Source organism: Lathamus discolor, chromosome 2 (assembly GCF_037157495.1).
Source record: "Lathamus discolor isolate bLatDis1 chromosome 2, bLatDis1.hap1, whole genome shotgun sequence".
Lineage (NCBI taxonomy): Eukaryota > Metazoa > Chordata > Aves > Psittaciformes > Psittacidae > Lathamus > Lathamus discolor.
The window spans coordinates 46,498,080-46,570,168 of record NC_088885.1 but is presented as its reverse complement, the minus strand read 5'-3'; the positions used below and the strand labels follow the sequence as shown (position 1 = coordinate 46,570,168).

Sequence of the window (72,089 nt, the reverse complement as noted above, 5' to 3'; positions counted from 1 at the left end):
CCTCATTCCAACCTCAGCAATTTGAAAGAGGCTCCTCTAAAGGGCTGCGCTCCTGGAAGCACAGAGACACTGGAAAAGTCACCACATGACCACAAGACTCGAGAAGTAATCTTATCTCTTCTGTGCAGCTCAGGGTCAATACAGCACTTCCTTGGAAGAGCTTCTGAAAGATCACTGAGCAGAAGCAGAGAACTGCAGCAGCATGGTGAAAGACGCTCAAGTCATGCCTGTGAACAGCAGGGAATAAGCCCAGCACAAGATGGTAGGCCTTATTTTCCTGGTAAAATATTTTCCTACCAGAAAAAGTTTTTTTCCCCTCAACACTGTAAGACTATGTCTTCTGCACATGATAAAGCAATTGGCAGTGCAACATAGTTCAGGATTCATTCAGATGTTTGTGCACATAATATGTGGGTTTCCGTATTACTTCTGTTGGACCTAAAATTAGTCCACTATTCTGACAACTGTGACAATCAGCAATCTATCTCTATATGTAAGGTACTGCCTTTATCTTCTTTCTTTTCCTTTGTAACCTGTGAACCTGTTTATGTAATAAATGACAGCAAGCCAGAACACTTAATTAAAACTAAATGCTAGCATTCTGTGTTTTTAAGTCTTTCATAAATGGAATAAACATAACATTTTGAAATATAGGTTTGTGCTCCTTTTCCATTTCTGTTTTAAGACTAAAGAAATAGTGCAGAAAGACTGGAAACCCAAGAAGTAAAAAATGATAATGCTCAAATATACATAAGGCAAAAACATTTCTGGAAGTTTCGCAAGCGCATTCATGCTCTTATAAAAATAAAGTGTTACAGAAAAAAAATTTCAGAGAAACATAACCTGCTATATATATTTCCCTTTTTATTTTACCATTTTCTATCTTAAAATCAGGATCTTTACATTAACCACATGTCTTTAAATTGTGTCATATACATTTGCTTTGCAATATTTTTTCTCCCACAGTTTTGGAGCTGAACAATTTTTCACCATATTAGCTGGTTTCAGGCAAATCCTCAGTTTGAAATACTTTAAAGACACTCAGTTTCTCTCCTACATTATTTAATCTGCAGTTTCGTTCTTTCTTTTAGTGTCACAGCAAGGGCTATGCTCTGTGCCAGTGCTGATCACCTTTAGGGATAGGTCTGTGACCAATTTTGAAGAGTCCTTTGTGCCAGCACACAAAATATCCCGCACTAGGTGTGCTGCTCCATGCAGTAAACCTGGGTTTGTACTAACTCAGTACTAACTTAATTTCATCTGTCACTATTTGAACCAGAGGCCATTTCAGACTCTATTTATGGGTTTGACAAGCCAAATAATTACATCAAGTGTAGCCTGTGAATATTAGAACATACAAACAAGTTTGTAAAAAACTTTACTTTCTGTTATCTCTGCAGTGACAACACACAGGAATTTAAAAAAAAAAAAAAAGAAAAAAACAAAATCAAACCTCAAACATGGCGTTCAAATAGAGTTTTAATAAAGAGAATAAAGGGACCCTCAGAGTCAGGAATTGGTTTTCTTTGCTTTCTTGCAAGAATACAGAATCAGATATGAAAAGCAAACTGTCTAAACAGTTTTTAATTATCATCATAAAAGGTTCTGCAAAAATAGAGGTAAACTTTGCTTCTGAACTGGGCACAGCTAGCAATTTACAATGGGAGCTATGTTGTAGCATACCATAGCAATGCATACTACAGTAAAGAGACTATAAAGTGAGCTAAAAATACATGTTAAACATACATCAAGTACACCCAGAATTTCATTACACAATTCTGTGTTCAAGAACAGTAAATGGTTAGCAATGATGCAGAAGAAATATTAGATGAGCAATCACAAAGGATTCATAGAGATTTAAAGAAAAATAAATAAATAAATTACAGGCTAGCTACCAGGTAAGAGCAAAATAAAGACATTACAGAAGATTATAAAATCACAGAAAATGCTTTCAAAAATGTAAGAACAAAAGGTGAGTAATAAACATAGTAATGCCTAAAGAGTATCACTTTTTAAGAGATGAGGCAGAAAGTGACGGAAGATTTAAATAAATTCTTCATATAGCTTATCAAGAAGAAAAACGATAGGCAGATGGCAGACTTCTATAGGTATACCTTTCCTAAGGCAGAGAGAATGAAAAAACACTAAAGTAAACAGAGATTGTATCTGAAATACTGTGGGGTGACAATTTAGCATGTATCAAATGAAACAGTGTTAAGGCATATCCACTTCAGAATTCACGGAGAGGGACAAAACCACAGCACTCTTCATACAAGTAATTTAAATCACTTCACTGTACAAATAACTTTTATCATTTGCAAGACTTTACTTTGAAATCAACTGGGCTGCTCACGAGTGACAGCAATGAGACTACGGAGAAAAGGAATTTTTAGTGGCTTAAAAGAAAAACTAGCAGAGCCGCGCAGGGAAGGCCTGGTGTAACCCTTCTCAAAGCATGCCTCTGAAGAAGCAAAGACTGTGTTCAACTGTTTCTTACTGGCACATTTTAGTGATATGCTTTTTGTTTAGGAGAGCAATTTTCTTCAAGCCCAGTCGGAAATACATCTTTATAGGAGAGATGTGTTACAAAAGCAATAGAGCATAACTAAGTTCAGCAAATTATGGAGCAATGACAATTCCAGTGAGAGTGAGAAAATCTACTAATGAAAAACAGAAGTCTCAACTCTGAAGAAAAATTATGAACTCTGGTAGCTTGGATTCAAGTTTAAACGCCTACAAGTACTATTCTACATTAAAGGTAACCATCTGTCATATTTTTAGCTACATCTATAAGGGAGTCCAGTAACTTCAGTCTAAAAATCCAAAACACAGACACATATTTTCAGCCAAAGCAAAGCCAGAGCCAATAGTAATTTTAATTCTCTTCACTAAATATTTTTTTGGCCATGAGAATATGTGTAAAATGGATGTGGTTGCAGCCACAATGGCCCAGGGATATATAGGGTTTATAAGGCGAACAGTTTGCTAAGGAAGAGTTTGCATTCCTGAAAGATTATGTTTTCTTCCAGTTGTAGCACTTCCTGTAGCAAAAGTATTTTTCTCTCCTTCCTGATCTTACTTTTCCCTAAAAATTTTAGGTTAGAAAGCAGCAAGATAGCTCTGAAGTCTTTCATGAAAAAGTTCAATCAGTGTGTGAAACTAGAGCAATTCAACTTTGGAGCCCTGAGAAGGAGACAGGAGTTCTGGAAATGCCTCCCTGCTCTGCACCTCTGCAGGAGCCCTGCTCTCTCTTGGCCTGAGGAGTTTCAGCTCCACCTTCTAGCTGAAGCCAGACCAGGAAAGGCAACGGATATTTCTTTCTGCTTGTTGCGTGAAAGCCTAGTCTTCATCTCCTCTGGAGAGAAGATGGTCATATTGGCTGTACCTCTGCATCTATGGAAAGACGCTGAAAGAGGCTGTCTGGAAAGTACCTTCATGCTAGGAGGTGGTAAACTGTCTTGGGTTTTTTGATTTCACCTTTGTTCAAAGAAACAGGGCTTTGAACTTTCTTATAGAGTTGCCTCAAAGAGAGGTGCCTACACCATCAGTCTTTCCACCTGAGAAATAACCCAATCTTCCAGACTTTTAAACACTGCAAAAGAGCAGTCCAGAAACAAAGGGTAAGACAGTGATTACAAGTAACTGCTAAGTTATTAATTGTACATAAGGTCTGCCATCCTACAGGTCAGTTTTAACTGAAAAGTAGGCTGTTTTCTAGAGTAAATTTCTCTGTATCTCACCAACTGCAGCCAATTCATTTTATACAAACAACTAATGGAGCAGAAAGTTAATGTATGTACAATAGCTTGAAAATTCACAACCAAGAGACCGCTTAGCTTTTTTCCTAGGTACAAACAACATTTTTGTCCCTATAGAAGGTTACAACTTCCACACGGGTACAGAAAGATACCCTCAGAATTCATTGTTTTGGGGGGGGGAGCAAGGAGAAATCAATATTTGAGTATAATTCACCCAAACTTTATGCGAATTCCATCATGACTGGGCTGTGAGACTACTAGCTCTTCCTCTTCTTCTTTCACTAAAATGTTAGTGAAATTTGCTTCACCCCACCCCATGTTACACACCACCTCATTGCTATCTGGTTGTCTGTTATTTAACAGAATAGTTTCTGCTAGAATTCACTTACAGTTTAGTTTTAGGTTTCTTTAATTTGCTGAAAACCTAAGAAGATATCATTTCAGATTAAGTGTAAACAGTTTATGCAACTCTAAATGAACTGAAAAAGAAAGATGCTTTATAGAGAACTAACCTCTTCTGTACCATGCCCCTTTCTTCATCTTAATCTTCCTGTTCTACTGCAAGACTTTAGTGAAAATGCCATTAATATAAAATGAGCATATTGCATAAAGAACAGGTAAAAAATTGTTCAATTAGAAAGCTGCCTCTTAACCCACACATACCTGTAGCTCTTCACGAACTCTTCATCCTATGCTGAAAGCAAAGGTTGAAACTAGGTGATAGGTTGCACTTGTTAGTGGGTATTTGTGATCTTTCCATTAGTTTAAAAGCTTTCTATCTGCCTAATTATAGCAAATTAGTACCATTTGGGGGACACAGCAGAAAAGCTGTGATTTTCTCTCTCACCCAATGGTCACATAGTTTGTGGAGACCAAAGTCTAGAAGGATGTCTGTGATTGTGACCCCTTCTCATTATCTGTTTCCATCCCAAGTAACATCAGCACAGAGTTTTATATTATGTGAATGAATATTTAAGGTGAAATTATAGCTTTCAGTGGCAAATTACAACTAGATGTGACCAAGAGAAGATTAAGCCCATCATTTTGCTTAAGAGCTCAGATGGTTGGAGTAATTGGATGATAGCTGTAGGGCATCTTTTTGGTCTATAATTAGGTCATTTCTTTCTCATCCCCTCATGGTGTGTATAATTACAAATTAATTTGAAATCCCACTGTGAGTAAAGAAAATCTGTTTAATATAATGGAAGTGCAAAAGCCACAGGATATTATTTTTAAAAGACTTTTAGTGTTTATACCAAAATACTCAGTCTGGCCCAAAGTCGCATCTATACAGACTGCCGGGCTCGTATTTGGTTTCTTTCTTAGCTTTTATATGGACACAGATAAAAGTTCTCCCTTAAAATAAATGACATTTCATGACTGCACTCTGCTCCAGCATTTGTCAGCAGGTGTCAACAGCACAAAGGGTTGGGAAAAAAAATGAAAGCCAGTCATAAGAGTTTTTATAGACAGCAGTATTGTCAGAGGACTTACAGACAGCTCTTAACAAGGTGATGTAGGCAACTATTTTATTCTTCAGTCCTTCCATTATTTGCTTGCCATTTAGAACATATTTTTCTGGTTTTACCCTGAACCCCCGAAAGTGTTAAGTGTTGCACAGCCCTGCTCCTGAGTGCTGCAGGAGCTCACCCATTTGATCTCCTGGCTGAGGTATGCTGCTGGCAAGTTCCGCTTCCCTTCCTTTATAACAATGATGTGGTCGGATGCGTTAGACCTCCTGCCTGCCTTAATGCTGATACAGGTAAAAACATGCACTCCTGACAAATGGATAACCCCAACTGGATCCACAGAAGCAATGTTTTGACTTGCTGAACTTCCTGTTTCACTCAAGGGACAAATGTGTTTTTATCTCTCCCCAGAAATCTTGAAAGAGGTCGGCAAGAGGGTCCCAGGTGTGATCTGAGCACTGGGGATATCAATAGTGAGCCGGGGGCCACGTGGGGTGTGCAGTTAGGGGGAAGAGCAGAAGAAAAGACCGTCAGCACAGAGAACAAGGGTAGTGAGATTTGATCATATCTGTAGATGTGTTGCAAAAACTGTAGAACATCCCATGCCTTTAGCATGATAAGATTAGAATTCTGGCAGAAAAGAAAGAAAAAATAAAAGAGGAGGTGGGGTATGGAGGGGGAAGGAAGGAACTGCTTAGATATAAGTTCCAAAGATCATTGAGGGTTCTTTGTTGCATAGCTCCAAAGCTAAGATGTGCTGGGGCATGTATTAAAATAAGGAGGTGTTAAAAAGCTACCAAGCTTCTTAGTTTTCAAAATCAGTTCAAAGTCCTAGTCTTGGATTATTCACATTGTGACCTCCAGGCCTATTTGGGATGCCATAAAAACTGTATTCAGGAAGGAAGGAAGAAATTATCAAAAAGGAAAGAACTTTTTAATTTAATAATGTCTCAATGACAATAATATTTTTCTTTTAAATAAAACCTTTCATTTGAAGAGCTTAAAATATTTTCTAGATTAAAAAAAAAAAAAAAAAAAAAACAAAAAATAGAACTCAGCAACACAGGAAAAACCTGGAGCAACCAGCTAGAAAGGGCTAGAGAAAGACACTTATTACTCACAGGAAAGATATAAGACAATAGGGTAACCTAGTCTTCTCATCCCAGAAAAGAGAAATACACATGCTAATAGGATATATTCATCATGGTGTTTCTGTAGCGGTAATGTCACTCTTTAATTTTTGAAACTGAGGTACTTTAAAATTCCCTTATGAAACTGAATAGGAGGAACATTTTTAAATTTTCATTTGATTTTTTTATTTAAAAAAAACCAATCTTTTTTTACTAAATCTAATTTTCTAGAAAATTTTCAACTTCCTCTATGTAGCCTGTAGACCAGAAAATGCAAATGAGGTTATATGGAAACAAATAATATGTAGAGGACAGAATTATCTACTCCAATTATATTTTTTCTGGTTGCTATAATTAAAATATTATATTAATTAAAAATAGATTTTATGTCTTCCATACTAATAATACACCTGAGTGATTAGCCTTCTATAGGAAAAATCTACCATACAGATCTATTACTTATAGGTATTCACTTACCCTGCTATGACATTTAGAAGTGAATTATTCTGATTAGCTGGAGGCTATCAGTGATAGTTCTTATACAAAAATAAATGCAAGGGCCAAAATAGACTAATTATTGGGTTGTTTAAACTCAATTTCTTAAGATTTGTTAATCTCTCTAAACCACAATTGAAAAATTGGTGGTGTCAAATTAGCTTCTAGATAATAAAGTATAAATTATGTGAGTAGTGAATAACTCATTTCACTCTAAGCCTTTACAACTCTTTGTTTACTATGCAAATAATTCATGATATTTTATTTATACCAGATCAGTGGGAAATTTAAAACCAGAATATGATATTTTTCTTCTTTTCTTATTATTCTGTATGCCTTAATGCTGACAGCAGCAAATACTCCATTGATATATGCATTTATAAGATAGAAAACCACTCATCCTTACTGTAAATTTGCCCTATAATTATTCGTCTGTTGAGGAATATATTAAATGCACTTAGAGCAAATAAATCCTGCTCACAGTTTGCCCACACTCCACCCTTCAGGATGCTACCAGAGTGGTGCAACATTCACCTCAAACCTCAAAACCACTTGAATAAAACCTTGGTTTGATGTGTTCTTGACCCTCAGGCCATGCTTACAACAGTTCATGAATGCAACTCGAGGATTTGTACACATCTGGGAAATCTGGTCTCTCAACCCTTAAATTTTCCCAGGTGGTATTCTTCCCACTTCCTTCCACCTTTGCTTGATTCAGATGCCTGGGGAAAAATGATGACGATGGCAATTTAGAAATACAGTTCCTAAAAATGTTCCTATGTGGTAAAGAGTAAAAGGATATTACCAAAAAAAAAAGAGCTGAATCAAGGATGGTGATTCCACTTGCAGCAAATATGAAACATGTTAGAATCCTTTGTGTTCCACAGTAGACTTAAAAAAACCTTATGAACATTTTTCCTAAAATACAAGATTGTGGTAGGTATCTGTTTTCTTTTCAACACCTAATATAAGTGAGAAAAGGAGGTCTAAAACTGTGGGAGGCCCAGCTACAGGTCCCTGATCTGCTTGGTATTAATACATTAATATCTGCTTGATATTAATTCAGTGTATATCTGAACCAAGATTTTTTTCCTCTCATGGCACTGCCCTAACTACCCACCATAAATCCTGGGCATTGGTCCTTGCTTCAGTGGAATCTCCTTCTCAGAACTATTTTATTTTTGACACGCTACTTTCCCAGCCACTCTGTGATGTTCTAAGGCAGATTTTTTACAGTGTGTTCTAAGGCACATTTTCTACACAGAGTTTCAAGAAATTATTCAAAGAATTAAACCAGATTTTAAGAGAGTAAAAGTAATTTTCCAACTTACAAGTCATGATAGTCACCTCTGTGGTGATATCCTGGAGCCTCAGTAAAAGTTTGATTCCTTAGTCAGGAATGGAACAGAATTTACTGATCTAGCACTAAAGATGTGAAAGGTTCTAATGCTTTCCTAGGGGATTTGTGTTTAAACACACATTGCCATAGCTGGCTGAATTCCCCATCCCAGTGCTGATATAACCTTCTGAAACTGAGTACAGCTTTTCCTCCAGTTTGAATTCTGATGGGGTTTTTCTCCTCTGCTTTTCCTTCAAGTGTCTGAAATTAAATATTTTTCATTGGTTTATGTGCTAAATTCCCGCTAAAGTATTTTTGGTTCAGTTTTACATTTCTTTAAGAAAATGTTATTCTTTTTCATTAACAACATTCTTTTTTGCCATAGGCCCCTTAACCTATTCGTCTATACCAGCAACACAAAGGAGACCCTCTCTTTGTGTAATCTTCTTGCAGGTAGTAAAAAGGTAAATTGTATGTGAACCCTCACTGCTCCTTACAGAAAGAAGAGTCCCTGCCTGTTCCTGCACCTTGTAAGTATGTATGAGTCCAGTCTACACCAAGAACCAATATCTATTTAGTAAGGCTAATTTCATATAAAATTAAGCTAATTTCAGATAAAGCTATTATTCTTGATTATTTCCTCTAAGATTAATGCTCAATCTTTTCTCTGAGGCAAAATTTTAGGTATATTGTGCTATGACGTAGTACCCTATAACTAGTTTTAAAATTATGACTCAAAATTGATACTCAGACCACCTCTGCGATTTCCTCCAGGCTTTGATCTGTAAGAGTAGCTTTTCATAAGCACAAAATTGGCATGCTGGTGTTGGCAAACAGGAAAATTTCTGTCTTCTATATAGAATATTCTATAAAGAAGTGAGAGTTATATGTTCTGTCTTTAATTGTAAAAAGCACTAGTACCTAGGCAGTACCTAGATATTCTTGACTTTCAACTCTTTCAGTAGGGTTCTGACTTCAAGCAGGAGTGACTTTAGCTTCCAGATCTTGTGGCTGCATATGAACATACCTCAGCTGTGATTTTGGGATTAGATAAGGTTTGCGATGTAGCTAAAACTTAATTAAAATTTTTCATAAGCATGTTCTTCAGCTCCAAAGAGAAGAGAAAGAGAAAAAGCCTACTAGAAAAAGCAGTCTGGATTGGGTGTACTATTGCTTACTGAAGTCCAGCTTGTAGATTTAAATTCAAAAGTGACCATCCTGTCTGACCTCAAGTATAATAAAAGCCATAGATTTTCACCCAGGAGTTTTATCCTTTCACTCAGTAACTCACAGTTGAGTTGATTTGATCTTTTACAAAAACATGCAGTCTCCATTGAAAGCAATGACGAGCTATCCCTCCCCACCAGCAGCTTTACAGGTAATATTGCATACAAGCAGTTGACACTTCTCAGGTTACTCAGTCACTGGCAGGAAAATCCATTTAAGAAAGAAATCTATCCTGAACAAACAGGCCTTTAATCTTTTCCATTATGGTCATCGAAGGCGATTTTATTTTGGGATCCTAAGGAAAAAAGGCAGCTATAATTGTACCGCCTGTGTATGAATGTGTTTAGTGACTTCTTAACCCATTAGCCAGCTATGGGATAACAATCTCAAATAAATATGTTTTCCAGAAATAAGTAGCTAGAAAAAAAGTCTGCTAGTGTCCTAGTAGACTTAAATATTAGACACTGGAAAATCTGCATAGGAAAAAAAACACTATAAATATTCCTACGAAAGTAAAGCTCCACGTAAAGACTGCAATTTCATAGGCACCACAGAACTGCTAACCCACAAAATCTGTCAATGAGAGAGTCTGACCCATTCCTCTGAAGGATCTAGGAATATAGATCACCATCAGAGGATGATGAGGACCCCAGCTCACCTTGGCTGAGTCTTTTTCTTGCTGAGCTTTTGGTCAGGTTGGCTTTGCTTTGCTTCCATTTCTGTGAATCTGCCCTTCTTTTGTTTTTTTATTTCCTCCAGTTCTCTAAAAAAAGACCTTCCCAATTCAGTAAATGGAAACATCCTGCTGAACAAAATATTATTTTCTGCAATTTTTTTCAGTGTAGAAAAGTTAAAACCTGTAAGCTTGATTTAATTTCAATTGATTTTTGGCTTCATGGCTCAGCTGCTGGCCCAACACCAAACATTAGTTGCATAGCTGTACCTCATTGAAAGTACATTCTCACTTCCCCGGTGAAGTTGGACACTGAACAAATGTCAGAGAGGGACAACCCCTCTGAAAGAGCTGTAAATAGTAAGAAAAAATTAATCATGCATGGAACTGGAGGCATAGAGAAGTAAATGTATGAAAAGCCACTTATGGAAGAACAGGAACAAGGAGAGGGTCTTCTAATACCAGCTGCACTTAACCTCTCTGTAACTGGCACACTTAGCAGTAATAGCATTGGGTTCATCCTGTAAGAGTTTATTTCAACTAAACCAAACACCACATATCTCCAAACAGTAGAGTTCATTCTGCCATAGCAGGAACCCCTTTGGAAGATGCAAGGCCAAATGTTCTAGCCTCAGTTGTATGGAAATCAAACAGTAAGTGAAATTGTGCAGTTCATGGAGAAGAACAATATACTGAATTATTGGGATTTTAAGCAAGACAGTAACTATCAAAAGGATTCTGAGTAAATAATAATTCAGGAAAGACTCTTCCCCATTTATTCATGCCTAGTGAGAAGAACTAAACCTACTGAGATGGAGTTGCCATACTGGGGCTTCCTTTCCCCACTCCATGACAAACCAAGACCCATATATATAAAGGAAATTTAAAATAGTATTCTCTTCATGTGAGGTGATCTATTCTATAGGCCTATATCTAAGGTCTGAGATTTTAATGGGTAATCAGCCAGCTAGAGACATTCCCTCGAGGTGCCTGCATATTTTGATTACAGAAAAACTCAATACTACTGCTCAGGCTGAGCTCTCTGTGCCTAGTACCTTATAATATTAGACATATATTTTGTATTAATTTATACCTTGGGGAATTATGGCACATTAGTTTCCAACTTGAAGAAATCACATGTCTCTTTAAATTGACATCAGGTGAGGCTCCTACAGACACATAATAAAAGCTTCCTCACATACATATATAAGAAAAGGTCCCTCTCGGGGACCAAATGGTGATGAAAATGGCCACTTAGAAGCCTTCCACAGCTGCAGTATTGCCAGCTCTTGGCATTCAGGTCTCATGATTTAAACTTAAAAAAAAAAAAGATTGTGAAAACAGGCTTCATTCTCGTTTGTCTTTTGTTCCTTTTTTTTTTTTTTTTTATTTCTTTCCAACCTTTCCTCTCTCATTGTGAGGACTAAAGGAATTGAGAAACTCAGTTCCTTTAAAAGTGAACTTAGTGATTTTCACTCAACCACATTACTCCAGTACATGATGTTTTAAGAAAACTATCAAATATTACAAGCATCACTAATAAAATCACAACAGCTGGCAACATGGTTAAATGAATCATTCTCCTTAGGACCTTTGAATAGACCAAGCTTGCTGGAATGAGTAACTATTCTCTTCCAGTAGAAGAGATGGAGCCAGAAGGAATGACTACAGCACATAAGCTATGACCTGTCTTGACTAAGCTGCTTTTGATATCTGGCTTTGCTGGGATTTGTTTACTCTTTTGTGAGTACAGTCAGAGTATGTGTGATCTTTTGCAAACAGTCTTGCATTCATATTACAAATCTGCACAGACAGACAGATAGTCAAACACAAACCAGCTGCAAAACAAGTATTGCAATATTATGCTCAAGATGATACTAAGTCTAACTGAGAAGAACCCAGCCTCAGTGCCTGGATTATGTGTCTGTTTGTTCATGTTACTCACTTAGCAAGCAAAAAAAGCATCATGTCTCCATCCATGAATAGTCACAAATGTGTAGCCCAATGTTATCTCTCACTACCCTCCTCCTTTCAAAATTTCATGGCTAGAAATAGAGTCCATCTGTTTGCTCTTGGGTACCATTGTGGAAGGCCATCTTCTAGTCCAAACTGTACAACAGAGTTAAAATGATCTCTTTTAACACAGCTCAGCCACAGCTCAAAGTGTTCTCCTCATGACCTAAGAAAGGTACACATACTCCAGAAAAAAAACTACATACAGTTTGAGATCCCACGCACCCTATGGCCATGATCCAAACCAGGGATTACAGCAAGGCTTCTGCAAAATCCAAACACTATGTCCAACACTGAATTTATCACAGCTACGTATTTGCTGTACTTAAATAGGGGCATATGTAGACTCTTACCATAAAAATTTTCGAGATACGTTGAATTTCTGTGTCTCTGTGTGTATACAACCTCTTAAATCCTCTCTTATTCATTATTTTTATAAGAGCTTTTATTACTGAAAACCAAGGATACTCAGCTCTATATATTGTCTTTCAAGAGGTTCTCCTAACTTTAAAGCTATACAAGAAGAGAAAAGCACACCCAAAGCCCTCCCACCAAAGATTTTCCACCTTCCATAAAAGTATTAGAGATCTTCCAGAGGAGGAAAACACCTGAGCCTGTGGTTAGAACACTCAGCTTGCAAAAGGCAGCGAAAGTCCTGGCTATTTTCCCAAAGTTTCTTGTGGGTTAAACTGCCATGGGATAAAATACAGAAGCAGGCTGTGATGCAGGGACTGCACAGCACCATTCCTCCTCCAAAGTGAATTCTGTAACTGCCTGGAAAATCAGTAGTGCTCCCTTTCCCAGTGACTCATACTCAACAGACACCAGCTCACCACTAGAGCCTATTACTACTATCTATATGACCTGTTATTTTGGGAGAACAAAGTCTCCATTTATTTACCTTCAGTGAGCTGAGATATGCAGAGGGATTGAGCATCCTGGAGCTTAACTACAGAAATAATGGCCCAATTGATCGTTCCACCTCCTCTATTCTATTATTTAAAAGAAAAAGAATGAGTTTGGTTGCACTTTCAAAAGAAAATTTAAAGATGCTGACATGCTGGAGAAGCTTCCTTGCTTTGAATGGCATGTGTGAGAGAAGACACTATTTCATAGCTCTTAGCAAAATTCTTAAAATTCAGGGAGAGGGAGTTATGTAAAACACCTCACTCATTAGTGTTTCTTTGCTATTAAATTAAGTGTTCCCACCCACTCACAGCTCTGTTTTAGGCGTAGAGTTCTGCCCAAGCATTGCATATGCTCAGCACTATAACCAGAACTTCTTTGGAAATTATTAGATGCATATACCAGACTGCAACAGTCAGGGTTTTGGGGTCCACATCCCTGGCCAGAAGCTATAAACCAGTCTTCCAAAAGTGAAATGGTTGTCTCCATTTTTTGGAACCCTGTTGAAACACTGTAAGAGTGATTTTCAAAAACCTATGCTCAGTCCTTAGATTTCAGACTCTTTCTCTATTTAAGTCTACAAACATGCTTGCATATAAACCTGAAAATACAGTCCTTATGTTTGTGGATATTCTTGTCACATTTGCTTGACCCTGATAAATTTACACTTATGGTATGCATCTTAATTTTTAATTTGGTTAAAGGAAAAATTAATTTTGTATAAAACAGGTATGTAGTGAAATACCCTACAGTGATTTCTACTCGCATTTGCTAAACATAATGGCTGCTTGGAGACCTCATAGCAGCCTTCCAGTATCTGAAGGAGGCCTATAGGGATGCTGGGGAGGGACTCTTTGTCAGGGACTGTAGTGACAGGACAAGGAGTAACGGGTTAAAACTTGAACAGGGGAAGTTTAGATTGGATACAAGGAGGAAATTCTTTCCTGTTAGGGTGGTGAGGCATGGAATCAGTTGCCCAGGGAGGTTGTGAGTGCTCCATCCCTGGCAGTGTTCAAGGCCAGGTTGGATGAAGCCTTGGGTGGGATGGTTTGGTGTGAAGTGTCCCTGCCCATGGCAGGGGGGTTGGAACTAGGTGATCTTGAGGTCCTTTCCAACCCTAACTATTCTATGATTCTATGATCCTGATACTGAATTAAAAGTATCATGGAAGACTTTGGATCTAAATATTAGGAAAACCTCTTACTTCATAGGTTTAGTAGATATTTAATTTAATAATTTGGGAAAAAATGTAACTATTTCAAATGAAAGTTTCATTTAATTAATAAACATCTCATGGCTATTTTGTGTCACCACCTCTAGAAAAATCATTCTAAACTAATGAAAACACATGTGAAGATTTGAAATTCTAGACCACTGAATAGTGGAAAAATTTAAGCACACTGCATCCTGAAGGCAATTTTTCCTACAGGAAAAGCAAAAACTATATAGAGGTGAAAACAAGTTATGACAGGCTGTGCATGGTCATTGCTAATAGTCTGTGCCTTTGACTGTATATTTTCTGAAATTAATTCAGACTTCATTTTCCAACTTTCTGGGGTATATTCAAGTGGTGGGGTTTTTTTTTTTTCTCACATTGCTAAAACTCTGCCAGAATTATCTAATACCCAACTTTAAAAAAAAACAACAAACATTTTCTGGGCAGCTGTTAATAGCTGTCTGCATCGAAACCTTATTCAAAAGCTGCCAGGGTGTCTCTGCAGGCACATCTGGCAAGGGCTAGCCTTTATAGCAAACAGACTGCTGCTGGTTTGAGAAATCAGGTACACTCAGGTTTAGCTATTTCCCTTACTCCCAAGAAGGCACAGGCACTGCCATGTTTTCAAGCCCTTGTCACATTTAGTCATGGGGCCCTGTAGACCCCAGTGTGGTTACTGATAGTGGGTGGTGCATGTGGATGTGTTGTTCAAGCTGCAGCTAAGTCACTCAGAGAGGTTACTGCCTCTTCTAGTCTTCCCCAGCATGCTGAAGAAAACCGAACCTCCATGTGCAGTCATTTCCTGACCTGCCAAAATGATCTTTCTTGCTTAGCCTAACCACATTTAAAAATGGTGGTGCTATTTAGAGAACCAGCTTAGAGAAAAAACGTGCTGGCAGAGCAAGAGGGACAGTATAACCAGGTACGAGGATGGTAAAGCTCCAGAGACGTGGAGACTTCAATGTCTGAAAGCAGCTGAGCTGTGGTTGGAACAGCATGTTGGACTGCAGCTGGAGAGATCTGCAACTACGAAGATAAGTAGCAGCACATCCTTATGGAAATATTTAAAACCACTTAATTTCAAAGTAATCCTAATGACCTGTGATTGCTCCTGGGGACTTCTGTACAATTTAACTGTGGTTATAGGGGACTGGCACTGACTAGGTATGGCTGGTGTGTGGTAATACCTGTTTGTGGTGAGTGGTAGTGGTAATTCAGCCTAATGTCTAGCATATGCCAAATAGCATTAATCCCACAAATTTGGAAGGAAAGCAACATTTGGAGAATAGTTTTAAAATAGGGTATCAGTTTTCTGGAGGGAGTGTGGTAAACAGAGAAGTAAATCTGAAGAACAGAGTATGAAAGAAGGTAATCTGGTGAAGCCATTTAATTCACAGTATAGTCTCAGCTGGCAGGGATAAGTGAAAGGTGGGAGAAAACACAGCAGATTGGGAAAGAAAAGGAACCAGGTGACAGAGAGCCTGTGGAAAGCCTGCTGACCAGAAAGGCTACTGCCTCCAGTTCCCAGCCACAACTGCTCAGCTGCCCCACAGACTGCTGCCTGAAATGACTGTCTGATCACATTGGCATTACCACACTAACCCACCTCATTCAAAATGAATAAAATCAGACTAAATATCAGACTAAATTGATCTTTGCTGACTGGACTCGTGACTGAAGCTATTTCAGAACTGTTCACAAAAACAGTTCACCTTCTAATTTATCCCAGGGACACTAAGATAATGAGGGCAGTAAAGTTATTATTTGGTATAAATCTAACCAAACCATGATGTGTGTCTAACCACAACTATCATCGTTCAGCAGATATCCAGCTATGCCTGCTTAGTGAGGTGTGGCTGCTCAGTGCTGCTCAGAAACACAGCCAGATTGACTACACCATATTGGCCAAGGACACAACTTTTCATGGCATTGCCCAAAACAGAAACATATGAGCTTGAGCTCTTCTCACTAATGTATGCCTCTTTAAAGCAGTTAATATGTAGAGAGAAAAGAGTGTTTCAGAGATCCTGACAGATTATCCAGAAGAATGAGAAACAAGAAGGATCACATCTCGTATGCCATACTTCCCACACACCTACTTGAGCATACACTGCCACTTTCAGAAATGGGATCTCAGGCCAGATGGACTTTGCACACATGAACAGGCTTGCAGGCTTTGACGTTCTTGAGGGTCTGTATGTACTCATACGAGACAATCAGCCGTGGTAATGTGGGCAACATCGACAAGCTCCTTGTAATTCTGTGATTGTGTGTCCACAATGAGTTTCCACACTATTTTACCCAATAAACTAAAGAAAGACTTTGCTTCTGTAATTACTTTTGAGAATACTTTAACAATGGATACTAACAGTGGATTGGGCAGGTGGAAAATATCCAAAACCTGGACAGCTAGAAGAAGTACCAGAAACACGTAAAACTGTGTACATATTCCAGAAAGATGGTTGTTAGACAAGCAGAGGCAATGTGAAGTCACCCAGACTGGGTGTGATACATGACACAATCCATTAAGATAAATTGTTAACACCTTTTTAGAGGTTGAGGGTGACATTCTTCCTAGCACTAACATTGCTTCTACCTGCCTTACCTCTAATCTTTGTGACTATGGCTGTTCCTCTTAGAGATGGGCCGTGAAGTCAGCTATCAGCATAAGCAGCTGATATAGATATAGCACAGCAATGTATTAGCTACATTTCTACAACAACTATTTAATGGATTTAAGGGGAAATTTCTGCCTTTGCAGATCACAAAATGGTAGATTTTGAACCACAGCCTTCTATCAACCTCTCATATATCTTCAACATTTTGGATTACATCTGCCTAGTTTCTTATATCTAAATAAATTTCAGCTCTCTGGAGGAACAAGATTTTATATAAACAAGCAACACTAAGGTTCTGACCAAATGAGTTCTTTCTACTGACATTATAAAGGAGTGAAACTGCAAGTAGCAAGAACTACTGCAAACAGAAGAATACAGTGAAGTCAACAGAAATCACTGCTGAGAGGTGCTGTGACTGAATAAATATAAATTCTTTATAAATACGTAAATATAAAACAAATACATCAGAGGGTAAAGCCACAGGAAAGTACCAGGTGTCTCCAAGAGCTGACAGACGGAAGCTAGTGGGCTGTGCTGTGACCTTGGCTGTGGCAAATAAGACCCATTCTTCAGCCTAGCATGTCAGCATTAATGTACTCCAGCAAACAGTCTGTACTGTATACCAAACTAGAGTGACCAAAGTAGAAGCGTCCTTTCTGCAGTGTCTGATGCAGTGGACAAGACTCATCAGCACAGGATGAGGTGAATATCCAGCTACACTTGCCTGAATTGTAGCAGCAAAATCCAGGCATTCATCATTCTTACCAAAGCCTTTTGTTATGAATATGGTGGGAAAATTTATTATGTTATGGGGGCAGAAGAGGCCACCTGCTCCTCTTAGTTTTCACCTCCTTTAGATTTTACACACAAAGGTCATATACTCTCTCTGTTTTAATTTTACTGCGGTTAGTAGGAGTGTCCTCTCCCCACTGACTGGCATCAGCAGTACCGGTCTCCTCAGTAACAGGCATTATTGGAAAAACTGTAGGAAAATGCAGCCTGTACTATAAAGAATGTAAAACTAGGTACTTAGGTTCACTGAGTCTAACTATATAGACATCGAAGGGGTAATAACTCTTTAGCTAATAAATGTTAATAACCTCTAAATGTGACTTAATATCTTCAATTTAATTACTTTGGGCTGTATCCAGTGACAGAGTTAGAGTTTTGGGTGACTGGTCTCCAGCATGGAATCTGATTTAGGTGACAATGTTCCCAGAGGGAGGGTTAGCACTTTAGAATGGGACCCAAAGAAGCCAGCTCAGCAGGAAGCAGCCTGGAGCTGCTGTACTCCAAGAGGAACTGAGGAATGGGTTTCTTCATGAGATGCACAGCCTGCCATCCCCTTCTAAGCTTAATATTTTTAATTTGAAGGAACAGCATAGAATTACTCTTTGTCAGAACTGTAAAAGAAGCAGAAAAAACTATCTATCTTGAAGTCTAGTGATGGCCATCTTCATGAGGTGAGGGTTGATGTCTTTAGAGTAACTAGTTAGAGCACACACACACAAGAATGCCTGAACCTCAAGACAGTTGAAGAGGATGGAAAAGTTTTATTGAAAAAAGCAATTTTGGGTTTTGTTTTGGCGGAGTTTTTGGTTGTTTAGGGTTTTTTTTGGGGGGGGGGGTTGTTGGTTTGTTTGTTTTTCTGTAGTAGTATATGTCTGTTAGTTATAATATTATATATCTGACTGTTAAAAAATTGGTTCTGGTGAGAAAGTGCAATTCAGGCAGTCAGAGGTGAATGACATGGCTCTGCAATGTATTACACGGCTCTCATCACTTTATGTGATATATGTGTGAATAATTAAAAACTTGAGGCTGCTGCGTTTAGGTTAGAAACGGGGGATTTGATTCCTGATTCATAATATCTAAAAGCAGATACTTATGAGTCACACCAGAAATTACTGGTGCACAATGTAAAGGAAAATAATAAAGAGCACAAGCTGTAGCTCCCAAGCAGGCTCAAGTTAGCTCCTTTATTTCCACTCTCCACAAGTGTAGTTGACAATACAGTTAACTCAGTCAAGAACCTTCTATTTTTTTTCCTCCTTTTTTTTCTGACAGGGGCTTTCACTCTCCCCTCTGAAGGAAACTAAACTCGGAGAACTTTGCAGGCATTTCTATTGACTCTGTGAACAATCTTGACTCTGCGGATTATCCTCAAGCAGCTGTGGAGAACACAAAAGCTTCCCCCAGAACACAGGAAAAAGAATACTGATGCAGCCTGGGGCAGATTTTTTTTCCTCTCAGTTCTCAAGTGATTTTTAAGAGCCAGCTGGTCTGGAAAACGATGAATTTGTTTGTAGGAGAGGTAAACACTGCCAAAATCAACAAGTTCCTTCCTTAGGGGCCTGTAGAGCAAATTGGTCTGCAGATTAAGACAGTTCAGTCAAGTCATGTTAGGGCTGACATGAACCCTTCAGGCTCCCTAGCTTTTACCCCAGAAAATATGAAGAAAAGTGATACATTTCTTATGGAGGAATTATATACTGTAGGGTCAGAAAAATTAAATAAATTAAAAATGATCTCCTCTGTAAATATCCTATCACAGGTTTTCTTAACTGAGATAGCTGATAGGTTTATTAGTAGTTGCTTTTGTACTGGGTCAAATAGGCTCTGTCTTGACTCGCCAGACTGGTATCGGTGAAGGATTTAATGGTGATTAGAACTGTGTAAAATGATCTCATATGTTGTCACCTGCCAAAGAAATTTCAGTGGGTGAAGCCTAACTCTATTCACAAGTCATTTTTCTAACCTAAGCCAGGAAATGTGTTAAACAAGCAGAGCCACAGTGTCTCACAGAGGTGCTTACAAAGGCATCTTCATGAATGTACAAGATGTGTGCGAGAGACAAAGTAAGATGGGAAAGATCACGGCATTTTACAGTCTGCTTTGCACTTCCCCAGCACTTTTTGTTTCAAAGGCATTAAGAAAAACTGGTTTTTAATCCTGGTTATGACATAAAAATGTGCATCACTTTAGTTTCATAGATCAAAAAACAGAGCGAAATAGAAACTCAATTTCCCTCAACAGAAAGAAATAGAAATGCCAATTCTGGTGCCATAAATCACAAGAAAATTTTATCAGAAACAATATAATGGGAAGGTAAGCAAAGTTTTCAAATTGTTATACTACACAGAGGTGCCTAAAACTGCAAGCAGTTCTGAATACTTTGGCTGGCTGTAACCAACATGGCCAGGTCACGCACAGTTCAGTCGGACTTTATTGGCATGACAACATCTTCACACACAGCTACAGGAAATCAGCAATACAGCTGGGAGGGAACCCAGGTCTCCTGACTAGCAGTTCTGTGTATTAATGACAATGCTCTGCTTCCTAGTCCCTTACATCCTCACAGCATTTTTCAACCATTAACTAATGCATCAGTGGGGTTTATTTGAGATAGAGATGCAACAAGCAAGCTCAAAATGGAAAGCATGTAGGGCCACCATTTCATTGGGAAAAGGTTAACTCACTCTAATTAAATCCCACAGAGCTTCTCTATTCAGAAACAACCACATTTTAAAAGCAACAAGGGTTAACATCTCATTAACAGGGAGCTAGGTTGCTATAAGTCTGCTATAAAGGATTTTTGATATTTCTGCTGGAAATCAGTGTAGGGGAATATTATATTCAAAATTCTTTGTCAGAAAGGCTAAGGAACTGCTAATCACTGCAGTAACACTCTCATTTTTACCTAAATTAACATAGCTCTTCAGAATTTTCCATCCTATAAACATCCATGCATGACACTCTACATGCTGTGTGACATAACCAGAGGGAGCACAAATGTACATCAGGTCACATGACAGACATGCTCTGTCTTAGGGCAGAGTTGTTGTACCAGGAGGCAGTCATCAAGCCTGCACAGAGTGGATGTAGTGATGCACTACACAAAAGCCCCTCACTGTTCAGTGTCCTGTGCACCCAGTTTTCTGTCCTGCTTCAGGACTGCAGACACAGATGCTGAGCACCGGTAGGTATAAATAACACAGAAATTCGTCAGTTGCATGAGACATAGACACCACAGTGCCAGCATAACCTGAGCCTTGTTCACAAGTGGTGCCAAATGTGGATCTGGTATGCAGCAGCAATCTCATCTTTGTATTGGTCCTACCATCATAGGACCTCTCCTATGTTTTCCAATTTTCATTGCCACAGAGAGAAAGCTGTCATGCACTCCATATGTGTAAAGGTAGTAAAACTTTGCCTACTCTTGGAAAGATTATTAATTTATATTAATAAAGTGCTATTTAGGTGGTGAGTGACTGAATAAGAAATGTTAATCAGTTTTAAAGGGAGACCCAAGGAAATATATGCCTCATATATAACACATAGCCAGGAAAGAGGAAGAACTTATGCCAGCTAGAAGAAAATAGCAAACAAACAGTGTATGAGTTGTAAGCAATTCAAAAATATACTACACAACTTTACCCATTGAAGCATAGATTTACAATGTCTTTCATGGTTAGATGACAGAAAGGCTCATTTCTAACATAGCCATAGGTTAGTAAGTTTAGTTGGCTTCTCGTACAACTGAAAAGCAGCAACAGGACTCGTTGTAGCCACAGGGTAGTAACAGAATTCAGTGAATTCCAGAAAAAAAAATACTTAAAATGTCAAAACATAAGCTTAACTGAATAAAAAGCTGAAGTGTAAGCCCAACCCTGAGAATGGAAAAGTACTGGATAAAACATTGGAAAATATACTGCAGGGAACAATCCCACTTTGGCAGTGGGATAGACTAAATGACCTAATGCAACTTTTCCATCCCTAATTTATACGATTCTATGATTCAACAAAAACAAACTGTGAAATTAAAAACTGAAGCAAGTTTATAACCTGGCTACCATATTTTATAAATGCATATATACACATTTCTGTAGGTATTTAAAATAGTGACTCTCTTGGCACTGGTACTACAGGAGATACATGCATAATGTCAGATTTCATCTTAAAACATTCATCTGGCTGCCAAGCTGACAAGATGCCAGCAGCCTAAAAGATAGACCTAAGAATAACCATGAAGACAGAAAAAGAAATAATCACTAAAACTGAAAAAGTTGATGTTGACCGCTATGGGTTAAAACTCTGGTTTCACTGTGAAAATGAATGCAAAGACCAAAAAACCACACCAGGAACAGCAAGAAAGCTGGGCCCTTGATCTGAGTGGCTCTGTTGCAGAATGGACACTCTTAGGCACTTACTGTTCTTTAAAATGTGCTTCTCTTCTGCAGGGAACAGTAGCAGTGTTAAATGGGTTAGGAAAGTCACTGTAGCGTGCTGTTTATAAACACACAGCTCAGATATTTACAAATAAAGTTCAACACCTGAACTGAAAGTTCCTGAGTAGGCTGATCAGAAGATATAACACTTAATTCCTCTCCTTACTGGGTAGATGCACATCACCAAAAATTAATAAAGCATGGAATACATCCAAGGCAGTTTTTCTCTTTTTGTTTTTTTTTTTTTTTTTTTTTTGAATGATCTTATTTTAAAGGAAATCACTACTCTAAAAATACTGCAAAGTGAGATTTATATGTTTAGGTTCTCTTAGGTTAGTATAAAAGTATTCCAAATGAGAATATGTGCTAACAAAGATTGTCCTGTTTTCTGAGAAGGGCAGTACCGACTCAAATATGCTTCCACATGCAGATAATCCTATGAGTGACCACAGAGGTTCCTGCAGTTGTAAATAATTTGAGACCACCTGGACATGTCTAATACATACAGCCTGGGGAAATAAGTCATTCAAAAAGAAAAATGAAGTCTTCTCTTTTGAGTCCTTCAGTACAGATCTGTAGCTCTAAGGCTAATCAATTAGCTCCCAGAAGAGCGGATGGTTCTGTTCTGGAGTACCAGCTTCAGTGCCTTTCCAAACAGTGGAAGAGGCCTGTCATCCTGCTTTAAATAAGGAACAAACTTCACAACTGAGGAGGACAAAAATATGGTTTAAACAAATAGTTTATTAAAGAAATGATTCATCCTTCTTTTTAAGGAGTATTTGTTCCATCTGAGAAAAATAACTACTGTGAAGTGCCTTTTCCACAACAGTGAGCTTCCAATTATTATATTTTTTTCCTCAATGAAAAAAAAAAAAAAACCAACCCAAAAATGAGAACAAAAACACCCACCACTAGAAGTGTTGAGAAAAGCAAATGGTGGAGAGACCATATTCGAGGAGATAATTACCACTGGAGCTGATGAAAACAAATTTACCTGGGAAAGTAGCTCTCTTGGTAGAATAGAAACATTAAGTCCATAAAACTGCAGGCTACTTCAGCTGCTTTTAAACCCTATAAAAACTGTCTTTTTCACTATCCTCCCACTTCTCACATCTGCTTTAGACTTTATTCTACAGCAGATGCTACATAGCAGTCAAACCCTTACGGAATCTCACATCTCATGACTTAAGAACATTTTCAAAAGCCTCTGAGGGATTTAGGAGCCAATATTACTGATTTTCAGTGAGTTTTGGGCTCCTGGGGCAAGATTCAGGAGTTGGTTTAGAGAATTTCTATTCTGAGAGTCAAGAGTTCCCACTGCTCCGTCCCAGCTGGTGATGGCTCTGGAGGCCACAGTTCTCAGTAGCACAGGAAGCATTACTGGCTGCACAAAACCAGCAGAAGCCTCAAGAAAGAATGTGATGCTGCAGATGGAAATGCCATAGCTTGTCCTCTCAGTTACAGTTAGCTTGGTTTGTCTATCCGCAGCCTGATGCATTTGTTTAGCTGCTGTAATAACATTCTGACTCAGTTGCAAATATGTCAATACTGTAAGCTATACCTAGCTTTACAATTTCAGATTTAGTGACCATAAATCTAAAATAGCTGCTTGACTTGTACAATTCCCTTATACAATTCATGGAACAATGCCTAAAACAAACACCTCCCCAGTTAATGAGCAGCCATGTAGAAGAGAAATGCTCCACAAGGCTGAGCCAGAGAGCACTTTGTGGGTTTAGCTCTAACTCACAAGGTGAGAGCAAAGCTCCTGGATCCACTTGTGTTTCACAGCCATGAACTGTAAAGAACTAGGGAGCTAAGCCATCCACAGAAAAATGAAGAGAAAGACAGAAGCAAAAATCCTTCCTTATAGTGCTATGATTTGTTTCAAAGATCCATTCATATCCCTCTTTGGGTAATTGAATTTGAGCTTGAGCCTCTCTATGCATATGCTTTGGGGTACCTGGGGACAATGTTTCTCAGTTCCTCAGATCTTTTCCTTTCCGTTAATTAAGTAGCCTGCACTTTAGGGTAGAGGGAGGAAAGCAGGAAATTAAGCGAAGAAAAAAGCTGAAGGTAAAAAACACCCCCTAACTTGCCAAACAGAAAATTTTTCTGAGAAGTAGGACACCTGGAGCTCAAACAAAGTTGGACACATCTTACTCTCCAGGGCTACATTCTCTAACCAGGCCATTCTGCTGCAGCTGAGAGATACTAGAAAACATGTAGGAAATTTGAGACTAGACTGAGTGAATCTACCCAGCAGAATAAATAAAAGATAATTTTAAGGTTGAGCTACATGGACCAAAGTACTACTGCTGCAAGGATTTTAAATATGTCTATACTGGAAGCAAAGCCAGAGAGGATTTTCATAGTGATGCATAGACAGCTAAGATGGTACTTAGTCTTTGGATTTAGAAGAAACAGACTGGTGACATGGATCTATACCTCAATCACAGCGGTTCAGATGAAGTCCTTTTGCAAAATGAGCCTCCAAGTACCCAAGCTCTTTTTGAAGTGGCGCATGGGTGCTTCTGAACTTACTGTCACTGTGCAGCAGTGTTGTGCAGAGATATCCCACTAAATGCTAGACCTGTATGTTCTATAGCTGCACTATATAGGTCCAAGGACCTTCAGTTCTGAGGTCATCGGACTTGGTGGATGGCCTAACTTGGATCAACATGACTCAAATTCTGTTTTCTGTTTCTGATAGTTAATTACTACTTTTTATCCCTATATCTAAAATCTAGCCCTCAGGTGCCTCTTAATTATGCTTCCCCATTGAAAATATTAACTACAATCCTTTAGTCTTTCATACCCATCTTCCTTATAAGTTGTTTATGGTCATTTGGTGCAGTACGCACAGCTAGTCTGAATAACTAGTAGGAAATTTAGAGAAAAATGAAATCCCTCTGCAAACAAAACATTTGGTGAAAATGGGGGAAATTCTCAATGTTGTAATATCTTATTTCAAACAAAATATTTTTATTAATCATTTTAATAGCTAAAAACATAATAATAAAAAACACCAACACTGAACTGATTTTTTTCCCTCAGAAAACTGTAAAACTTTGAGAGTTTTACCCCACTCAGAATAATGCCAAATTTTTGAAAACTTGAAATATTTTATAGAATAAAAAGTCAGCTTTTCTCCTACTTACAGTAACATGTAATTTAGGCCCCTAGCTGCAGAGAACTATCTGGTTTTATGGGGTCTGCCCAGATAGTCTAGATTCCTTGATCTGCAAATGTTTTTCCCCGTGCTCAACTTTCCTACTGTGTGTGGTTCCACTGAAATCAATAAGACTCTTCACAGTGATTAAATTAAACATGAGTGTGAGATTTTGAGTGTGAGTGTCTTATGGCCTGAGACTGCATATTATTAAGGAAAAGCACATGTTACCTGGGGAAGCGAAAGGTCCTCTGAATTATCTTACATTACCTACCACTCTGTGTAAACTATGAAATTAATATAATAGTGTCACATTTTCAACCTCAAACTCTAGATCTGGAGGCTTCCTTATATGATGCCAAGAATCATAGTAAGTCAAGAATGTTAGAATCAGCAATGAATGTTTCAAATTATTCCCCTATTTTCTTAACTTGACTGGACAGGATATTTTACATGGTCCTTAATTTATTATCTTTCATAATAAGGAATGTTAGTGCAGAAATACAGCATTATGGAATATTGCTAAACTTATTATTAAATCTAATCATGGTAAATGGATTTCCTTTCCAAAATTGTACAGTCATCTATCTTTCCCCAAGATTTTTTGATGACTAGCAGTTTCATTCTTCGTACATTTCAAGCTCTACTAAATATGTTACAAAAAGATCTTTACAAAGTGGGTGCACTGGTGGGTCAGCACTGCTTTTTCAGGGTTCAGGTTAACTAGTGTTGAAGCAGAGGGACCATACTGATGAAAAATTCCAATGGTCCAGGCTTTTATGTTCATCTGAAATGAAAGAAAAAGTCTATTTTTTTAAGAATTATTAATATCAAGAATACTGTTCCTTTTTATTAGTGTTTGGGTTTTAAAGAGTACCAGTTTTAAAAACAGTCATCCTTTTTATTTTACCATTGGAAAAAAAAAAATCACACGGAATCACACAAAATCAAGTTTAGTACAGAGTAATGACTGGTCCCAAACCTCGCATTATACAGAGGAAAATTCTGTAGTCAAATAACAGCTGCCAGATGTGATTTTGAGCCAGAACAACAGCTTTTCTCAGCAATGTGCTGGGAGGTATCTCCAGAGTGTGTGGGATGGTGTACAGAGCTCAAAGGGAACAGGCTGTGTCACTTCTGCGATGATCTAAGCACTGCTAGGGAAAGTGGAAGCAAAAAAGACAGGGACAAAAATAAGTACCTGTGCCCTGGCTTGCCTCAGTGTAATCCAGAGAATATAAATCATCTGCATTGCAGCCATTTTTAGGATTTTTGCCTGCCTTCCACTACCAGGCTGGAGCAGCAGCTGATACAAGTGTGTCTTAGGTCTGAAAGGAGAGAGGAGTGAGAGCAGGGGCAGCCATATGGGCCAGCCACTAACAAAAATGCTTCCAAAAGTCCCCATGAAATATTATCTCTCACAGGCAGCTGTTCAATACCTCATGATGTGTGTTAGGCACTGCTTTCCTGCCAGCCTACTAGACTGCACAGCACGTTCACCTCATATTACTTTATTAGATTGTGAATTAAAAAGCATTATTCTCATTGCTCAGCAGACAGCTTCCTTTACCAGTGACTCACTGCTGCTTTCCTAACCCTCATGTACCCTCAGCACCACCCAGGCCAGAACTTGTCTCAATATATACTAAGTAGTGTCAAGTGCCTGGGAATGTGGTGATCCATTGCATCCAAATAAAGCAAAGTTTTGTCTTATGCATATATATGTGCTAAACAGTAGATCACTTTGATGAGATGACAAAGCTAAATTTGTCACCATTTTAGTTGGAAATTTCTTTTGTCTGCCTGCGTGGAAAGTTTCTGTTTGGTGACATTAGGACTTTCAGGGATTTAAAGCCAAATGGAGAATGTAGATCCTGGATGACCCTGCTCATAGAGAGCAAGCCCCTCATACCATACCATAGCCCCAGTCTGATCATGGGCTATTACACAAGCATATAGCATACAGAAGAGTGTAAGTCCAGCAGAATCCAAATTGCATCAACAATTGTTAATCTGCTGGGTTTTTTCACAAATAATGAAAGAAAAACAAATCTTCCATGTGAGCAAGATGAATGGACAAATAAGGCCATTGAGGAATAATTCAAAAGAAGTTTGAAATAATTTTCTGCTGTTTGGATTAGTTAGTCCAAATAAAAATCTCTTTATTCACAATCTTAAACCCAGGCTATCAGTGAAGGTATGTTTTGCAAAACTCAATCTCACATATAACTGGAGTTTGGAGAATGGGTTGAACAGATCTCAGAGAAAATTTTATTCCTCACCCTTTAGTATGCCAAGCATCATTACAGGCCAAATCTGCAAACTCTCCTTTGAATAGCTTCTTCAGATTGTTTTCACTTTGAGAACTGAAAATAGAAAGCAATAATTCTTTAGTTTGTCAAGCAGAAATTCTCTGAATTATTAACCAGTTATTTAGCCAAAGTCCAAGACCACCCCTGAGTTCAACAGAAACATGGTTCTCACACATAACATGGAAGAAGGGCGTAGTTTTTGAGTTCTATGACCTCCAGTTTTTAGCTGCATGGTGTAATAGTTATGCTTGCTGGTAATGGGGAAAATGAGAGTCCTGAAAAACACAGACAGCAGCAGCTTCTCTTGCCTTTGCTGCAGCAGCTCACCACCTCAGGGGGCCAGAAAGGAGTCCTTATTTCTGCCAGAGCCACGACGAATATGGGGAGACACATACCAGTCTTACCACACAAGTCAAAGCATTAACCAAAAGATGACTATGACGAATGTCAGGAAGATTAAATTAAGGTCAAGATAGCTAGATGTTCTGCTTGCTCACCGCTTACTCAGAAATAATTTCCTCTTTATGTGAGTTATTTGCTCAAATGAGGTTTGTTAAGAGCCCTTATCTGACTCAGTCTCTAGGCAATGATGTCTGCTTTGCTGGGTCAAATCGTGCAGCCACTGAAATCAATGGGAACATTCCTTGTGATTTCAAATGGAGGCAAAGCCTGAGTTACCATCTACTATAGTACATATTTTGCTATACAGTTCCCATATACTAGGTACAGACTTCACTGATTTTATGCTGTTCTCCACTGTCTATGCAATCCTTTTCCTATTTCATGTTTTGAAGGTGCCATGCTTTTACAATAGTCATGCATGGTGGAATCCTTCACTGGGAGGGACCATACTGTTGGATTTTTGACAATACAAGAGCAGAAAGGAAAGCTGTAAATGCAGCTACTGGAAAGCTATGTAAAAAGTGTAACCTCATTAAGAATTCTGCTCCTCTGGGAGGGCTCTGCATTTCTGCCAGGGCACAGATAGCAGCACCAGCCCAGTTCACCTGGTGCAATCAACCTGCTGTCCTGGTTTGATGCAGTTCAGTGCGTATTTAAATGATCCTTCGTAACTGTTTCTTTACCCAGAGACAAAAATGACCACCTATTAGAACCTCAGTCCCTAAAGTGTTAATATAGAACAGACACCAGAGAAATTTGGCATTTTTGTTTGGATATGTTGGGGTTGGGTTTTTTTTCCCCTCAGTGACTAGCCACCACTGCAGGAAAACCCCAGTTCCTTTTAGCTTCAGAATTTAATTCTTTACCTATGTTCCTCAACAAATATGTTCATTTGGAGTTCTAGTTTTATCCAGCTAATACCCAACTACTGCTGAGTTAATCAAACAGAAGCAGCAAGGAGGCAAACACATAGAACAGACCTGCTACTTACACATTCTGCCGCCAGTGATGGGAAGGCACCCAGCCTTGCTTCAGATAAACAGCTCAGAAATTAGATCCTTATCCAGACTACATTTCTGGAAGAAAAAAATAGTCTGAAAAATAAATAAATAAATAAAAGACTGAAAAACTTGAGAAATGAGACTTTTACACAGTATTTTGGAAAAATGTTTTGTTAAATAAAAATAAAAAAAATAGCAAATGAAAGCTATCTCTAACAAAATGATGGAGAGATGCAAGAGGCACATTTTTTGTAAGTTTTCTACTTTGCCTCTCCCCATCTTCCCTTCATTTCTACCCAACTGCCAAATGATTTTGTTAGAGGTAGAACAAAGGGAAAGGAATTTTCCATAGAAATGGAATTTCTTAGGGAAATGATTACTCACTGATCTAAAACGTGTCACAGAAGGACCTCTCTGTGCATGAAATTCACCCTGACTATGAGCACACTTGTGGAAGTCTTGAGGCTTCCCTGGGCTTTGCTGAGACTCACAGGTTACACTGTTTGAGTAGCCCTATTAAAACTCATGATAGCGCTTTTGTGTTCCCTCGCCATCTGAATCTCCATCCCACTCAATTTCTAGAACTCTTCAGAGAAGAAATGAAAAAGGCAATATTTCACTCAACGATTGCTACAACCAGATGCAGCTGAAAGAGGCAACTTCAAACAATGTTGCTGTCACTGTTGCTGAAGGTGCCTCCTTTTTTTTTGTAATTATCTTCAAATAGGCCTGGAACAAGATTTACAAATACTGAAGCTTCCTCTGAGCCATAAATTCTAATTTTTAGTCATCTCTAGGTAGAACAATTCATAGTTAAATGCAAAATCTGTCTGATCTAGTGTGTCCAGCACGATGGATAAAAGAATGCCATTAAATTCATCTGTTTTCAGCAAATCAGCCCAAAATATATTTCCTATGATAGCCTGCTTAAATGAGTATCATTCACTCAAGAGAACTGCTAAAGTATTTTGGTGCAATGTGGATGCATATTTAACAGATTTATATTTTGAATGTAATAACTCTTTAGAGATTTACCATGCTTATGGCTTCAAAATCAGGCCTTAAGACAACTGACTACTAATAAGGACATTATTGATGTCTCTTCCTGTGTAGAAGAAAAACTGTGCAGTACACTGATATTGACTTTCACAGCTCTGACTACTCTGTGTATGCAATTTTGTTCTGATTTTGAGAGGACTTCTGACCTCACTGTATGTCTTATGCAAAGCCAGTAGAGTTGTCTCCAAAGGGAGTTTGGATAGTCAAAAGGTTATTTGAAAAAGAAAAAAAAATCTATTTAAAACCCCATTATTTTTCATCTTTTTTCTTCCTGAATGAAATTGTTTGGGATAAAAGCTTGATTCTAGTGTGAATGTGACCTCTGTAACATTATTGAGTTTATTAATTTTAGAAAATTTGGAAATTGCAAGTTCCTTAAGCTCCTCTGCAATGTCTAAAATACATTGTATAAGTCAGGAATCAATATATCAGCAAACATTTTACCCTCTACAAATTATGTGCATATCTTTTCTGAAGAAAGTTCTTGAAAATAGAGATTCCCTGAACAGGAGCACTAAGACGTGCTGGAGGACAGCATTCAGATCCTTTCCTGGAAACCCCCACTGCAGTCATTTATAAAGCAAGTCACTCAAACAAAATAATGTCAAGTCAGCTGACCTCTACTGTCAAGAAAGAATAAAAAAGATAAGCAGTCTCTTAATTAAGGAGGCTCCAAATCATATACAAATTCATAAATCAATGGCAATCACTCAGAAGCTGATAGGGAACCAGGCACTTATCAGTGAATTAATGTAACTCACTTCATTCAGCTGCCACTCTTAAACAATTTCTGTCACACGTTTTGTACCAGCTTTCAGGTATAAAGCATATTGCATGATGCAGTTTGAAATCCCAGGGGTGTGGATAACTGTAACATCATTAGAGATTGCAGATGCCTTTCATACATTAATCATTCTTTCTCCTAACCTTAGCACAATTAAAGGATACAGTACTTTTTAAAAGGTACATCTCCCCAACACAAAACTTTACACTTAAAAAAAACCCAAACAACCCACACCAAAAAAAAAAAAAACAATCAAACAAAACAAAAAAAGAAAATATTTAAAGTAGAACTAAAATTTGAAATATTTTCACAAGAAGGAATTTCCTGGAAAAATAAATAAGCAAAAAATGTGTCTCTGCTTCCAGTTAATAAAAATTTTCCACAGAAAATGAAAATACCAAATGCCTGTTCTTATGGGAAGTCCAAGAATTCTGATTTTTTTTTAACCTGTCAAAAACTATTGGTTTTGAAAAAAAGAGCAATTCTCTTCCAGATAGTCACTTCCACAGAAAATCCCTGCTCAGCCCCTGTTAAGCACAAGGAGCTATATAGATTCTCTAAAAAGGTGACATAAATTACATGAAAAGGTGCCATGAATTTTGTCCATTTCATTGTAACACAAAATATCTTACTATCTCTCTACAGCGGCTAGCAGTACCTTCTCATCTTACTGGGGAAATGCAGTGGAAAAGACAATTCCCAGTCAAACATCTTCAGAAAGTACTGATACCATGAGGTGATATTTCCTAGATGTGCTGACATAAAATATAGCAGTAGTGTGAAACTTCCTGTTCCAGCAATGTCAGAAATTTTTACTTCACAAATGCTGAAATTTCGGGAAAATACATATGATTTTGTAGTGTGCTCGCATTTCACTTGAAAAATAAAATGAGTATGAAGAGTGTTTCCAGATAAGTTCTGCTAAAGAGTGAAAATGGTTGGCAGAAGCTCAATCCTAAGACCATTGCTTGTCCCCTTGGGACATACATGCACCGCTACAGAAGCAGACACTCTCCAGATCTGATCTGGGAAAGCAGTAAAAGCTCATCACAGTGAGAATAATCTGACTTTGCTCCCGCAGAGAGAAAACGCAGATTCACCAAGCTATGTACCACCTGGAAGGGCTTTACAGGTCAAACTTCAAATATATTAAATGAGAGAAGAGTTTATTTTCTTTTTGCCTCCAAGAAGCTCCTTATTAAAACTAGGTCTGAGGAATTTGTTGCACATATATCCATTGACAAAGTCTGCACAAAGCTACTTGTGTGTTGTGAGGCCATTAGATATGCTGTGAGATAAAGGTTCAAAGAAGACATCACTCATACAATAGATTTCTTCACCCAGCTGATGGCCTTTCATTGTTCCCCCATCTGGAGACAGAATGAATATACCAAGGATCTCAGGAAAAAACTCTATGAGATAAGATATAAAGGCGTTTTTGCCAACTTAAGCCAGTACAAGGTGCAGTGAGATTTTCCAGCTGGAATTTGCTTTTTTCTGCCTCTTGTAGGAACACTCATAGCCAATGTGTGAATTTGTCATCAGGCTCTAACAAACTGATATTTGTTTTGCAGACTGCCTATGTCATCCCCAGCAGGAATGAGCAGAGTGCAGAGCAAGAGGCATCGCAGCTGGTTCAGCGGCCTCCACTGACAGACATGAGACAACTGCTGGGATTTAGCACCCCTCTTCTCCCCACGCAGGCTGATCCTGCACTGCAAACTTGCCAGCAGCTCTCTTCTCATTGTTTTGCGTGTATGTGCACTATAACCCCAGCTTTGGAATACATTTACACTCCCTGGTTATTGCCACAATTGCTCAGCCAAGCAGAAACCTGGGCAGTGTACCCATAAATAATCTGAGATCACCAAAATCCTCTCAGGTAAAATCACCCCACATGGGACAGAACTGTGCTACTCACCCGACACACGTGTAATCAATGCCAATTATTCATTTCTTTATAAGGAAGTATTAACAGATTGTGTTACACAGATCGCAGGGACATTGTCATTGTTTCAATTCCTCAGACTACAATGGGAGTAATCTCCACTGAGCAGCAAATGATGTAGATGAGTAATCTAAACCAGGAGATTTCTATGTTGTTTCCTGAAGATTACTGGAAGACCTTTCTCTAGCTATAAAAGCATAAGTTGATTTTTGCTCTTTCTCTAGAAATACATACATTTGTCCCTAATATGTTTCAGGAACTTCACCACAGAAAGGAACTGTCTGTCCTCATCTGTGTACCATTCATCTGGCAGTACTCAGCAGTCCTGTCCCATCTTGTTCTATCCTCTCCTCTCTTCTTTCCTCTCCTCTTTGTCTCCTCTCCTTTTCTCTCCTTCCATTTCCTTCTCCAGCTCAGTATACATATTTAGCTAACAAGCCTCCCCATTTTTAACATTGAAGGAAAACTTTATCATGGAGGAGTAGAAAGCTAAAAAAGCTCATAAATAGGCTGTTCCTCTCTCTTTTTTTAAGTCACCAGCTACTATCTTATATAGGTGAGCTATGATGATGTCCCAGTCCAGTTTGTAACAGCCAGATCGCAATGCCTCAAGTGGTCTAAACTTCACATCTGACACACAGAAAATGAAGTAGGTGATGATTTCCACATCAGAACTGCAGGATAAGCACTTACAGACAGGGCTGTGGGTGGAAACCTTCTGAAGGTATACTTCTTAGAATATAAAAAAGAAAATATGTTCTGTTTTCCTCAGAACTTCAGAAAATGCTAAGTTCAATGGAAAAAAAAAAAAAACAAAAAAACAAAAACAACCCATCATGAGTTTCATAGTGCTCAGGACAAGCTGAAATTAAAGAATGAACCCATAAGCACAAACATACTTTTACCATACCTTCCACTGACTGTCAGTGAAAATGTAGCGGGAGGAATAATCTTCTGCTGCAAATTAAAACATCCCGTACCTCACCTTTTGAACAAACAGTTTACCAAACACACTTATGTCACCAATATGAATCATTTCAGTGATTTCATTAGTTATCCTGAAAGAAAAGAATTAAGTCTGCAAAATGAAATTAAAGTTTTGCATACACCCCTGAAAACAGCCCTCTTTTTCCCAAAGTGCCTTTCTGCCTTGTCTCCCCAGCCTTCAAGAGAGAGAGGAAGCCTCACCTCAGGTTTGCATCACCAGGCAATGAAGCTGTACTGTAGATATGGGAATTCTGAATCTCAGCTCTCTAATAACTTTCTGCAGAATGAATGTGTAGACAAACTCAACAATGTATTTCAAGAAAATGCTTCACAGCAGTCTTCATCCTGGAAGATTTCCAGGCAGCCATAAGAAGAATTAAGGAAATATTATCTGAGCAGCTAAAATTACCTTCAAGGAAATAGAAGGTACATAAGCAGCTTTCTTCTGGCTGTCCACAGGCAGCTGTGACTCCCTTGAGTTGTGATTCCTGCTACCAGAGAACAGCACCAACTGGACCCAGCTGTGTAAATGCTCTGTGTAGGAATAACCTTCATCACTTGACCAAAGAGTGAACAAAATGCAATGTGTAACCTGTCTGCTCCCCAATTAATGCAGACTATAGCTATCAGTTTATTGTCTCGTATCCCACTCTAGAGGAAGGGAGAAGAAAAATATCGGGCTGCCAAGTAATTATTTCATGTTTCTTCTGAGAAGAAATTAACTGCTGAAACTCAAAGAGGTTCAAGCGAGTTCTGTTATCTGCCTTTAATGTGGCTATTTTTCTATCTTAGTGGTCATCTTTTTGGCTTTTTTTATCATTGTGAGCTGTCAAAACTTGCTCTGGGACATGATCAGTTCCAAGTCTCTGGGTTTTGGGGGATAAGAAGCATCAGAAAGGCAGAGGTTAGGTCATTGGCTACTATTGGCTAAATCTTCCTTCTGAAAACCAGAGAGGACTTTGCCTGGACCTAGGACTGAATGTGAGGGCCGGTAGAAAGTACATCTATATCTATACTACATGGATTAAGAGGTAGGATTATCCTCAGATGGGAACCCGCATATTGACCAGCTGCCCTGGCAGCCAAAGGGCACTGGTGCAGACAGCAGGGTGAATTGCTTCAGAGGCAAGAGATAGAAGAGGGCTTCAAATTAATATCCTTTAAAGCCAGGACATCCTTTTACCTTGGTCAGGTAAAAGGAGGCTATTTCTTACCCAAAATTTTCTCTTAATGAACCAGGTCATCTTTTTTCCATCTTGATTCTCCAAATGAAAGAGAAAGACCAAAGGCTCCTTCCTGAGTTATACAAAATGAATCACAATCTTATGCAAGAAAAATAGTTATTTCTTGTCAGGAAAAAAAAAAAGAAACAAAGAATGTTAAAGATTCAGCAAATGCAATGCATGGGCTTCATGACTGAATATAGGATAAAATAAAAAAGAATAAAATAAAAAAGAATAAAATAAAATAAATACAATAAAAAAAAAATCCAGACAGCACATTGTGTCTTGGATCATTTAAACTCAGTACAATTTTCATTCTCAGTTATGTGTTTTGTGCCCTGCCCCGAAGTCACAGTAGCTGCAAAGGCGGATGCTGCTCTACTTCTCCAACCTCACTGACTTCAGACTCCTTCTCCACCCTTCACTATTATTTCTCTTTGGAGTTTTTTATCCACTTCTTGCTTTCCCTTTGAGGTCCCCACTCCTTTCCAGACATTTTCAGCCCCATCCAGAGGTCTCTGTTTCCTTCAACTCCGTATTTGCATCATGTGTCTCTCCCTTTTTCTGCCTTCTCTGTTGCTGGAGGGAAGGGATGCCATCCAGAGGGACCTTAACACACTTGTGAGGTGAGCCAATGCCAACCTGATGAAGCTCAACCATGCCAAGTGCAAGGTCCTACACCTGGGTCAGAGCAATCCCAGGCACAGCTACAGGTTGGGCAGAGAAGAGATTCAGAGCAGCCCTCTGTGGAGAAGGACTTCAGGGTGTTGGTTGATGAAAAAATGAACATGAGCCAGCTTCAGTGTGCACTTGCAGCCCAGAAAGCCAACCGTATCCTGGGCTGCATCAAAAGGAGCGCGACCAGCAGGTCGAAGGAGGTGATCCTGCCCCTCTACTCTGCTCTTGTGAGACCTCACTTGGAGTATTGTGTGCAGTTCTGGTGTCCTCAACACAAAAACGACATGGAACTGTTGGAACAAGTCCAGAGGAGGGCCATGAGGATGATCAGGGGACTGGAGCACCTCCCGTATGAAGACAGGCTGAGGAAGCTGGGGCTGTTCAGCCTGGAGAAGAGAAGGCTGTGTGGAGACCTCATAGCAGCCTTCCAGTATTTGAGGGAGGCCTATAAGGATGCTGGGGAGGGACTCTTCATTAGGGACTGTAGTGATAGGGCAAGGGGTAATGGGTTAAAACTTGAACAGGGGAAGTTGAGATTGGATGTAAGGAGGAAGTTCTTTATTGTCAGAGTGGTGAAGCACTGGGATGGGTTGCCCAAGGAAGTTGTGAATGCTCCATCCCTGGCAGTGTTCAAGGCCAGGCTGGACAGAGCCTTGGGTGAGATGGTTTAGTGTGAGGTGTCCCTGCCCATGGCAGGGGGGTTGGAACAAGATGATCTTAAGGTCCTTTCCAACCTTAACTATTCTCTGATTCTATGATTATGCTCCATGTAGCTCACCTATGCTTTCTTGCTCCACAACAGCAGTTTTACCTGCTGAATTAGAACATTAGCTAACACTGAGTTACATTTCACATGGAGAGTAGCACAATGATATGTCTCACAGAGACCCCAGGACTTCTACTATATGTACAGGCTCGAACTGCTCGTGCACAATTCTGTTCTAGTATACTGTAAGTGGAAAATAAGTTAAAAATGAGTCATTATAATGTGTCAATGAAACAATTAGGTGTGAGATGAAGAAAGGGTGGAAGGAAAAGAACAGAATGTCTGGACATCAGAAAGGAAAATAAAAATACATTTTATGAGACTATCTTTAAACAGTGGTAAAAGGATGTCAAAAGAAAAGGGTACAAACAGGAAGAAACAAAGAGACAGAAAAAAAGGTGATACTGGAAAACAGTATTTCTTTTTTAAAACAAGAGAAAAATCTGCAAAAGAGCAGAGTCTCAAGAAAGGGTTCCCCACAGCATCACTATAATAGATTGAAAATACTCAGCCTCCTCAAAGGAAGCAATCTGGTACAGAGCCAGCTATACTGGTGTCACAGTGACAGGGACAAAGAATGAAGCTGGAAACCTTTGGCACAGAGGATTAGATCAGATGGAGATAGGGAAAGGAAGGATAAAAGTTACTGAATGCAAGTAAGAAGACAGAAAGCAAAATTCATCAAGATCTAGGCCTAGGGCTGATTATATGGGACATTAAAGCTTGAATTTGTCAACCATGATTCTAAGTGATGGCTTTTCTTCCTACTAGTGACTTTTGAAGTCCAACTACTACTTCAGTTTCAGAAGAGCAATCCTAACAGGCAGGGTACAACAGTAGGTCCCTAATCCCCACCAGTGCTCGCAGAAATCAGATTTTTTTTCCACTGACTTCTACAGGAACCATATTGGACCCTAAAAGAAAGCAATTTGTGGTAATAGTAGTACTGCTGGATGGGTATGTTGCATGGAAACTGCTTTTTTCAAAGAATGGTGATTCATCAGAACAAACTCCTTCTGCAACAACACTGAATATTGAAAAGCAAGCATTTCCAAGATCAAAAAAAGAGAAAAATCTTAACAGATTGTTGATTAAGACCAATGATCACCATTTCACTCATCCAGACTCAGCTCTTGGCTGACTGCTCAAAACAAGACATTTGCATCCTCATACTTACCATATCAAGAAGAGCTTGAACCTTCATTTTCCGCACTCAGGTACACCCAACTAAAGGTGTTTTCAATATCTTGCTTCACAGGCTTGAAAGAACATCTAGGTCAGGTGGCTGCAGAAAGATTGAACAAAGAAAAAGGGACAGATAATCTGTGGTAATATTTGAGCAGATTTCAGAGTTAAATACAGCAGAAAACTCCTGAACTGTCAGTGAGGCTGAAGTTGCAGGGTATTCACCACTTGCTTAAATGTTGTGCTGTTCCTGTTTCAAAATATGCTTATAAGGTCACATCTTTGAGAGGAAACACACTCAAGACATGCGTATCTTCCATTTTCTGAATTATCTTGGCAGGAATACTAAAACCATCTCATTACAAATATTTTGCTTATTCACATTTTCCATTGACAGCATATCTTAGGAGTTTTCCCTGTCATATGAATAGGTTCATATAAGTAACAGCATTTCTTGCTGGCTAGAAGAATATCGCAAACCAAAATTATCTTCTCTAATTACAAAGCTGCCTGACCTTGTGCTCGTAGTAGTACAAATAGCATAGCTGCTTTTTTAAAGACACTTTTTCTCATCTTTTCAATTGAGTGCTATAGCAGATGCAAGAGGGAATGACCCAGAGGAGGAAGCTCTCCATTTACCTACCGTCAAAAAGATGCAGGGGACTGTAGGCTTCCCCACTGTATTTTGTAACCCTGCCCTTAGAGGATTACCTCTAGATTCAGGGAGGCAGTTTAATCTCTGTGCTCATTAACTCCATGACTTGTCTGCTGAGACAATGCTTTGGGTGTAGTTACTCTAGCAAGACACAAGCATGGATCAAAATCCTCATTCACTTCCACCAGCTTCAACTGAACTGTAACCAGTAGGATGCATTTTGAATGGAAATATTTGTGAACATATTGTTTATTTTTTATCATACAAAGAAAGGGATGAAATTATTGACCTTACTTCAGATTAAGTTGGTATTACTCTGGAGAAAAGCAGTTTGGGCTTCATGTTCATTGTCTGGCACAATGTCACTGGCAGAGTTTGTGAGGAGCTACAAATCTCCCATTTTCAGTGTTAAATCTATTCTCAGGTCTCTGTTGAATTCTTTTGATGCATATTGGCCATATACATTCATGCTGGACCATACAAACTGAAATTAGTCAATATAATACTGTGTGCATATGCACATGGGTTTGAAAAAAAATCATGCCATGGACTGTGGGTGATATATTTTGCCTTCCATTTACTGAAATTAAACTTGGAACCTAAATTTTCAAAAAACTCTCCAGCCAGTTCTGGTAACTAACTGATTTCTAACTGATCCTGAGGGAAACTCATGGCCATTAAAAAAAAAATAAAAGGAGTCAATTCATATCAAATTATTGACAAATTCTCAAAAAACAAGGAATAGCACTGAAGTTCTGAAGCACATATATCATTCACATACCAACATAATTATTCTTGGGAAAATTTACAAAACAATTCTCTAAAACTAGAACATGCGTCCTATATTTTTCTTCCAGAAAAACACAGGGAAATGATGACATTTCCTTTGCCACTGCCCTTGATCCACAGTTCAAATTTTGCACTACTAGACGTAAGTGTCATTATGTTAACTTCATTTTATACTAACAAAGACTTTAGCCAAACATATTAGAGTTTCTTATAGTTCTGATCAAATCTGCTGCTGCTGCTGGAGAAATATATTTTTCTCAGTATGTGTATGCATTATACTGTGTAAAAATAGCTCTGTTTGTTATTCAGTACAGAAGGAGTTAAGCAGGATAAAAATGTAGTTTCTGAATCAGAGAATTATTTTTGGAGACACTACTTTGGAAAAGGGAAAGCTTGCGTCGTTTTTGTTTAAACTAAACCCAGTGTTGTACTGACATGTCTGGATTAGGTTCTCAATGCATTTTTCCAACCTGTTGGACACCTTCCACAAATTATAAAAAGACACCACAAACAGAAGTGAAGAGAAAGAGAATGTTACTTTTGTTCACAAATTTCTCCCCAGGGGTTTATAAAGAGGGTCCATACACATTTTTGTGTAAAGATACAGGACAAATTTATTGCAACAGAGAGGAGCAGTAAAAGCAAATTTATTATCATTTTTATCATTCCTGGCAGTTCTTCCAGCAGACAGCGCAGGTCCATGAACTGTGTATGGCTTTCCTGTGGCTCAGAGCTTTTGCATCTGAGTAGGTTTGGGAACTGAAATTTACTGCGCCTGTCAAAGTGGTCTAAAAGAATCGGCCACCTCTTCTGGTATATGCTGTGTTCCTGCACACAGTATCTTAGGAAGAGAATATCTAGGGGAGGATTGCTTTTTCCAGAAGCAAAATAAATTTCTTTTTATGATGGGTTTAATTGTAAAACTACATAGTTTAGTGTGGACTAGTAACCTTTCCTCAGATTAAAGATTCTTTTCTTATCTGTTTTTTTCAGTGCCACTGACAAATTAGCTCAATGTCTGAGGGCAGGTGCTGGGAGATAAGAGCAGCTTCACAAAAAGCAAAATCCTCTTAGTCCATCATTGTTTCAGAAGCAGAAATCCCAGTGATTCACTCTGTTGTATTCACAGTAGTTCTGCAATATATTCCTCATCCTTGAAATAAGCCACTAACCCACTCTCTAAAAACTGAAGAAACATCTTCTGTCTTTGGAATGAGAACAATCCAGAAAAAAAACAGTATCTTTCCATTGCAGTTTTAGTTCCTAATCTGATCTGCTGGTATTTCTTCCTTGTCAGTCTAATGGAAAGCATGTAACAGAGTATTGCAACTCATACAACCACATTGTTATGCAGTTCAGGAATAAGGGTTTTCATTAAAGAGGTAAAGTGTATCTGCATTGGAAAGCAATATCTTTCTAAAATCAGAACTGTTTGTAATAGATCCAAAGGTTCAGTAGCTTTTTCCATTGACAGATCATACTGACCAAATTCTGCCCTTTTATTTGGAGTAAAAGTTTTGCTTACTCTTTATCATTAAACATCATTCCATGTCAGAGTCGGTGCTCCTAAGTAACCACAAAGTGTTGTCCAGCAGATCCAGCTGTCCCCTCCCATACATCCACAGTGCCTAAGCAATGACGTAGTTGATTTTTTTCCACATCCACAGGCAATGAACACTGTCACCTGAGATTTTTGTCACACCACACAGTAACGCTAAAGGAGACACAAAAAGGCCCCCAAGATTCAGTTGCTACATCCCTTGCAAACCACAAAAAAGATGAGCCCTCTTGCTGTCTTTTATAGTTATGCCACACTGTAAAACCCCCCACTTGGTGCTCAGATCCCACATTATGTCCATAGCCAAAAACTGGTGCGCCGGGTGATGCTTTATAAAGGTGACATGGGTCTGAAAGGAAGGGAATGAGCATAAATAAATATAACTAACTAAATCTATTGCTAAAATCTGACAATTCCAGGATTTACCCAAAACTCCTAAACTTAAGGGGTGCCTTTCAATTAGCCTCAATATTCTTTGAATACATCTGTTTACAAAATATATTATGTGCGATTCATTACAGTATTCTCCAGCTCTCCTGAAAAACAGAAATATGTATAAGTGAATGGCTTCTGACTTGAATCTTCACCAGCACTTTCTATCTTTTGATAGAAAGATAGGCCTCTGAGTGCAGCCCTAATATTACAACACTGTTTTCAAGTTCTCTTTGAATTCAGAACCTATTATTTTTCCACAGCCTTCTAAATCATCAAGAATTGAGTAAACACTTATTTTTCAAAACAAACCCTACTAGAGTTTGCTGAATAACACAAGTAAATGCACTTCGAGACGTGACTTTGAAACTTCACTTAGCAAACAGGGAGATAATGTTGGCAGAAAAATTGTAAAGAATCAGTGATGCCTGGATATCATGGTATTTTTATTCCAGCTATCAAACCACTAAGATCACAGAGATCTTCTGGATTCATAGCAGTCATCACCTTCAGAAAGCATTTGAATTTTCTCACAAGGATCCAAGTCCCTTTCCCTAAGGATGAAAGTGAAGACATGTAGTACCTATCTGCATTGTGATACTTACCTATAACAACTTGTTAGGCATTTCCTTGCACCTGATAAGCATCCTGCATGAAATTTTGGGGCAACAGAGCAACCCCATATGTGAGACAATGCTTGAAAATTTTGATGCACAATTTACTCCTCCTTCAGAAGACAACCTTTGGTAATAATTAAACTGTCTGTGAAGGAGAAAACAAAATCAAATAAGTAAGGATTAAGAAAGTGCATGAGTAACTGCTGAGTTTCTTTTATACTTATCACCATGATTGCATGCTGATTTATGCACCAGATATGCAAATAATGCATACAAGTAATTTTATGAGAGAATTTGCAAGGTCTTTAGAAAAGCTTAAAAACTGGGCTAAATTCAGGCAACAGAGAAAATTGCCAATCTGAAGAATTTTTACAGGCAGTTCCTGCATGGAAGGAAAGAAATCCCCCCCCCCCCCCCCCCCCCGTAATTTGCTGAAAACATTCAAGGAGAATCCTTATTCTTCTAACTAATTGCTATTTTTGTCAGAAATGTAAGCCTTTGTCATGGCACATCATAAATTACTGATAACATATCACCAGTGAACATTTGTAAGTGAGATAAATGCAGAAAGTATTTATACTGCTTCCAGACCAATTAACACTCCACAGCCTTCACCACCCAAGTTTGCTGGTATTTGAGTTATTGACAAACTGAAGCTGCTTGTCTTTAAATAATCTTTGCTGTTGTAGGTTATTATTATCCCAGATGCACTGCAGAATTCCAAATCTGAGCCAGTGATTAAATTCTCCCCCAGCTCCCTCAAAAAGGGGCCCTTGTTGACTTCTCAAGTACTTCAGCAGGCAGCGCCCGCAGTTGCTCTGTGGAAAGACATGACTCATGCCCAATTCATTCATTTAAAATTCTCTCCAGCTCAATAACTTCTGGCAGTCATTCCAGCCCATTCTCTGGGTGTCAGAAACACAGGCTGTTTTAGCTGGATGTTCTCTCTGGCTTGTTAAACAGAGGAGGTGTATTGTCATTACATTCCTATCAATCAGGTGCTGTTCACCAAAGATTACAGATGAGCCAAGAAAGATATGTGGGCTTATTTATTTAACACTGAAAAGAAATACACTATTTTTACTGCTGTAATGTTGTTTTATACCAGCTGACCATTCAGCCATTATACAGTAATTTACTGGAAATGAGGGAATTTTAAGGCACAACTTCAGTAAGTTCCTATAGCACAATTTCTGAACTATTCTAACCTAGGTCACTCAAATCTATCCTTGCACTTGCATTCCAGGAACAGCCCTTTCTCTGGCAAACTCACATATCAACCGACATTGCCCAAGACTGCTTCTTGGAAAGGTAAGTCTGTCCTCCAGCAACCACACTGATTCTTAAAACTTTCTTAATGTACACATGGCTTCCCCTGAGAAACGACAGGCAGTGAACCACTCTTTCATTAACGTTCAAGAGCAACCGTCCTCTGGCTCTGGAAGAATTGAATCTACATCCACAAGGCTGCAGATTGGACTGTCTTGAAAAGTTCCCTGAAGATAAAGGCAATGAAGACCAGCCAGGAGCTCAAAATGGAATAAAACTTGTTTTCTGATATCCACACTCCCATCCTGTATTACCAGCCTGTAAAGCTGCTCTCTGGTCCAAGGGACATTAGAAGCAGACATGGGAAGATGGAAAACTATCTGAGTGGGGAGAGAAGGGCAAGCTAGAACTGTTGGATCTGATTCAGCTCCCACTGAAACCATATTCCTATTCTGTTTGCCACACACATTGAACTACCTCAAAAACAGTCTATACCCTATCATCTACTACAGCAAAATGCCAGACTCACCACCATCTTCTAGATCGAGAAAATGGCAAAAGAGCATTCATTCAAATGGCATGCCTTTAAATTTTCACAGCCTTTGAGACAGTGTGTCCTGAAGTGCTTTCTCTGATCCAGGAACAGGAAATGTTTTGACACTACTTGAATATATTAATAACAACGTTACTAACGCTGTGGAAAAAATACATAAACTGCAGTTTTATTGTGCTTTCTGCTTTCCAATGCTTCTGCTCATCAGTCTGCTAAAAAAATTTAATGGCCCAGGCAAACTTCAAGAGCAAGACAATCTCCTATGTTCAAAATGCAAGATATTTTTTAAGGTTTTTTGTAAGACCTGCATATTTTTACACTAAAAATAAAACTGTTGGGTACACAGAAATAAGACTGAGTTGTCTTGTCCATTTTTTAAATATTTTTTGCAAAAAATAACAATGTACTCTAACCTCTTACAATGATCCTAAAACCTGACACAACTGGCAGAACACGCAACTGACCTGCAGCCATGTTTAGCAGAGCCGCCTACCTGAATGTGATTTTGACAATTTGTCAGCCACATGTTTTTTTAGTTATTTTTAAGGCAATATTTGGAAATCAATCATTAAATCTAGTTCAAGTGAAAGGAGACCTTGCAAAAAATTTTGCAAAACACTTTTTAAATATTTGAAGTTCAGCCCTCTCAGTACCTTTAAGCCTGGATTCAGCATTTCTCTCCATCTTTAGACACTCAGAAATTGAATGTTACACCAAGGCCAGGCATCTCTTCTCAAGTTTTTTGGTTAATGAAAATATGCAGATTTTGTATTCTTCAGAGGAGTTTTCCAGTGGATCGCAAAGCACCTGGGATTCCTAATCCAAATAAAATTAAATGTGAGCTGGGACCCAGCTCTGTTTATTGGTAATCAGGCATTTAAAGGCCAGTGCTTCCTTTCAAAATGTTCCCTTTTTGTTTATTGTAGTTTCCACATTGTGATTTCAGAAACTGCACTGCTAAAAGACACAACTTTCTTTGAAAAAAAAAAAATATCCTCTTGAAAGGTACCTTTAAAAGATACCCAGCAATGCACTTGCAGAGTGCAACTCCTTGATCTCTCGTAGATAGAACCCAGTAACATTATGTAGAAACACCACCGAGTCACACAGTTGTCTGCAACTTTTCCCTTAACAACCAAAACAAAGCTTTTTACTATGCAAGTGCCACTCAAGAGCCACTCATGGCATTTGCATGGCAACAATGATATTGCACTTCAGTGTACTGCTGAGGTAGAAGTAATGTTCAAACAGTCAGTCACACTCAGTAGTGCCTGCTATTATGCACAGGCTTCCTTTTTCATTGTTTTTTATAGATACATGCCATTGATTGCTCTGCTACCACTCAGATTAGCATGTAGACTTTTGCTTGGTATTAGGTGTTAACACCGCCTAAGAATCAGAGCATTACTAATTAGGAAATCCTAGTCTGTGGGCTGATTTTGATTCTTATGGATTTTGGGTTTAACTTTCCTCCTTTCAGAAGAAACCTGAGTTTGTATCTTGGGTGCAGACGTGTTACAAAAGGCAATGAAGAAAAATCAGTAGTGAGTGTTTATTGTTCCTTCTGTACTTTCTCAAGAATGAGCTCAAATAGATTGTTTGGAGGAAGGTTAATGAATTTATATCAGGGTTTACAACAGCTGCCAGCAGATGGGGAGAAGCTGAGGGAGCAATCTGCCCGAGGTGAGGAGAGGCTCTTAAAGGAGCAGGAAAGCACATGCTGAGAATTCTGCTTTTTTGACAGGTCAAGTAAAGTGCAATTTATGAGATCAATAAACAGACCTGCCATTATTATGGATTAAGCAAGCTTTTCTTCATCTAGAGACTTCTGCAGTAGTGGAGAAAATACACAAGACCTCTGGACATCCTAAAATAGGCAGTTCTAGGGCTAATGTGCAAAAGGAGGAAAAAGGGATACAGAGAATTGCCACAGAAATTCAGCTTTTTTTATCCTCTGTTTCATGAAAATATATACTTAAGCCTCAGTAGAAAAGTGCATTATTTTTCCAATACTAAACTCATTCATCATACAAAGCTCCTAATGTGACCAGCCCACAGAAAACAAAACAAAAACAAAACAAAACAAACAAACAAAAAATATTTAAGGTCTGGGGCTTTAACCTTACAGAATTTTCCTGATTACTCTTCATTGAAGTCTTTTCTACCTGACACTTAAACGTGTGTCAGCCTGTTCAGCTCTACACTAAAATGGCAAAACAGGCAAGGGTTTCATACATCTTTATTTTGTATGGTGCTGTGCTCTCCTGCAGGTCTGCTATTGTCTGGTTGGGACCAGTTAGCATGCCCTGTCAGGGATGAAATCATGCTCCTTGGCAAGCTTAGGACATGGTAGTACTGAAATAATGAATCTGGAGCAATAGCAGTGCTGAGCACCCAAATGATGAACACATAGCAAATTCCACTAGTATATGTGAAAGCATGATGTTAAAGTTCGTATGAAGGTGGGAGGTTATCAACTTCAACGAGAAGTAGCATATACAGGTACTGAAACCACTTACCGCTGAAATTATAAACTTATAGCCTATCTTTTGCCTGTTTGTGAAACACTAAGAATCACATAGCATCAGTCCTGACTGGAGTTTCTAGGAGCTACAATAACACTAATAATAAAGAATGTTATTGCTTAATATTTTAGAACATATCCCCACATGAAAAAATAATGCTGCCTTGCCTGAAGCCAACCAGAACAATTTAGATTTGGAGGATAGGTATTATCAGCACAAACAGAATAAAACAAAAATGACAGCTCTTGTTTCAGACCAGAAGACAAACTATTACTTCTTATAAGTTTGTTGCTAGGTAGAACAAGGCATGAATCTCATGGCAGTGTTTGATTTTAAAGGTGCAATGGGAAACTTTTTCTTGTGAAGATTTCGTTTGAAGCAAAAAAGCCAAAGCCTTCTATAAAAAAACAAAATAAACCCCAATCTTGAAATCCTTTATACTGTATCTTTTAGGTGTGTGTATATATATGTACATATACACACATTTAATTTTGTGCTCTGAGATTCTTATCTATGTGTATTTATGGGGAAAATTCTATTTCCTGAAAAGAGAAAGACAGAAACAATATGTAAATATCTGTAAGCATTTTAAATAAGTATTCTGTGTTGCTGAAATGTTAAGTTTCAAGAAAAGATAGTAACTTATTTAATGAAATAAATTTAAGTTTCAAAAAAATCAAAATCTCACACACACCCTCTGGCTTGTCTTACTCAAGTATCTTCTTCATTCATTTTTATCCAAATTTATGTGAGAGATCAGATGCCACTATAATCTGAGTATAAAGATGAGTATATAAGAATACTTGCATGCTTGCATACTTTCACAACTATTGTGGCCTCGTGGCCTATGCAGTCCTTTATTTTTGGCCCTTCCTGAGGACTTCAAGAGACCGCAGACCAAGAAAAAAAAAAAAATCTGCAATTCGAAAGGGTCACAATAGCTTTATGATGTAGTATTTCCTTGTTATTTTTACCACATAGGTGTGTAGGCTACTACAGCCATCACAAGATGCTGGAAGGAGGCTTCCAAGCTTATAGACAGGAGATATACTTTTATACTTCTGCTCCTAGCCCCAAGGCTCCTACCTGCACACACTCATATTCCCGCACCTGAGATTTTGGGTAGCTATTTTCCTTGTCTAGTGCAATATTCATGTATCCTATTTTCTCCACAGAAAACCTTTACACAAAAGCCTTTCCACACATCAATCCCCAACCCTGAGTTCTTTCATTCCCCATCACATACCTAATTATTTCCTCTATGGACTCACAGCCATATACAGAACACCAGTTTCTATCATCTAGAAAAGATAAATTCAGACAAGAGTGAATGTGCAGAACAGAGGAGACTCGGATAGGTTGCTGTCCCCAAGTCAGGTACAGTTTGTCTGTTTAGACAGTTCCCTAGTGCTGTAAGTGTGACGGTGGATTTGAGACAGCTTTAATCTTATCTCAGTATTGTAGTGACAGTATGGTGACATAAATTTGAGTGTAAACTGGACACCAGCTATAGGTCGAGAGCACTAGTGGCTATCATATCCTTGTTTTAATTAATGTCCTACACAGTCTGCATCATGTTGTGTTTGTGGTGTTACACACTCTGCAAAACCCAGTTTGCAAGCATCAAGTCTCTTCAACTTCCTGCAGCTCAAATTGTGATTTCTGTGTTACACAGCTTAGGGTATGCCATCATGCATTCAGAACAGCACTGTACTTCTACATATATTTAAACTTTGTCTTGGCACAAAACTAATTGTGATAATGCAGAGTTTAACAGGGTAGTACAAGCAATCTGAAAACTACTCCAAGCTATTTGCCTCTCCTGAATCCCAGATCATTACACCTGCTGCAAGTATCCCAGTGAGCTAATCACTGTGAGATAAACCCTCTATCATGCACAGTTTGGAAGCTTACTGTAAAACAGAAAAAAAGCAAAACATGTTTTATTCCACAAAATACTTCTCAAGAAAAAATATGTTAGGAACAGTACAATAAGAAAAATATATATCATCACAAATAGCACTGGTCTCATCATAAGTCATGGGCACTTATGTATTCCACAGTTTTAAAAACTCAGTTTTAAATGTATTTGCTAGAAATTCTACATCTCAGGTCACTCAATGATAGGCTCAAGTACAGCTGCAGCAAGCTACATTGTCATCTTAAGGATGCGAAATGGATGTGAAGAAAGAAGCTGACAGTCTTTTGGTTTGTTTGTTGTGGTGTTGTTTTTTGGGTTTTTTTTTTTTTTTTTTTGTTGTTGTTTGGTAGGTTGGTTTGTTTTGTTGATGTTTTTTTTTTTAATAATGAAGGCTGAATAATAACCTACCTCCCTACCTGTGCTGGTACTTTAAATATTTCTGAGATTTCTGTGGGTTATGTTCCCTGTCTTTTCCATGCAGTTATTTTAAAGGTGAGTCACTTGCAAATCACATTTTTTCAAGTGCAGAAATATGATCTCAATTATATGTGTTTTCCCAAGTGGTAGCTAGTGTTGCTCTTAGTTATTCATGCACGTGTTTTACAAGTTTTTGTCTAAGGCTGAGGGCTGCAGGCCTGTTTGTTCTTCACAGTATAAAGACTAAATTCTCCAAAGAATGATCTTATAACACAGTTTGAAGGGCTAATGAATGGTGAGGAGGCAGCAGATGATGTGAGAATTGGTCTATCCTTCATCTAAATATGCATCACCTCCTGTCTAATAGACTCCTGCATTATCTATTTAGACTGTTACTTCAAACCACCTTCCAAAACTCATTTCAGTATGTGTAATTTCACCAGTTTGTGGATTTCACCAGTTTGTAGGATAATGAGAAGGAGAATCCGTGGAATGTCAAGGCAGGTAGGAATCCCATTAGAAATTTGGTGGTGGAAGTTTTCTTGCAGCACTGAGATGCTAATGAACAGGAAACAAAAAGTCATCTCATCACAGGCAGCTCCCGTACTAGAACAGCCATCAGGAAAATAGTTCAGTTGCTGCGTAGTTAGGTAGCAAAAAGGTCTGACAATTAAAAAGCTAGAGACCCATTCCTTTCTTCTCCACCATTATTTTACTCTGCATTTAGTTTCAACATTTCAATATTTTCAAAACAAAGTGTTTCAGCTTCAGAATTTGAAATGGTTTTCCATTTCAAAATTAAGCTGCATTTTAAATGGGTTGAAAATTGTCAGTGTTTCATTTAATCCAAACCACTTTTCTCTGATTTGATGTTATATCGTTCTATTGAGAAGAGTTGTAGAGATTTATTATCCAAATAAAAAATCAGTTGCTAATAAATATAAATACATGTGGAACTAAAAATAACTAAATGCAAGTAAGCAAAGAATTTTTTGAGTTAAAGAATAAAGTTTTTGCTACATAATCCATAAAGTTTTGCTACATAATCCATAGTTAAAACTATAGCTTCAGATAACATTTCATAAGTCTAGGTAGATAAAAGAAGACTGTCTTTATTGGTCTACTTTTGTGCACTCTGAGAAGCTAGTATGAATAAAGTTTCCCACCTCAGGGAGCTGTTTTTCCATTATTATTGCATTGTATAACTTTGGATAGTCTGCTTCTCTAATATTATAAAATCACAGAATCATAGAATAGTTTGGGTTAGAAGGGAACTTAAAAGGTCATTTAGTCTAACTCCCCCTGCAATGAGCAGGGACATCTCCAGCTAGATCTTATTGCCCAGAACCACATACTACCTTGCACTGAATGTCTCCAGGGATGGTGCACCTATCCACAATCTTCTTACCATGCATAGTCTAAGACATGCGAGATTGAAAGAAGGTGGATTTCCTCACCAGTAGAGAAGAATGCTCCTTCAGGCTTCATACTCATTTTTTAGGCATCTGGAAAGTCTGACGTTACTCAAGAGAATCCCCCAATACCAGTAGAAGCATCTCTGGAGTAAGATTCACCCATCTGAAGCAAAAGATCCAAAACAAGTAATTTGAATTACCCTCCATTCATTATAGAGGAGCCTAGATAATACACTGTGAACTTCTAGAAAGCAAACTTAAGATGAAATTAATTATTTCTTGCTGTGTAATGTTTATCTTCAGCAAAATGAAAACAAGCATGAGATACAAGCAGCAAAATCCCTCCATTTTCTACAGATGTTTAGAGTTCCTGGGCTAAAAAGTGTTGCCAAAAGTTAACAGAAATATTTATCAGTGATGCTCAGGGACCTTTCTATATATGCAGTTTGTGTCAATGTCCGGGTTTCTAGGTTGCAAGTGGTAAATTAAACTATTCCGTTTATTATTATACCTGATTCTTAACTGCAAGTTTTTTTCCACAATTCCAAGAATTCAAAAAGTATTACTAACTTATCATAAACATAAAACAGCGTTTTCGTTCTTACAGATTTTCAGTGACAGGAGCTGTGTGCTGATTCTTATAGTAAACAAATGCACAAAAAATAGTCTCCTGGTACTTCACTTTAAAACACAAACATTTCTAGGATGCTTCTTTTTAGAGGCTGGCTGTTCGTAGTCCTACTTAGATCAGCTACCCTGTGTGGGTTCCACATTATCTCCCTGCCTTCCTCTACTTATTAAAAATCTGCTCTGCTCATTGAATTATTAAGACTTCCAGATCTGTCCTCTATACTCACAACATTATTACATAATTGGAAAATGATTCAGCAACAGGCTGTGAGTAGAAAAAATCAATATACCTTGATAATGAGATCTGTCTTACATGTTCCTAACCAATTACCAAAAAAAAAGTATATTACAGGAGGTGCTGCACATGTTACTTATCTTGCAAGCCAATGCTTTGTATTCCTATTTTACTAATAAGGTCTTGTGAGGAAGGGCAAACTCTGTTTAAACTATCATTCATCTTCATTTCATATCCTGCCAAGTCCCTAAGCAAGGCCAGAAGGGCATGAAGCTTTTGTGAAATAATAAACTATTCCTTACTCAGAGTGCTGATGGCATTATCTGGACTTCACTGATAGAGCATCTGCTTTCTACCTCATTAATCATAAACATTAAAATGTTATAAACCATGTTCTGGAATCTAAAAGAAACAATATTTAGCTTATTTTGGTCTTACCTTTTTGATAAACTCTGCTCTGCCTACCACAATGGCAGATTTTTTTTCCCTTCTTGTACTTAGAATTCAGTATATCTATGTAAAATTCAACATTTTATACAAAGTAATTTTTTGCTCATCTTTTGATCTGATTATTTTGCTTCTGAAGAAACAAACTGCACTGACATGCAGATTAGACAGACTCTCTGTGATAATGATTTTCTTTTTATTTTTACTTTGTGAGGTCTTTTAATACACAAGAACACCTAGGGTAAAAATAGGTCATTTAAATCTTGACCTGTGCTGGGTGCGTTGTAACTGCACTGCCCCAAGAGAAACAACAGTGGGAGGAAATAAGAATCATAGAATCATAGAATAGTCAGGGTTGGAAAGTAACTTAAGATCATCTAGTTCCAACCCCCCTGCCCTGGGCAGGGGCACCTCCCACTAAACCATGTCACGCAAGACTCTGTCCAGCCTGGACTTGAACACTGCCAGGGATGGAGCATTCACAACTTCCCTGGGCAGCCCATTCCAGTGCCTCACCACTCAAATTTTGAAACCTCAATCTGAAAGTTACGTCTGGTTCCCCTTTACTTTGGTGTCCCCAGCAACAAAATTAGAGTTGTATTTTTAATTTCTGCATTCCACAAGATATTTCATCTTCCTTTTCCAAAATGATAGAAAGTAATTTACAAGAATTTATAAGACACACAGGCAATTACCATGTTGAATACAAAGAGAAGAGACTTTTCTAACAATTCTGTACCTTTTTCTCTCCATGCCTCTATATTAATGCATATTTTTAGTCATATTTCATCAACACAAGTCTTCATACCTGCGTGATACTTGAAAGGATGTAATAGGCAGCATGGCAGGTTTCTGAATAGGTAGTAGTGTTTATTCAGATGCATAATATGATTTTAAAAGTTCTTAGTATGTTGAATTTGAAGCTCTTATTCTTCACCAGCGCAATGACAGATATTTTTAAATCTTCCTTAGATGGAAGGTAGGGGGTTTTAAATGCCTTGAAATGTCTATTAATTTAAGTTGCAATCTAATGTCTAAAAGTATTTTATTACTTAACTGAAAGTTATAACTACTGTAACAGTCATGTTGTCAGTGATCACCTCATACTTCTATGAGGCCTATGTCTTTTATAAGGGAAGGAAAATGATTAATGATAAAGGTGAACAGCTGGAGAATGAAAGTTTTGTTTTGTTTGGGGGGGGGCGGGAGCTTGCCTTTTTTTAAACCATGTTTCTTCACATTTGTATTTATGTCAATGCTTTGGATATAAAGATACACCAACAAAGACATAAAAGATATAGAGTGATTTGAAATTAATGGCAGCCATAGTAAATGCCATGGAAGAGGGTGCAGGGTCAGACTTGAGAACCAGAGAGACTCAGTGAATAAAACCAAAACCACAACTAAGATTGTAGATGATCAAGCAATTGCAAAATCACATGACTGATGCTGGATTTTTTGGGATGGTTTAATAGAGATCATATTTTATTTGTCTTCTAGATTCTCAATTATTTGCATGGATTTGGATGAGTCTTTCAAAGTTTCTCCACAAGAAGAGGGCCAGAAACTAGCTTTGCCAACAATATTTGCAATTCAGCATATGCCACAGGAGTTTATAAAAAACACCAAATACTGTGACGACCAGCAAGAAAAACCAAATGAGTTTGCAGTTGTCACCTACAAAGAGCTGATCTTCAAGTGACCAAAGCTGGTATTTCCATTAAAAAAAACATCAAGTTCAAAACTATCATTTTTGGGGAGTCATTCTCACATACTCAAAGTTTTATAGCTAACTCTTATTTCATTTACATCAAGTCTGTTCTTATTTTGACTGAAATGAACAACTGACCTCATTATCTTCATGATCACCAGTGTGCATATCATAGCTTGCAAAGTTCACAGCAGTGCTCATGTCAGTAACAGTACAGTTAATTAACCACTTCCAGAGGTCATCCTCCTTGCGCTCTTATCTTTCATTTTGAATGCTGGCCTTCTTGGTTAACTAATTAGGAACTTTCTGTAGTCAGTGACTGAACTAGCCACAGTAAGTTCCTAAAGTAATTAAAGATGACCAGGACAGGCTAAGTCATTCTTTCAATGCAAAGAATTCTGTTTCTGAAAGGCAATCCAACCTCAGGAGGTGAGTCAGAAGGACAAGCCAGATGGAGATAAATATGTATTGATTTGCCCATCTAATGTATTAGACAGTGATAAGCAAGACTTGTCTCTGTAGCATAAACAGGGCCCAACATGCCATTGAAGGTAGAAGGAATTCTGTTCCCGTTCAGATCCTCATCTTGTGCCTAGTGTTGAGCTTTGAAAGAATCATCTATGTTGAGATCAATTGCTACAGTATATCCTCTCTCACGCTGGGCTGCTGAGACTGCATGGGCAGATCGAACACGCTTTCACATGGGATTGATACCATTCCCAACCCTTTTAAGCAGAGAGTGTACAGGTGCCATAATAATGTACTAAGGTGAACAGTCCAAATTCAGGTGAGTTAGCTAAGACAGCTACCACACTGCTGTGTATTACACAGCCAAATGAGTTGTTTCATAATGAAGAAAAAGGGGGCTCCTTTTCCTTCCTGTGTGGAAAGCAAATAGAAAGGCATAGCTTTCCAAGTTAGAGTTCACTTATAATGTTGGACCACACAAGTCCCTTGTTCAAACCATAAATTATCAAAACTGAGCAAACAGCTGATGGTGCCTTCAACCTCAGAATCTTTAAGAAAAGCTCCAGATGTCTTATCTTTGGCCTTTCTTTCAGTCTATGTCTCTGTCTGCATTTTAACCTCACAGTGTCATCTCTGCTTTGAGGAAGGCTACAGTAACACACCTGTCCACAAGCTGGGAAATCCTTGTCCAGTTAATGATTACCATTCTATGTTTGTTCTCTCATCCCACAGTTACACCCAAAAAGAATTAGTACATGAACAATTGCAGAGATCTTGAACACGTTTGATTCTCTACTCACCCCCCCAGTCTGGGTCAGGAGCCCACAGCTGAGATAACACCTTTAAAAATGCTGAGTGCTGTAACTGCGGTCTGTGATACAAAAAAGGTGATGGAAATAACTTTTGCTGATAAGTGATCTTGATTATCATTCTCTTCAGCCAAGGACCTAAACTGTTGGGGACAAGAATAGGCTGCTACATAGGGAAATCATTTTTCAATTAATTATAAAGCCAGACAGGAAGATTAATGGACTTTATGTAAATATTTGACCAAGGCCATTCAGAAAGCCCCAAGGTATCCCTGAAACCAATGGCTGGATATAATATAATCAAAACTGTATAGTGCAATTGATTTGGTTCTGGAACCATTCCCAGCCCTGCCTTGAATAACAATTAGGTATAGCTAATAGCACATGTTTACACAGTGGTTTATAGCTTAAGAGTGCAAAGCAATAATGAATTATCCTTTCCAATAGCTCATAAAAGTGAGCAGCTGTTAGGCTCATAAACACTGATAGATTGAGAGGATTGCCCAAAACCTTTAGAAAGATATTGAAGAAAGAGCTTGGAAAAAAGTTCCATTCTTGATACTCAAGAATGGAACTTTTAATATAAGTTGATCTTTTTTCCTTAGCTAGATGTAAATACAGACTCCTTTTAAAAATCTAGTATATTCTAAAACTCTTCCTACTCCTTTAAGCCTTCTGTTAGTCAACATTGAAGAATACCTCTAAAAGCATTGGTTTTGACCATAAACTGCAAGAACAGCAAGGCAGGACTTTTTGTGTAAATCTGCTCTAGAGCTGAATGGCTACTTTAGCCTAGCATTGCACCATAGTAAATCTCTCCTGTCTCACACAGCTTTGATAAAGCTGCCATTTGCAGACAAGATGGATATGCTGCCAGTAGCTCACACTGGAGGATTTCAGACCTGCTTTGATCCACATGCTGTTCAGCCACACTGGTGTGTCCAAGCTAATCAGCACATCCTCCCAGTAGTGCTTGAGCAGCAGGCACTGCTGTGTGTGTGCAAAAATGACCACAGTGTTTCTAGTTGAGTGCTGCCTTATGTCCTAGCTGCCTGAGCAGCAGTCTACACAGCTGTGCGGTACCTCCGCTTTGGACAACCATATGAAATTGTGCTAACCACAAGGACAGTGCTCCCTAGATTATCCTTTAGCTCATCATACACAAAGTTTTCTTGTTTCATTAATGCTTTCTACACCTGTCCTGGGTTCCTCAAACTTTTTCTCTTCCATTTGTGTCCTGGGTTCAGCAGTAGCAGTCGTTTTTCTCCTTCTTAGTAGCTGGTGCAGCGCTGTGTTTCTGACTTTCAGCCTGAGAACAGCACTGATAACACCGATGGTTTTAGTTGCTGCTCAGTAATGTTTACTCTGACCAAGGACTTCCTGAGCCTCATGCTCTGCCAGGGAGGAGGGGAAGTTGGGAGGAAGCAGAGACAGGACACCTGACCCAAACTAGCCAAAGAGGTATTCCATACCACAGCACGTCATGCTCAGTATATAAACTGGGGGCAGTTACCCGGAAGGGCTAGATCACTGCTCGGGTCTGGCTGGGTATTTGTCGGTGGGTGGTGAGCGGTTGTATTCTCTTCCCTAGTTATTTCTCTTCTCATTATTATTCTTGATGGTAGCAGTAGTGGTTTGTTATACCTGAGTTACTGGACTGTTCTTATCTCAACCCGTGAGAGTTACATTCTTTCAATTGTCCTCCCTATCCCTCTAGGAGTGGGGGGAGGAAGCAGGAGGAGTGAGCGAGCAGCTGTGTGGTTCTGGGTTGCCGACTGGGCCTAAATCAAGACAATTTGTTAAACTAAGGTACTATTAAAAAACTGTGTAAAGTCCAGGATCAGGATCCTTTGGATTCATAATCTCTATTATATTCTTTATTAAGTAATGCGGAGCCACGAATAAAAGTAAGCTCATGAAAAGGGAAGTTCCTGCCCCACTATGTATATCCAGATTTCTGCAATGCTGTCATTATCTCATTGAACATTTCACATTACAACAAATATTTCTGGCTCATAGGAGTTTCTGGAACAAGAAACAACACGTAGGTGTTGTGAAAGTCTCTCAGTGTTTTGTTCGGCTAACAAAGAAATGTGTCCTGTTACTGAAATCTCTTTCCCATGCCTGGACAAACAGCCCTTGCACTCCAAACATTGCAACAGCTGGAATCCCACAGTATTCCTGTCACCACCAGCCCTACAAAACAAAACCAAAGTAAAAATGAGCCTCCTCCTGGCTAAACTATTCTCAATTCACAACTGACAATCAGTAGTACCCAAATGCAGTAAAAAGAGTGACAGTAATAACAATAGAAATAATAATAATTACAATTCTAATAACAATGATATAGCTGCACACCTCAAGCTACATTTACAACAGTTTAAGCAGAATAAAACTGATAAAACTAGATTCAGCATGTCATCATCTAATGCATCCACCCAGGAAATTCAGAAACACTTAGCTCACCACAAAGCAAGGAGAAAACAATGAAAATACTTGCAACAGATTCTTGTTAATGGGATATTTATGGGCCAGTGCTTAAACTGGAAAAAAAAAAAAAGAAGCTAGAAGTGCTGATTATCATTCTTTAAAAGTTGAAGTGTTGTTTTTTTCAGTGTTTCCAAATTATGACACAGAAAAGTTTAAAGAAAGCCATAATCCAATAATGATCACAGAAATGGGACATTAAAATAAACCTGACAAGCTGAGCGAAAGCCTCAGCCCGTGTGAATCAGCACAGTTACACTGACATCAATGGAATATCAAGTTACATCCACTGAGCATTTGGCAAAAAGAGCAAGGAGGAAAGATAATGCGTTTGTGCATACAGGGGTGCCTGAAAGCTAAAGACCATGAAAAAATACTGTATGGGAGGAAGATGTTGTAGGATAAAAGTGAGGAAAACAGAAATGGCACCTAGGGCAGTTAGACAGAATTCAGGTTCTCACATTGGTTACTGACATGTGGATAATGTTTTCTACTAGATGAAAGTTATCTAGTTCTTTCACTAAAATATACAGATTTGCACCCAGATGAATCAGTGAAGCTCTTTTTTTATTATTCTACATGCAAGCTTCTGGGCCCAGGAATTCCAGGATCCACTCATGAGGAACACACAAACAAATGTTCGGGAGAATTAAAAATACAAGAAAAAGAAACTGCTCTATCAAGCTACTTATGCAACCACTATCAAGACACAGTATCTGTTAAGCTTGAAAGACAGCTTGCTTCTTCAGAATGTTTTTGTCAACAATTTTTAAAGCACTGTATGTTCACTTAATTGTTTTCTTACAAGATTTTCATCAGGCTGAGATTCATGCCACATGACCTTCAATGTCCATACTCTATATATCTATCTTGCAGAGTGTCTCACTCAGCCTGATACGGTCAGTCCAGAAAAGTACAGTTCTTCCATAAATGCTCTGCAATATCAACCAGCCTCATGTGGATGTTCCAGATACCCTACAGCACCTGAAACAGCACCTAAGATTTATGTTTAGCAAACTAAACTGCACTCCTATGGTCAGATCTAACTTGCAAATTCAGACACCCACATTTAGGGGTAGGTGGGTGGGTTGTGCACTTAGCCACTACAACAGTCTGGGGAGAGGTGGGTGCTCTCAGGTAAGATCTGATACTTAAAGATAGGTACCTAATACTGTTTGAGAGGGTATAGGATACCCCAGGATTTCCCTGCAGGCATGGCAGATTTGAGAAAGACATCAGGCAGAATAGCCTAAGTTTTGGAGAAGCACCTAGAAGTCAGGTAAAGCATTCTTTTTTTGCTTGTACATGCCATGAGATGCTATTTCTGCATGTCTGGATCCTAATTCAAGCCTATGCAGTCAATAGAGACTTGAGGGTGGTTCATCTGTGTAGGATTCCGCCTTGTGATGAGACCAATCAACCCCACAGCTCCATACGCTTCAGATTAAGATTTCATTGTTTGTAACCAAATTTTGTAAACTGATCTTATAGGTGAATACATACATGCATCTAAATTTTGGTGCCTGAATCTGCAAGGTCATTCTCATCCTACACTCCACAGCTAATGAAGTAAAACAGGCACGACACCATAGCAGCTATCTGATCTCCTTTAGACTGCATAGCAGCATTAAAGGGAACCTTTTCAAGCAGAAACATTTTAATCAGAAAATCTACTCAGATAAAAAAATCAACATTTTCTTTTTAATTCATAATGGAGCCAAATTTCTAATTCTCAAGCCATTTTCCAAAATTGAACTAATCTTAAATATTCAGTGCATTCATTTAAACAATATGCTTAAATGTTCCATACATTATTTGATCAGATTTTTCTTGTTTTCATATTTCTTTTTCATAAGAGGACATATACACCTAGAAATGTTAGAAATAGCTTTCATTTTTGTGGACAGACACCTTTCAAGTGTCCCAGTATCTGTGAGAAAGAAAGAATGTATTTTCACAGGTAATGGGTTGGCACTGTGAAGAGGCAGCCGCTTAGGAAGACTGAAGTGCACAAACACTATGGCTCTCAAAAATATGCTTCCATTTACATTTGACTGAATATCCCATTTGTCTTTTTTCTTATCCCATTTGCTCTTTTTCTCCTGACATATCGAATTCTTTACTGTACCTCAATGCTTTGGATCACAATACCTTTTAGTATTAAAAATAAAGGTGTCCACAGATGGCTTTTATTTTGTGCCTTTCTCTGAATTCTGTTCTCTTCCCTCATCCCCCTTCTTCATTTTCCCCCAAACCAAATCCTACCTAAGGGAGCCTCATTTATTTCAAATGCTGCCTGCAGAAACATGTTTCACATGGAAGGTGAACAGAAGCCAAGTATAGGTATCTTCCCCCTTTACACAAACAATGACATAAAGGCAAAACTCGTGTGTTTTGTAGTGCTTATACATCTCACACAGCTCTAGCTGTGGTAAGACAGAGTTCTCCACACCCTTGTGCCTACACAACTGTTTGAATGACACAAAACTTAACAATATTTCAGCACTGCAGATGACTGTTGCCTGAGGCTTGTTTTAGTTTCTTTCTCTTAACCACTGTCACACAAACTCATCCTGGCCCTCACAATCATGACACCGGGTTCTGATTTTATGACACTAATCCTCTTGGACCATTTTGCCTGGTTTCCTGAACATCAATGCTCCTCCACGCAGAGGTCCTTACCCCTCCCTGAGACTGGAGGAAAGAGCTTGCTCAGTGGCTCTGGTGGCTGCCCCAGAGGCCCTGCTGACAGGTCACCAGTGATCCATCACATCTCCATGCTGCCCAATATTCATGCACCACACTGTCTGAGGAACCCAAAGGTACTGCAGAGCCAGACAAAGGTATGGTGTGGGAGTTTCCTACATTAAGGTCTTACCTAATGGAGTCTAGGGTAGACTCCTAAGTCTACTCTTCTTTCACAATTACTCTGCATCAAGTAACAGAATATACATATCTTATCATGTAACAAGCAAACAGGTCATTGAACAGAGTCCTTCTTCTAAGTCCAACTCCACTTCCAGAAGTCAGCACAAGTATTCCAGAAGAGTACAGGCATTTTACTTAAACAAAAGAAAGAGAGAGACTTCCCTCCTTTCTTCTTTTAATCTGCTTTGAATTGTCCTTACTACTTGCATCATGCATATTTTTACCTCCTGTCACCACTTCTTCCTGGTAGTTTTCAACCCTCATGACGTGTAGAGGCTTAGTACCAGCACTCTCCAAAAAGTTAAGGTGAGCTAAATTGATTTGTGTTGCTGTGGTTACACACTTGAATCATAAATTACAAGTAAGTCTTTCTTGTAAATATACTTGTATTTCCTGCTTTCAGTCTTGGCTGCCACCCAGAAAAACAGAGGTGTATGAGAAAACAGAAAAATGACATGTTTAGGGAGAAGGAAGGATTATTTTCTGTGTCTTAAAAAAAAATAATGAAAAAATGTATCTCTAGCCTCACTTTTTATATTCTTTTTGAACTGTTACAGAGTTCTTTAATGGGAGATAGCTTGTTTTTCTCTCAGGACATGCCACTGATCAGGAGCAATGAGATTTAGAGCACCATGGTACTTAAAAACCACAGTCCTGAAGCAGTACAGTTTGTGCTAGGTGATGTAAAAACACTTTCAACACGCCTCGTCCCAGCAAGATCGTGAGGCTGATTCTCCTGGAAACTATGTTCAGGCACATAGAAAATAAAGAGGTGATTGGTGACACCTAAATGACTTCACTAATGGCAAATCATTCCTAACAAATTTGATGGCCTTCTACAAGGGGACTGTGGTATTGGTGGATAAGGGAAGAGCAACTGACATCATCTACCTGGACTTGCACAAAGCATTTTACACTGTCCTGCAAAGCATTCTTGTCTCTAAACTGGATGGATGGACCACTCAGTGGATAAGGAATTGGCTGGATGGTTGCACTCAAAGGAAGAGTTGTAGTCAATGGCTCAATGTCCAGGCAGAGAACAGTGATGAGTGGCATTCCTCAGGGGTTGGTATTGGGACCAGCAATGTTCAATATCTTTGTTGGAGACATGTCCAGTAGGATACAGCAAGTTTGCCTATGACACTATCTGTATGGTGCATTCAACACACTGGAGGGAAAGGATGCCATCCAGAGGGACCGTGACAGGCTTGAGAAGTGGACCCATGTGAACTTCATGAAGTTCAACAAGGCCAAGTGCAAGGTTCTACACCTGGGTTGAGGCAATTTCAAGCACATATACAGGCCGGGCAGAGACTGGATTTAGAGCAGCCCTGAGAAGGAGGACTTGGGAGTGTTTGTTGACAAGATGCTAAGAGACTTGGTAATGCATGCTTGCAGCTTGGAAAGCCAAATGTATCCTGGGGCACATCAAAATAAGCATGACCAGCATGTCAAGGGAGGTGATTCTTCCCCTCCACTCTTCCACAAGGAGTACTGTGTTCAGCTCTGGGGCCCCAACATAAGGTGGGCATGGACATTTTGGAACAATCCATAGTCTGACAAAGATGATCAGAGGTCTGGAGCACCTCTCCTATGCGGACAGGCTGAGAGAGTTGGGCTTGGTCAGCCTGGAGAAGAGAAGGCTCTAGGAAGACATTAAAGCAGCCTTCCAGTACCTAAAAGCACCTACAAGAAAGATGGAGAGGGACATTTTACAAGGTCATGTAGTGATAGGACAAGGGTGAATGGCTTTAAACTGAAAGAGTGTAGATTTAGATTACATACTAGGAAGAAGTTCTCTTCTGTGAGGGTGGCAAGTCACTGGAACAGGCTGCCCTTAGAAGCTGTGGATGCCCCATCCACGGAATTGTTAAAGGCAAGGTTGGAAAGGGCTTTGAACAACCTGGTCTAGGTGGCAGGGGGATTGAAACTGGATGATCTTAAGGTCCCTTCCAACCCAAAGCATTCTATGATTCAATGTAACTAGCAAGGAGTAATGTAACCAGCTTTATTTCAACTGCTATTTTAGACACTCCATAAAGTAGCACAGAAAAACTTTGATGATAATTACCTAATTTTAATCATTTAATAGTTGTAGAGGAAACCTGGAGTGACAAACTGATTCCCAGTCTGTCCTGTGAAGGTGAAGACCCATCCACAGAGCCATTTCTTCTTTCATGGCACAGACTATGCTATAGCAGGTGACATTAGTGCATGGAGCTTCATAGATAGCCAGACAGATGAAATTAAACTCCGACTTTTCTGCTTTAATTTACCCTAAGCAAATTAAGTTCGAGACCCATTATCTTTGATAGAAGCTCTTTTTCAATTTGGTCATCTGGTAATCTATATAACTACAGTATTTATCAGCACTAAACCTTAGAGTTGCAGATGATGTAAAGACAGCAGAGCAGAAGACAGGGTAGACAATCTGATCACCATGTTGTGCTGGAGATGCTTGTGCCAATGATCAGAGAAAATCCTTCTTTGCTTAGTGTAAAAAAGATTGGTCTCTGTTAAAGATCCATCTAAAAAGACATTACATGCAGACAGAGAAGTCCTTCCAAACATTCTGTAAATTACAGTAATTTTATTTACCATCTATGATCCAGTGGTCTGGGTCACCACTCTTAAAGCTTCTTCTGCTACACCATTTGCTATTAATTTTGTTGCATGCTTACTAATAAGAGATATATTTAATCATATTTTCAGTCACATTATTTTTCTTTTGGGGACCAGCCTTTAAGAAACTCTTTCACCTTGTTCTCAGAAGGATAAGTTTGTGCAGATTCATTAATTTAATATCTTTGAGCAGAAAAACTTGTTGTAATATTTTTATAATTTCTTTTTTCATTAGTAGCTTCCGTGTTCCTGTATATTTCCTATGCCACTTACACCTTCTTTTACTGCATAAATCCTTTTTTAAAATCCCTTACTCTAAATTTATTATTAAAAAAGAAATACAGTAGAGCCTGCTGGATATTTGCTTTTCCTGTGTGAGTTTAGTTTTTTGCTAGACTGATGTTGCATAAGGGCAAGAGGACACAAGAAGTGCTTAAACTTAGTCCCACATAGCACATTATGGAATCTGTTATGGGACTTATACTGGAGAAGGTTTTATTATTTTGTTAATAGATCTCATTACCTCTCCAGAAGTTCAGTGTTCTTTATTACAGTAGGAAGAACGAAGTGCGCAGAAATTAACTGCAACAATGAAAGAACTACATAAACAAATATAAAGAAAATATTTATATTCATTTACAAATTGAGATGAGTACCTTACCTTGTTAAAGGACTGTACAGCTTGAAAAGCAATAACCTTAGAGGGAACAGAGCAGTCAATGAGAGAGGTAACTGCATACATGTTGTTCTTTACAAAATGTTTGTAAATATTATCAGATTTGAATCCTAGAAGAACTGCTGTGGTTATGTAATCTGACGCTTTCATACCAAGAGAGTAGATCTTCACCTGGTAATTTTTGCAGCAACTCCACAGCATCAGTTTGAATTAAAGAATTTATTAAAAAGACACATACTTGTAATTTTAAAATATTCTTATTGATAGATAATCTACTACAACTCACACAATATTCACCCACTGTTTACTTGATCAGAGTAGGCCATTTATTACAAGTGAATTTAACCTCCCTCATAAAAATACTGGTTGATGAGACAAAACCATCTCTTCCCCTTCTTTTGCACATGTAGATCTCATGGGCCTTATGAGGCAAAGGATTACCACTGTAGCTCTTCAATTTCGTCTTCCCTGTTAATTCCCTTTATAAAGCACAGGTGAGCTAACTGGTGATGACAGCAAGGATGCTATTTACATATCTGCAGAATACTATTCCTTGCTCCTACCTAGCTTTGTCTAGTTTTATCCAAGGATATTGTTTCCCTTTGTGGCATTATCTTAAAATCATAGTTAGACAGGTCTTTACCCAAGTCTGGAAGGCCTTTCTTATCTTCCAGAGGGTTGTCTGCCATACACTAAAATTGACCTGTGTTTTTTCTTCCAGTTGTGTAACATTTTATTTCCCATATCAAAGCTTTTCAGTGTTTCTTAGCAAAATAATCCACATTTGCCTGTGCTATATATTTATCTTATTAATACCTTCTCTACTAGTCTTTGTGATGTATGTCTCTTATCAGCATTTATTTTATACTTTCATATTGCCGACAGAAGCATTAAGTAATATGCGGCCTAGAAACACATTACAGGATGATGAATTCCCATATATAACACTTGGAGATCTATCAGTAAACCAGTTTTTTATTTCATTTACAAAGTACTATATTATTCTAATCATTCTTTCCTTCTTGACACTTTCCATACTTCTTTGTACTGTCTACATCACTTTCACCTTCTTTTGTGGCTGGACAAACCTATAAATAACTTCTGTTTGAAAGCTCTGAGTCTAAAAATAGAGTGGTAAAAGGCTAGATGATTAGTTTTTATTAAATAACTAATTGTTTATCAAAGTTGAGATGAATACATATGTAGGTGCTTAAACTTTGATGGGTGACAATTCCTGCCAATGCCTTACAAAGAATTCTACCTTTTTCCACTAATACACAGAGAAAACAGATAAGTGCTCAGTCTTCACCAAGCATTTCACTACATATACTTGCACAAATGAGACATGTACATTAGACAAGAAACTTACTCTTATCAGGTATTGCTGCAGCGTGATGAAATAGATTTCAAGTTTTACACTACCTGTTTTTCATGAAATCCTGCTAATTGCATTCCTTTACTATCACTTATTATTATTCATAGAGTCATAGAATCATAGAATAGGTAGGGTTAGAAAGGACTTTTAGATCACCTACTACCACCACCACCACCCTCTCTCCACCATGAGCAGGGACACCTCACACTAAACCACGTCACCCAAGGCTCAGTCTAACCGGGCCTTGAACACTGCCAGCGGTGGAACACCAGTTCTGCCAAAGAGCAGTGACTTCTCTCTCATTACCAATCAATACCAGCACATTTTACTGATTTCTGAAGGATTCTTGAAGTTCCTCAGTGTTGCAAGATTTGCTAATAAGTGAAACAAATTCAGTCTCCTCACTCTGACTCCTTTGGCACTCAAGGGTTCCAGTCCTGCTGATTTCAGTAAAATATTTAACTTCCATTGTTTATGTTTATGGTCCTCCCTATCTGCTGGCTCAGTAGAAAGTATTTCCTTAATACTTTATCATAGGAATACATCATCCTGCTTTTCTTCAGGAGCAGATAAAAAAATATTTGTTGAACACTTCCTTTTCTTGTTGTCCTTACTACCCTTATCTAGTGTTAAACCGATACTGTTGCTGAACTATTGTTTGTTCCTGACACATTTAAGAAATTATTTTTTTTCAGGGATATTTATTTACATTTATTAATAAAACAGCTTAAACATCTTTTCTTAACCTTTCTAAAAACAAGAATATTTTGAGCCATTTTATATAAATATCTTTTGCATGGGCACAGAAATGGAAATGTAGAGAACCCCTGGTAAATAGAGATGTTACAGCTGAAAAATAGTCAAAACACAGAAGAGACAAAGGGACCTACCTTGTAACTCAGCTACTCTGCAATTTTCTGTAGGACCTCAGCTGGTCAGGGTCCCTGCTGTTCTTTTGACATAAAACCTTGTGGCTAGGATTGTCTCTCTGGATTTATAGCACATGCATATTTATGGCATAACTACAGCTGAACTTCAATTGCAATCATAAAATATAAGTACCACAAAAATATAGGAGTCTTACTGTTGAGCCTCCCTTAGTTTCTTCTTGCTGCTTTGCAGCATCTCTTTCTTGCACACCTGTATATTACAAACCTGTTATTCTTTGACTTTTCAACCAGGATTTTTTTATTTTTTTATTATTTTTTTTTTACTTTTGGTCATGGCTGCAACAAAACAGAACACTGGTTTCTATTCAGAACACTGAACAAGAAGTTTGTAAAGCTCCTACTGTTTATTTTTTTAAAAAGCAGTTTTTGCTGTTATAACAAGCTGCTGCAATGCTGAGAAACAGTCAGTCAGCAGTTTGCATTTCAGTTTTTCCTTTCAGTTTATCACAGCTGATCATATGACAATCAAAACCACTTGTTATGAACAGATTTGATGCCTGCAGAAATTAGCAAATCCAGACCCCATGATGAAAACATGAAACCCAAGTGGAAGGATATAACATATGGAAGACAGGTTTTGGTGAACCATATTAGCTCTGCCTACTCCATCCAGATGTTTGCAGGGACCCAGATATGTCAGATTCCTCCATACCTCAGAGTATCACATTGTCAAAACAGAAAAATCAAAAACTACGAGAAACGCTAGGCCCATATGCCTGCAACCTTTACAAAGCCAGATAATGCCAAAAATACACAGACCTGCAGCCCATTTTCTAATTCAAATGCAAAGGAGTATGCCATTCATTTTACTCTGTAGGACTACATGAGTATCTGACTTGCACTTTCCAATGACAAAAGAAAAGGTACACGTATTTTATAGGACTAATTTATAAACAACTTCTAACCCCCACCTCCATAGTTACTTGTCCTGCTAACACCTTCTCTTGTGTAAAAATCTTTTCTTTTTTTTTCTTTTGAAACTTTCATATTCAGGGAAACAAAGTGACAGCAAGGAATACAGGGATAGCTGCATTACAGAAGAGAATTAGGATGCTTTTCATAGTACTATTTAAAAAAAAAAAAAAAAGAAAAAAGAAAAAGCTCAATTCTTTTCTAACCATGATGGATTTATCAAGTTTAAAATATACTAAGAATAATATAACCTTCTGATGCTGATGTGAGCCTCTGTGGGGAAGTAGTCTGCACTTAGACTCCTGCTTTTCACTCATCATGCTTACACTGAAACTCAGGCAACCTGAAGCTGAAGATGAAAGGCTTGTTTATTAACGTGCAATGGAGTTATAGGAGGAGACGAGAGGGTGGTTAGTCAGGGTTGGGTGGAGATTTATCAAAAAAGAGAAACTTATTATAAATGTTGCTGCCCACCATTATCTCAAACCCAAAACTAAACAAAAAATATTGGGTTTGGTAGTAATCACATGGAAATGTCTTGGGGGTTGGAACTAGATGATCTTAAGATCCTTTCCAACCCTAACTATTCTACGATTCTATGATGTAGGTGCATCTCACTTCCACTACTTACAGGAAGACCTCATTGCAACCCCGATATAAAGCGGTCTTATAAAAAAGGATGGAGAGAGTCTTTCTTCAGGGGCCTGTAGTGTTAGGACAAGGGTAAATGGTTTTAAACTGAAAGAAGGTATATGTAGATTGGATATAATGAAGAATTTCTTCTATGATAAGGGTGGTGAGACACTGGGGCAGCTTGGCCAGAGAAACTGTGGATGCCCCATCATTGTAAATATTCAAGATCAGACTGGACAGGGCTTTGAGCAGTCCCATTAGCGAAAGATGTTGCTGTCCACAGTGGGATTAGACTAGGTTATCTTTAAAGGTCCCTTCCAAACCAAGATATTCTATGGTTTTATAATTTGATGTCTAGTCCAAATGATAACAAACTCCTGGTAGACCCATTGGTAACAGTAGGTTTACCAGCTTGACGTGTGTTGCCCACCTGTATGTCTCAGACCTTTCAGTGACCAACTGAGCAGTTACAGAATTTGTAGTTCAGGTTGCCTATTTGCCCTCAATTAGCTGCTTTATATATATGTCTAATGACAGAGTCTTGAGTGATATGATTTCATAACATTTTCCATTCAGTGGATGAATCAGCAGTATAAATGAGGCAATATTTTCTTTTTCTTCTCAGCATTCATGGCACAGTTTTAAGCCCCATTTATTGGGAATCATCCAAACCTTGCACAGAAGATAGAGTCACTCATCTTATGAGCATTGTTATGGGCATGCCTACACCATATAGTGAAGGGTGGTGTTCAGACTCCTGGAGACTGCTGCCTGGGCCAGCTCTTGAACCAGAAGCTGTGTTGCCACGTCAGCAGGGTGCTGCAACTGAACTAATTACCTTTGTTGGAGCCAAAACTAACTAGTATGGGTGCAGTATTGTATCAACACATTTTTTTTACTTTTGATACCTGCATGGCTGACTACGGTATGGCTATTTAGCAAACTCTTGGCTAGCTGGAGCAGCTTTGCACCATACTCTGTTGTGGTCTAAATATCCTCAATGATACTCATCACCACAACACTAAATAAGATATGCACAGGCACAGGGTCAAAGCACTTTCAAGCCTGCATCTTGCCACTTCACCATTCTTTTAACCTAATTATTAGAAGCAATAGCTAATTCTTTACAGGTGCTCCTTCCCACAAATGAACCTTAAAGCACTTCTTCTCTGAAAAGAAAAAAATAACAAAACCTAATTTAGAAAGTCTAGCCCAAGTCATTCTGCAGACTAAAGAGTAAGTTAAGATCATCTTCAGAAATGCTAAAGCAAATTTTTAAGGCATGATGCTTTCACAAAAACAAATCTTTTCCTTTATTTCCTTATTGTAAGTAAGATTAATTTTGCTTTCAAAAATTTTAGTGATATCATTTCCTTTCTGAAAGAAGTTGAGGTTCTGAGGACTGTGGTGATTGGTGCTTTAACTATCACTACTCTATAAGAAAACCATATGGGCAAAGACAAGAAGCACTAGAATGAACGCCTGTACTTCGGATTTTAGTACTTGTATGGCAGATATAGTGTGAATAATAGACTGTGCCCATTCCATATACTAGCAAAACACGTTAGAGCTTTTCTATTGCAAACACAAATTAGTCATGAGCCAGCAGGTTTGAGAAACACAAAGAGGTAAATTACAAAGCAATGTGCAGGGATTTAGCTGCATGGCTCCCATTAACATCAATAGGATTTAACTGTGTGACTCCCTGTGCAACACTTTGTAAATTTACCCTAAATTGACTAGCGTGGTAATTCCTGGACAGCATGCAGTAGGGAAGTGACTGCTTCTGTAAACACAAGGGACTGTTGATTCTCAAATGTCTCCATGCCGCACTCAATAAACATTCAAACAAACATTTTATTCCCTACATCACAGGAGGACAGGAAATAAAGACGCAAGCTGAGAACTCTTACTCCACAGGGGACTCCAGTTCCAGAAATGCCTTTTACGGAGAACAAAACTCTGTTAATGATCGCTGATACTGTCAGATTCCTGACATGCTGAGCCTAAAAAAATCTGATCTACTGGTACCACATAGGAACTGAGGCAGCAGATAAGAGTAATTCCATAGTTCCTCTACTAAAATGTGCTGAAAAATGCAAAAAAAAAAAAAAATTTATTCCAGTATTCTCTTTGATATTGCTCCTCCTGAAAAATTATTTTTAATTTGATCACATGGATTTTTATTTGTTTTCTACTAAAAATGTTTTCTTCTTTTGCTTCCTTTTGCTCTCATAAAACTTTTCTTGCTCTTTCATTATTAGCTATCTAAAGGCTTCATTATTAGGTAACTAAAGCTACATTTTATTATCTTTGCATACTAGCTTGAACAGATGTATTCGTGTCTGAATAAAAGAGTACAGATCTAATTTACATTGTGCATTTCCCAAATCAGAGAACAAAAGTTAAATAAATACAAGCAACGGTGTATGTCAGACAGCAGAATATTAGCATGCAGGTGCTGCTCATTCAGGAGTTGAGGGGGATAAAGTCAGTCAACAGAAAATTCTGGAAAAATTATGTCCCTCCTTACTGGGCAGTTAATTTCAGATTTTCAGAGCTGGTTTTAGTTTTCTGTTCTATAAAAGCAAAGCTATATCCCTTCTTGTCTTTTCCTTCACCTCCAGTAACAGCACAGATAAAAGCAGTCACACAGCTGTGTCATTCCTCTGGCTTTATGTTTTCCAAGTTTTTTCAAGTTTGGCTGTTGGAGAGGTACAAGAGTCTTAAAGCATGCAAAAGACCTATTGGCATGGTGGGTCTATTCAGACATGTAATGTCACAGTAGTATATGTATATCCGTGTAAAACCAAAGTTCAAATTAAGATTGTGGCTGTGCATATATGAGCTGGAAGTGACCATAGCAGCCATTCAGTTCAGTACGAGTCATAGAAAATAGTTTGCCAAGATAGTCCCTGGTCCAAAATTTCTCTTTAGAAGAATGTAGTAGTTGAAAGTCAAAGCCTGAGCTAGTATAAATTTGCATAGATTCACTAACGCTTGCTGTCCTGCAAATCTTCCCATGAGCCCTTGTATTTGACTCACAGTTCATGCCAAATCACTGTGCAAAATCCACCCAAATATCATTGTCAACCTGACCATAACAATTTTCTGTTCCAAAACATCGTTCTAGAAAAATCTTGGTTCCAACTATAGCACAAAAGGCTTTTAAAAGCTTTCACTTTAAAAAAGAGTGAACTGAAAGACTGAGGGGTCAAGTAGACAGAATTAACTCAGATAGCATGAAAATGTTGGGGGTTTGGGTTTTTTTTTTTGTTCTAAAATTGTGGTAAAAGAAGTAGGTTTTGTTTCATTATTTGAATCTTATTTTAAGACTTGTGAAATTATATTTTCAAATGTATGCAATTTTATTTCCATATGTACTCTTTAATTCATTGCTAGGCTGTACCCAGACATTTCGAACAAAAATCAAATTAACACCTACTTTCTCTGAGGAAATCTGGATCTCCATTTTCTGTCTTCAGTATCTCTGTCTTTGTTGTGATACAGAAGGAATATGAAGGAAAGATGTTTGAGTGAGGTAGATATTCATCATTTTCATGTGCATCTCTGACCATTCCACAGTATGTATCACTGATTTTTCAGTCAGCCTAACCTGCTTCTGCTTTAAACTCATTCTTCTTGTCACAAGACAAACCAGTGATTAAGAACTAAAAAAAGAGTAGAAAAAGAGGGGAAAAAAAAAAAACAAAATAAAACACATTGAATATGAAAAAGAGTACAATTGCTGCATAGTTTGTGGTATGCAAATACCACATAAGGAGGAAATTCTTTCCTGTTAGGGTGGTGAGGCACTGGAATAGGTTGCCCAAGGAGGCTGTGAATGCTCAATCCTTGGCAGTGTTCAAGTCCAGGTTGGACCGAGCCTTGGGTGACATGGTTTAGTGTGAGGTGTCCGTGCCCACGGCAGGGGGGTTGGAACTAGATGATCTTGAGGTCCTTTCCAACCTTAACTATTTTATTATTCTAAATATTCTTTGAGGGAAGAAGGAAGGATATGAAATTGATGACACCTCCCTATTTTTTGGCATACAACATGTCTGATTCATATCAAGGACTAATGTTTTACACAAAGTGAACCACATGTGCTCTTCTGCTCTAAGTGTAAATGTTGTTGCTGCCAATGACGCTGCTCCTCAATAGGTAATCTGATAAAAGTCAATTTGGAGATAGTACGGGTTTTGGAGAGGCAGTACTGTAAATAACCAACAGTTATTTGATATATTGAATCCAATATTTCATATTATTTATTTTAAGAGAGCAGTTTCAATTTCATTACTTCCCAAATGCAGAATTTTTAAGGTCAAAATTTCCCAAAGAAAGGTTCAGAGAGGGTTTTTTTAGTTATTTTTCTTTCTTTCAGTAGAATTTTTTTCAGCTACTTACGCAACATAAATCACTGCCGTAATTCTCATTCTATATAGTGCCTTGATGAACACTTGTGAACTGTGTTGGATACTTTCCAATATGCTTGGCATGAACCAGCAGATGTGTATGAGAACTTTCTGGTAAGTTATCAGTATGTTGCTGTTTATATTATACCAGTTTCCAAGAATCCCAGTGAGAATCTGTCTCATCTCTTGGGTGCAACATTGAGACAGGTGAAGAAAAAAAAAACACCAAAAGAAGTGTCTAGAACTGTGTAACAAAACATACAGATGTAAAAGCAACAGATATGCAGACACATACAAGCTACATCTAAGCATGCATCGTTACTAGCCTGTTGCACTCTACAATCCACCCCAATAACTTGTTTCAACAGGAAGCCCCAATTTTCGGTTACAAGAGATCTTGTAGTGCTTCAATATTCTCAGAGTTAGAATATGGAGTTCAGGTCCACTGGAATGAATGAAGAAAAGCTGATAAAGAACAGTCTTATATGGCATCAGCTTCCTTCCATACTCTTCATTCAGTCCTTCTTGGAGCCTGGGGGAAGATCAGCAGGTATCTATTTCCACCCTGCATTATCTAAGGATTCTCATTTCATCTTCCCATTTGAGGAGTAAGTAATACTTCTGTATCACTTAGCTCCTCTATTAACACTGAATCTCCTGAGCCCCTTTAAAGTGGATTCTCAGATTAAAATCAGCCGTCCTCACAGTCTCTTCATTCAAAATGCACCGAAAAAGCACTGAGAGGAACTGTATGTTGGATAATTATTCCGATAGCACAGTGAAAGGATACACGCATCCTTTTCATGTCTGTGTCACTCTGAGAGGTTAGCAGTTCAAGACTGCTCGCTCTGATTCAGATACTAAAAGCAAACCTATCCCAGACTTCCTGGTTTGGTTTTGGTTCGGGCTTGTTTTGGGTTTGGTTTGGGTTTTTTTTTTCCAAAAATATTAACAGTGTATTTTTATTAGTATAACATCACTGAGAAAAATATATAGAAATAAAAACAATTCATCCATCAAAGTACTACTCCTGTTGAAAGAATACTCCCTT

General features: G+C 38.4%; 1 long non-coding RNA gene across 2 annotated transcripts; it reads right to left on the bottom strand.

Annotated features, from left to right (window-relative positions):
- Positions 1-24,654: 24,654 nt before the first annotated feature.
- On the bottom strand, positions 24,655-37,793 carry LOC136009193 (uncharacterized). Of its 2 annotated transcripts, XR_010610384.1 has the most exons (5): positions 37,582-37,793; positions 28,950-29,052; positions 27,527-27,610; positions 26,227-26,398; positions 24,655-26,031 (listed from the first exon to the last, which is right to left on the bottom strand). It is a non-coding gene; the product is annotated as an uncharacterized LOC136009193 (long non-coding RNA). The 2 variants fall into 2 exon arrangements; XR_010610385.1 differs by lacking the exon at positions 26,227-26,398.
- Positions 37,794-72,089: the final 34,296 nt, after the last annotated feature.